Here is a 72089-nt window from a genome sequence, read left to right as displayed (position 1 = left end):
GTCAGTAAGTGGCGCGAACCCACAGGTTCTTTTCACCTGAAGAGTCAAGGGCAGCGGGCTCGTCCTCATCCTCTCTTACGAACTGACTCACGTTAGCGCCGCTTCCTCCCTCTGCTCTGAGAAGTGCTACCAGTTGCCTAGAAGTCTGTTACTTATCTAATTGTATTGATTCGCGGTTTAAATCTCTCTGAAAATTAATGAAAGACTGCCAAGAAACAATGAGATGATAAACATGAGTCTGTTTTCTACAAGTTGATCGTGAATAATGGCCAGCATATGCCAAAGTACAGATCACACTATAATGAACCCTGACGTACCCATTACTACACTCAGCGGTGTTCAACACATGTCAGTCTTTTCTGCTGCAATTCTGAAGCAAAACTCACATGTCATTTTATATCTCTTGCGGTATTTCAAAGATACCTTTCTAGAAGCTAGGACTCTTTTAAAAAAACATAATCACAACATAATACCACATGTAAAAACAACAGTATTTCTTCAATGTCAAATGTCCAATTGTCTTATACATGTCCTAAATGACTTTTATAAATATTTCACAGCTTATGCCAGAAAGGAAAGTAAAAGGTGCCAACCTATTATATAATTGACAGTATAAACGAGAAGCCAAATGACTTGTACGAGGCCCAAGGACTACTCCTGGGAAACCTGCCTACAGTCCCTACCGGGTGAGAGCCCTGCTTTAGGAGCTCTCTCTAGATCAACTCATTTAACCCTATGACAAAGATGACTTACCAACAGCACCATTTTACAGATGAAGAAACTGAGGCCCAAAGAGATTACCTAACACGTTCAAGGGTGCCCAGCTAACCCAAATGTCCATCAACTGATGAATAAACAAAATGTAGTATATGCATCCACTGGACCATTACTCAGCTGTAAGATGGAATAAAGTACTGACCCACATGCGATGTGGACGAGCCTTGAAAACATTCTGCTCAGTGAAAGAAGCCAGACACAAAAGGCCGCATGTTGTGTGATGCCACTTACGAAAGTGTCCAAAATAGCAAGTCTATAGAGAGAAAGTAGACCCGTAGCTGCCTAGGGCTGGGCGGACGGAGACGATTGCCAATGGTCATGGAGTTTATTTCCGTGATGAAAATGTGAGGCTGACTGTGGTGATGAATTCACAACTCTGCACCTGTGCTAAAAACCACTGAATCGTGTGTATACTTTAAATAGGTCAATTGTACAGTATGAGAATTCTATCTCAATAAAGTGGGTTTTATTTTATTTTTTTATTTTTTTTTAACTTTTATTTATTTTTGAGACAGAGAGAGACAGAGCATGAACTGGGGAAGAGCAGAAAGAGAGGGAGACACAGAATCTGAAACAGGCTCCAGGCTCTGAGCTGTCAGCACAGAGCCCGACGCGGGGCTCGAACTCACGGACCATGGGATCATGACCTGAGCCGAAGTCGGACGCCCAACCGACCAAGCCACCCAGGCGCCCCATAAAGTGGGTTTTAAAATAGTAAATTATCAAAAGGATTAAAATTTGTCAAAACAAGGAATGTCTATTGACCATCTTATGGGCATACGCTAAATTCAATATGAGTCACAAAACCAATGTAAAACACAAATGCTTATAGTTCAAAAGAAAAGGCATATATTCAGTACATAATCAAGTTCCTGTGCTTTCTGGATTTGTGCCTTTTTCTCTACGAGCGGGCAACTATCTGAACCAGGCTTTCTGATTCGTAAAAGCCAGTGGGCTAGGTCTGATGAACACAAGCTAGGACAAGACCGATCCTGCTCCCCTTCTACCCTGGGGCCTGCAGAGGTCATGATCAACCACAGGGTTATCTTGTGAGCGAGCAACCTATAGGACTCCTAGGGAGCTGAGGCTGGGCCTATATTCACCTTATAACTGACATCATTTGAATGAATGTGTCCTAAGTAAACAGAGGCCAGAACAGCTCAATGATCCTTGGGTATACTAAGGCCACCATGCCGGGGTCCTCCTCCCTGGGTTTAGCAACACCCAGGCTATGCAAATGGCACAGATCTTCCTTACCTATCACTGCTAAAGGTCTGGTCTGCTCCCCCACTGCAGAGGCTGCACCTGTTAGGCCATCTACCTCGTCCCTCTAAGCTCAAACAGCAAAGGTCACTCTGCTTGAGGTGGGCTTGAGAGCTTGGCCAAGAAGACAAGGCCTTCTTCTGCCTCCCACTTAGCTACACAGTTTAGAAAAAGAGCAACTAAACTCCTTGATGAAAAACGGGAAGGACTGTGGCCATGAAAACTTGTGCGTGTTTAGGGGAAAAAGAGGAGGACCACAGTAGGAGATATAATCTTTGGGAAGGAGCAGTTTGGGGATCTGAGGCTGCACAGAGTAACCATAACATTGAAAAAAAATTGAAAAGGTCCAGGCAGGTGGGTCACTTAAAACAAGTAAGGCTTTGTGGAGGTAACATTTATCTTAAATGAACAACGAGGAAACTGCTGTTCAAATTACAAGTGCCTGGGTCCTAGGATGTATGGCTGCAGGGCTCCATTCTACTCTGAGGCTACTAGAAGGGTGTCTGGGTGGATGGCCAGTGAACCCATGAGGCTCACATGCCACACAGATGCCCGAACCTGGGGTGCACATCAAAAGGATGTTGAAATGTTACAAACCTGTGAATTCAGCTGAATTTTATAACACGGATTTATATTTCCTGGAAGTTTCAGGTACTGGTAGCAATCCAAACTTAGAATGCTACTTAAGCTACGCAACAGTTCAGTGTTTAAGATAAAACTATACGTAAAACTCCAGTCAATGAGGTAGAAACTCCTATTTCGAACAGTGCTAATTATACATCTTTTCCTGAACTGTCACATATTTGGCACAAGTGGCTTGGGCCCAGCCCGATGAATGAGCCAAGAACTTAGCACCATAACGCTAGGGTTGCCTCAATGAGACCACAATCCTATTTGAACTCCAATCACTAACACGATAGTGGTCTCCTTACCTTTCACTACGTCAGCCACATTACAGGTGGGATCGATACTTCCTATGTGTTTAGGATGAGCCGGATTAGTATCACCACCAAACAGAAGAGCTAAACAAACACAAAAGGGAAGGGAGAGATTAAAAGCAATGCAGGCAACTGTAGGCTTACAAGCTGTAAAAGGATTGTCTTGTTTTTAAGAATCATTTTAGCATCCACACTGACTTAAAGTGACAGAACACATATAATGGTGGCTGATTGGCTCCACTGGACCGCCGGGTGCTATGAGTGGGTCCAAAAGCAGTGACACGTGCCAGCTGTCCAACCCTTTTCTCCCTGACCCAATGTGACATGGAGGAAAAAGTTATTTTCATCCTTAGCCAAGTTTACCCACCTTCTCCATACCACTCCAGACAGTGATTCCAACATTCACAACATATTTAGAAACCGCAGACTGCCCTGTCGGTGCAGGCTTGCAAAGTATCTTTGCTGTGAGCACCTCAAGTGCCTCCGTAACAGAGATTGTTCTCCAGAGCAGTCTACACGAATAGTATCCGTTCGAGTATTTTTTTTTTTTGCTCATTTTTAAAAGTACATTCAAACAGTTTCACAACACACAACATCTGTGAAATTTTACTCCTGAATAAAAGCCAAAAGGAGCCCTCAAGAAAAAAGTCACCTAAATCCAAATGTTTATAGGTGTAGTTATTTTCAAATCGGACAGAAATTGGAGATAACTTGGATTCCACAAAAGCGAATGCTTAAATAAAGCAGGGGAGGTTTTAAATTATGAAAAATGACAAATAAGGGCATTAGGCCAAAACCTATAGTTCCAACTGATCAAGTGGAAGAAAGAGGGGTACAACCTTGCTTAATCAATGGCCCAAAAACATGTACATATACACGTACACAGACACAGTAGGTCACAAATTATGTAAGTAGTTTAAATCAATAGTAATTAGGTTGTTTTTTCATTTAAATTTCCTATAAATTGTTATACATTCCTATTTTTAAAAGATATTCATTTGGGACCAACCCACATGTATTAATTATTTAACATTCACTTATCCAAACAAATTAGTAAAGATGTTCTGCCTATGTTCTGCTTCAGCAAAGAGGGTGATTTAGACCCTAGACATGGAGGTGCTTTTCCGTAACAATTATGAAATCAGGCAAAGAAACAAGGCTGAAAACGAGCCCAAAAGTTTTTTGTGGCAAGAATTAGTTTGTTTGTTTTTTTTTTTCTTATCTGCTTATCATCCTGGTGAGGGGACTAAAACTCTGCAAGAGATTATGGTTTCACAATTCACTTAATCTGATTTCAGTGATCACTGTGAAATTAAAGATCAATTGCCTCAGGCTGTCATAATGCCAATTTAATATTCCCAGGATCAATGTTTTTAAAACCAACAAGGAGACCACGTAACATCCCGAGTAAAACATCCTCTCGGAGCGTCCTCCCAGGGACACATCCAAGCAGTGCGATGCCTTCACTAGGAAGGTAATGGCAGAGGCTTAAAGGGCGAGCAGAGTTCCAGTCTCTAATATGAGCATCAAATTTCAAGGGTCTCTTTTAACAAAGAATGCTAAAGAATAGCTTTTTAACAGACAGGATTTACTTGGGAGAAACTAAACTAGAAATGAAATTTCTACATACAAAAATGCAGATCAGTACATTCTAAATCAAGCAACAGGAAAACACTGGGGAGAAATCACTCTGGGTACCCATTCAAAAGTGGACCAAAACCACAACTTACTGTGCTGGTTAATAAGCATGCGGAAAGAGATGCGGTTGGTATAGAACCGATCCAGAAAATACTGGATGTTACTGCTAATGAACGGATCAAACCCAAATTTCTCCTTGTATTCAATCACTCCTTGTGCCATTGTAGGAACCACATCATTGTGTCTATTTCTGACTTTAATCAGAACTTGCAGAAAGCTGTGTAGGAGGGAAACAAAAAGAGGTCAGTCTTTATATTTCATGGGCTGATGCATGAACTTCCCAGCTCTGTCTCTGGATTTTCTATGTGCTGGTATTTTTTTAAGTAGAGACATAATCATTATAGGCTACAAGGAAATATTCATGAGAAACTAAACTATTACCCAAGTTTTTGCGTGAAACTTTCTAACAAAATTCTTTCAAAGACATAAAAAGTAAGAGGTTCTAGTTAAAAAAAAATGCTCAAAGATCTTTGTAGTAACCCAGTGACTTTCTGGAAAAGCAATCACATATAATACAGGTTCTATAAATTTTTGGTGAATAATTGCAGAACATATTAATATTTCTTCTGACAACATGAGGACAGTCTCCCCATATCTCCAAGGATTTATTATAAAGTCTCAAAGCAACAGCTTCCATGAATAAACAATGCGAAACTTCTTAAGAGTAAAATTTTGAAATGAATTTCTCATAGCAGTAAAACAGAGCGACAAAATATAGATAGAACAAAGGCAATTAAAACAAACCTACAAGTATTGTGGTATATTACTATAAAGATACAGAGGGGAAAATATGTACTAAGAGTGGTAACTAAGAATAGAAAGACAAGTCAATGGAACCAAATAAAAAGCTTGGAAAAAGGCGCAAGGGCAAGTAAGTCTGTACATAAAGTACATAAAAACTTAGCATATTTATAAAGTGGTGTTCCAAGTCGGTAGGGAAACAATCAAATTAGTTGGGACAGCTGGCTAACAATTTAAGTCACATCCCAATTTCAAGTCTTAAGCCAAAAATTTAGTTAAAAGATTTAAATGTGAAAGAATGAAACCACAGAAAAAATAAAAGAAAATCGGGTGAATAAGTATATAGCATAGCTTGGGGTAAGGAAGGCTGGTCCAAGATGAACACCATAGGTAGAAACCATGAAGAAATAAATGATAGTACTATGTAGAGTTTCAGCAATTCTATAGGGATACACATTACAAAGGCCAAAAAAAAAAAAAAAAACAGGGAAAACTACATTTACAAGAGCTACTGCTATCCTTAATAAAGGAAAAGATGAGCACCCCAACAGAAAACGAGGCAAGGGATCTGGTGTCAATGGGAAATTTACCACAGAGAAAATGCAAATGCCAGTAACTTCTCCTTCAAAATAGTAACAGAAAGGCAAAACAACGCAATAAATACTATCCTCCGCTTATCAAACTGGTGAATAATAACCAGTGTCATCTAATGTTTGTTTATTTTTGACAGAGAGAGACAGAGCATAAGTGGGGGAGGGGCAGAGAGAGAGACACACACACAGAATCCGAAGCAGGCTCCAGGCTAGGAGCTGTCAGCACAGAGCCCGAAGTGGGGCTCAAACTCACAGACCGCGAGATCATGACCTGAGACGAAGTCGGATGCTCAACCGACCGAGCCACCCAGGCGCCCCAATTACCAGTGTCATCTAGAGCAAGGAAGCATAACTGATGCATTTCTAGGGGCAATTTAGCAGCATATATCAAAAGACCAAAGAGAGTCATTCCACTCTCAGGAACTGATCCCAGGAAAGTAACAGGACAAGGCCAACAGCTGTATTTAAGAGCTATTTTTTAGAGCCCTGTTTAGAGTAGCAAGAAAAATACAAACCATTCTAAAACTCAATGACAGGAGGTCAAATCACATGACTTACCTGTAGATGGATCATTTTGAAACCATTAATAATGGTATAGAGATCTATAATGCCCACAGTTATTTTTGTAAAACATTGTGCACATATAAAAATATGGATGCCTAGGAAAAAGTATGGAAGGAAAATGTTAACAGTAGTGGTCTCATGATAATGGAAATTTGGAGTGACTTTCTTTTTACTTATCTGAATAGTCTCATGTTTCTCAGTGATGAAATACTTCTGTAACCAATACATACATACAAAGACATCAAAGATGAATAAATCAACCATGAAACTGAAAGGTCATAATTATCCAGAAGACATTTCAAAACGGACAGTTTGTCCTCTACGTAACGTTCTTTCCAACCTATTTAGAAATTAAATATCACTAAAGCTTAAGATTTCATTATAGTAGAGAAACACCTCACCTGACTGGAAGGAAGGAGACTTGCCTCAAGGGCTCAATTCTCAGAAGCTTCCCCAGTCTTCCTGGGCTCTTCTTAACTTTATCATCATGGGAAGTAACCTTGTGCTCTAAGCCGCTTTCACTTTACTTAAATGATCTCCCTGCCCGGGACTCCTGTATAACCTCTCCCAGACTGGAAAAGGCTACCACCATGAGTAAAGCCACTCGCTCACCTTCCTTTCCTTCCTTCGCCAGGAGCAGCGGGCTTCTGAAAACCCAACTATCTTAACTAGCTGTGTGAACCAGGGCAGGCCATCAAAACTCACTAAGGGAGACTGATTACCATTATGATCTCACACACAATGGATCCAGCACTTGGCAGTTTCCAAAGTGGGCTCATGTCCGTAAGTTGCATCTGACCGATAACCTGTTCCAGAAATTGAGACAGGATTCTGGGAAACATACAGCCGCAATATTATATACTTCCACCAATCTATACCCTACAATTTGAAGCTAGAGAAGTCATCCTAATGGCATCAAGACAAACTGTTACTAGCTAATGACTTCTGAGAAAATGAAGCTTCTAGATTCAATTCATTTAATTTCAATACCTTAAATGGCAGCAATGGCTTCTAGCAATGAAAACACTGCATCTGGAGCTCTAATCCAATGCCTCCCCTCCACAAGTCACAAATCCATCAACAAAACACCTAGCAAAGTATAAAACAGGTCAGGATTCTTCTTCCTTAAATTTTAATTTACAACTAAACTGGAGCTAGCTACTCAAGGCTCAAACTGGCGGCTCGGGCACTACGGAACGTTGTAAAGAACAATGTACTAAGGAAATGGAACAATGACTTACGGATCCAAGTTCTGCTACTAGCGAATATTACCACGTGGGGCAAGTCAGTTCACTTCTCTGACTTCAGTTCCCTGAGCTGTACATTGAAAGGGCTGGGTTCAATGCCTCGAGCTAAGGTTGCGTGAATAACACAAAGTTTCTTGGTTCTTTTTCCGGAATGCCTATATAAGGCGTTTGGTGCCACAACTATGCGGACCAGGCTTCTACGTAGAAATTCTTCAGGACAACAGGCCTGCCCTGCGTATTCGCTCGTGTGTATGCGAAACAGGAGGAAAGTGATGTGAAGGGGATACTTAATTTCTCTTGGGGTAAAAAAGAAAACCACACTCAGAGCTGGGGTTAGTGTTTTTCAGTTAAATGAAAATGAAAAAACAGAAACATTTTCCATCTGCAAGAGAATTTGAGAATTCAGCAGCCTTCATGCGTCATAGCAACAAGAGAATTCAGGTCATTATATTAAAAGCACACTCATTTATGCTGCTCCAAAATAAAAGCATTACAGTTTTTCCGAGCTCAAATGTTATATCGCCTTGAAAATTAAAAAAAAAAACAATATCTGTAAAGGACTGAATAGATAAATTTGTGTCTATATAGAGGCCACTGCATTCTTAAAACCACCACTAGGTGGAACATTTACTGCGATATTTACAGTGAGGGGCCTGCGCCAGTTCACCATGAGTTTAAAAGCAGTAAGAACTAGACCGTGAAACAATGTTGAAGTCATTATTCCTTTTGTGCTACGTTAAATTCTTAACTCAAATTAAACATGTGACGTCAAGTTGTTACCCATTAACAAACCTAGTGCTTTTGTCCAAATTAAACTTCTTGGTTCTTAATGCCACGAGTTCCATTTACCAACACATTTTTTAACGTAGAAGTTTGTACTTTCAGGTAAGTTTGGTACCATACTTACTTATCCAAGACCTGTGGATCCTCAGGGCTCTTATTCTCGTATTCTAGGAGTTCAAGAAAGCTCTGCATATACCTAAAAAAGATGAGTTACTGTGTTAATTGCCAACTGTGTTCATTGCCATCCATTCCTCCTTTCCCACGTCCTAACAGCAGCCCAAATTTTCACTCTGGTATCTCCCCTATCTCCCCCTCCCCACCATGTAGCCCAGGTGCTGCAGGGGAAGCTGATGCCATGCAAAGCTCCTGGGTGGCCTGATTTTTCTCTGGGTAATGGTATTTTTCTCATCACTGATGACTAACTAGTCCAATAGGCATTCCCCTGAACACAGGGACCGGCTCAGGAATGGTCATACCGCCCCAATTCAGGCCAGTGAAAGAGAAGACATGGTCCAGGACTTTGGGAAAGAAATTACCTCACTCTGCTTTTTGTACAGTGTGCCATGTGGGTGTGGAGCCTGGAGATGTTGTAGCTATTCTGTCACCAGGAGGAAACCCAGCCTGAAAATAAAGCTAATGCCGTGGAAAGCAGGGCCTGGATAACCTCATGAATCTCTGAATTGAACCAACACCAAAAGCTCATCCTTCTGGCTACAGGAGCCAATTTATTGTTTCGTTGGGTTTTCTGCTATTCACAAACACATTCTAACTGGTACACCAAATCTACAGTTTGATTAGCCAAAAAGTACATATCTACTGTAAGAAACACTATGTGACACCAAAGCACACGCTACGAACTTGGAAACTACAAATAAATGTTCCTTCTCAGAGTTAAACCAATCTCATCAATACTGCATTGGAGGAGAAGGAATGCCTCTCTGGTCCTCAGAAACAGCTTCTGGATTAAAAATAGCTACATATCTCAATCAGGGGTCAGTACAGGAAATAATGTGTCCAAAATAAATATCTGGAGAACAGAGAAAAATGGGATTGAGAGAGGCACATTACTGGAGCAGCTGTATCCAGACAGAACCTGCTGGATCTGGAGGGGATTCAGAGATGCCAATTACTCAGACGTGCACCATCTCTGCTTTGGATCTGAACATGCCCGGAAAGAATTATCCCTGAATATAATTATTTCGAACAATTAATTACCACTAATCCTACTAACCAGCTTTGGAGAGAGGATGAGGTACTCCAACAACAAAAACTGACTGTGGAGCACATAAATACATCAACAGGAATAATATTTTATTAATCAGCCTCACTTGAACTTTGTAACAATGCATGACACTAAAAGTATGCTCATCTCCAGATATATTTTTTAAAAGCCTCTGGGCACATCAGGCTATGAGTTAGGTACTGTTGAAATCTTCAGGTCAAACCTCTCGGAAAGGCCAAAGTCAGCCATACGCAATAAGGCCCTCTATCTAACACGCCCGCAGAATTCTAGGGAGGTAACCCATCCTTTCCAGAGGGGTAGTTCATCTAAAGAGCCAAGTCATGAACAGAGAGGAGCCAAAGATCACGTGGAGCTGCCCAGCCCGCAATTCAAGAGAACAAGGAGAACACGCTCTAGCGAGGTGGGCTTCACAGCCTGTTTTAAGTAAGAGTCACTATTAAGAGGAAAAGGAAACAACAGCTAAGCACAATGTGTGATCCTAAACTAGATTTCTAAATTGGGGGGGGGGGAGGGTTACTTAAAACAAAAAGAGCACTGTTAGGCCAATTCATGAAATGGGAACAAGTTGTCCCATATTAGAAAATATCACTGGACTGGGGCACCTGGGTGGCTCAGTCGGTTAAGCATCTGACTTCGGCTCAGGTCATGATCTCACGGTTCATGAGTCCAAGCCTTGCTTCGGGCTCTCTGCTGTCAGCACAGAGCCCGCTTCAGATCCTCTGTCTCCCTCTCCCTCTCTCTCTCTCTCTCTCTCTCAAAAATAAACATTAAAAAAAAGAAAATATTACTGCATCAATGTTAAGTTCCCAAATTTGATAACCATACTATGGATTTCTAAGAGTTGTTCTGAAAGAGATATATACTAAAGCATTTAGGGGTAGAGGGACATGATGTCTACCGTTAACCCAAATGGTTTAGGGAAAAAAATAATGTGTGCCATATATGTACCACATGTGTGATATACCATAAACATACACACATATATACATACGTGCATAGAGAGAGAGTGAATATGAGAAGAGCAGAAGAAATGCTGCCAGATGTTAACAATTAGTGAATCCGGGCGAAGGTATATGGGAATTCTTGCTACTAGTCTTGCAAACCTTTCTGTTACATTGGGAATTATTTCAAAGTTGAATTTAAAAAAAAGTTAAAAATGACATGCATAAGTTTGGAATGGCTATGGAAGACAAACAGGAGACAAAAAAAAGAGCTGACCCGGTCATCTGAGTCTATACTTTGCCAGCAAATCACTTTGAAGCCCGTGAAGTAGCTTTTACATAAGCAATAGGTTTGACTGTCAGCCTCCGCCACCAGGCCCAGGGGACTTGACGGTCATCTAGCCAACCTACAATCCCCACGACAATGACCCTGATAGTGAATTCACATTTTCTGGAGAAAATTTTCTGATGATGGTCTCGAAGCAATCAAGAAGTCTCACGCAAACAAACACTCGTCGATCCGGAAATGAGCTACGCATCTGGGGTGGAAAGCAACCTACTTTGAGAGCCAAGTCACCGTGGCCAGCTCTCTGACCCGCCCCGGACCCCAGGGCCCCCGAGCCTGCCACAGCGAGGAGCCGCTGCTTGTCTGGAACGGAGACTGGTGCCCACCCAATATACTGCTTCTCAGACGATTCAAGCTTAGCCCTAAGAACAGATTATAATTAATATTACTGAGGAATCACGGCTGAATGTCCATTCTCCTTCGGTAGCCTGGCTGCCATTAACCCTTTAAATGCCAACTAATTAATAGCTCCGTTCGCCTTCTATCTGTCCCCATCATTCCCTTCCCCTAAAATGCTGTCCCTGCCCCTGCCCCCTCCACCCATCTACCCAGGGGCAGTGCAAAGCCACAGCAGCCTCTTCACCCCCCCCACCCCCCCCAACACCCTCTGTGCGCTTCCTCTGTACTGGCTTGAGAACACTTTTTTATCTGGCCTCCTTAACTCGTCCAGCTTTCTTGGTGACTTCTACCTTGCTTTTTATAATACACAGGAGACATGCAAGTGTTTCTTGACCATACACAGATGCCTTTCTGAAAATATACCACCTGCTCTTACACCCTACCACTCGCCAACCTCACCCTGCTCACCTAGTGACTGGTTTGGTGACACATTTGACTGTCCCAATTCAGTAACCATGCCTGAAGTGTCAGAGCTGTACCCGATCAAACTTGATGTCACACTTTGCTCAGATTTTTTCTATTTTTCACAAGGCAAAGGAAGCACATTAGGTACTGATATTTTTACAATCCAAGGTTCTCCTTTAAACAACTTCATTTTCTCGAAAAGAAATACTGCCTCCAAGAAACTCCTTCAACAGGAAAACAAAAGGAGCAAGGCTGAGACTTGATCAAAGTGGCAACATTCCCTTACCCAAAGGATGGCAGACCAGTGCCCAGAGGTCACAGCATTGTTATTCCTGTATATTTTTCTGTACCAATTTTTGTTCCGATGGGCAATTACACTTATAACCAGAAAAATAAGATTTGAGAAGAAAGCGGTTAGTACACGTGAGAAGTATTTTCATTAAGACAATTTTAAGTTGTCACAAAAACAAACGAAGAAACACATATAACTGCTTGGAAAACTCAGCTATCCCAAATGACTCATTCCTACACTGGCATACGTGTACTTTTAGGGAGAATGGTCTCAATGCCAAGTGTCCAGAGCATCATGGGAAGACCCATCTAAAGCCACATTATTTACTCACCAACTCTGTACCAACCCCACCGAAGGGCGGTTAAGCAAGTTATCCGGCAGAAGATTAACTTCTCTCATCGTGTTAGCCAGTCGTACAGGAAGCTCCTTTCGCAGAAACATATATGAAGTCTTCTCACACGCATTATCTCTCCCTATTAAGAGATAATAAATGTTCCATGATTTTATAATCTAACAGATGCAATAACAGAGTGCTCTCGTGACGGCACAGTTACTGCTTAAAAAGAGAAAATTAAACAATCCTAGGGTCTCCAGCTAAATGTTTATCCTCTGAAATTGCAAGCTGAAGAAAATTTAATTAGAATAGAAAAAGAACATTTATTCCAAGAGGCAACCTTGAAAGCAGTTTTTTTTTCTAACACAAATACATTGCTAGGGTTACCAGCAGTGATATAAAAGTGACCTGGGATATAATCTGAACTTGTTTTCAAATAAACACTGTGGGAAAGCTGCCAAGTACAAAAGCAGGAGAACATGCAAATCCACTCCTGTTTACAGGGGTTTCCAGAATGCAACAGATCCACTCATTCCACAAATATTCACCTACTGCATGTTGACTCATTCCTAAGGTTTTCTTCAAACGTGTTTCTCCAGGAACCAGAGCTTTGTCACTCTGGGAAGTGGCCACAGACGTACTCTGATCGGGACACAGGGCTCAGGACGTGCCAGAGATACCAGCTCACAGGTGTACTCAGAAGCAGAGTGACCTACTATGGCAAGTCCGAGAGGGTACGACACAGTGTCGACCACAAAGACAGAGGTCAGAGAGTCTTCTGTCGGTCGCCCTGAGCTGGTGGTGCATAAAATTTATGTAACTAGGGCAGAGAGAGAGAAAAGGTACCCAGCCAGCAGAATGAGGAAACATGAACCACTTCCCCAGCTGCTCTGTGACCAGAGTGGTTCCACGTAGGTTTTGCCCCCCACTCCCCAGGTCCTGCTGTAAACCTGGATGATGGTTGGGGGATGGGGTTCATGACAGAAAGGACATGAGCTTTGGGGACAGAAATGTGCTTCGGCCCCAACTCCTCCATTTTGGGGGTAGGAAACCTTGGGTAAGCTTCTTAATCACTCTAAATCTCAGCTGCCTTAACCTGTAAAATGGGGATGAAAATTCAGTTTCTGTAAAGACTAAATGTGATAACGTGTATGGAGCCTGACACAGAGCAGGTGAGCCATAAACATTAGTCCTTCTCCTACTCTCCATGATACTTATGGGTCCATCCCAACTCCTTCACATTCCACAGGCCTTCCTGATGCTCCATACTGCTGGGAGGATGTTCAGAGATGGGCAACCTTGAGACCAGGCTCAGAGAGAAACAAGCAAGGCTCAAGTAACAATCTTCTTTTTCCTTCCTTTATTCTTTTTTTTTTAATGTAATTTATTGTCAAGTTAGCTAACGTACAGTATATACAGCGTGCTCTTGGTTTTGGAGGTAGATTCTGGTGATTCATCACTTACAACACCCAGTGCTCATTCCAACAAGTGCCCTCCTCAATGCCCATCGCCCCTTTTCCCTTCTCCTCCACCCTCCTCCAACTCTTCCCATTCCTCCAAACATGATACAGGCCACAAATCAGAGATCCAGAAGTAAATCTGATTTGCTAACACTTGCAGCCAAGTTCTGGTTTATTCCTTTCCTCTTCCCGCTGAATAAGACTAGAAATAAAGAATCCACTTTTGAAAGTCATCTGCAGAACCTTTCTTTCTCCTACTGACCCCTGAGTCCCATTCTCCATTTTAAAAAAAGTTAGAGTAAAAGATTAGTCTTAAACAATTCATCCCTTACTTCGGTTATTCTAAGTGAATATACTGAATGAAGGCCCTGGGTACATCTTTAATCAATGATTCTGTCTTCCACTTTTCCCCCAACTAAGGAAGAAGGGCGTGGTATCCCAGCAACGACCTTCCATCACCTCCTCTATGCACACTTATTTGGCTTTAGATGATTAACATTTAAAAGGACTCCGGCTGCTTTGCTTCAGGTAATATATATCATTCCTAAAATGTTTCATGTAATTCTTAGACACGAATCATTTTAAATGCACTAAAAATGCTGATTTTTAAATCATAGTGAATTGCACACAAAATGAAGCACGTGTTATTATCTAAGGTAAAAGGTACATCTAACTTTTCACACACTAGGAGAAATACTTAGCATCCTGGTTAAATAGAAAAGACACCTTTTTTTTTTTTTAAGCACAAAAGAAATGATGAAGTACTCCCTGGAGGAGAAGGAAGTGAGGGAACAGGAGAGAAGAAGCCCACGGGGGTTGAATCAGAATGGTGAGTGGCAGTATGAACTTGGGATTTAAAAAAATTACCTGAGTTTCTTGACACAAAAACTTTCCATTTTCAAACTGCCATGTCCGCGTCAGTAGCAGCAAATTGGAAGCCTAGGGTCAGGGGAAGGGGAAGGACCAGGAGAAGTGGGGGCAGGCTGGCAGGTGGCAAGGGGCGGTCAGGTCCCTGTCTGTGCTGGAAACCCACAGGGCTAGATGGTTTCAGAATTTCAAGGTTATCAGATTTTAGGAAGGTAAAAAGGAGTATGTACACGTATTGTGCAACATGGTCTATTATACAGACACAATACAGCTGCAGTGAAATCTGCAAACATTTACAGAGAGCAGGACAGAGACCATGGCCTCAAATAAGTTCAGGTCATGTTTTGCCACCAAAGGCATGAGAAAACAACTTCAAGTTTTAGAGGTTTTTGGACTTGAAAATTCAGATAAAAAACTGCAGACTTGGGGCACCTGGGTGGCTCAGTCGGGTTAAGTCTCTAACTTCAGCTCAGGTCACGATCCTGCGTTTCATGAGTCCGAGCCCCGCATCAGGTTCTGCGCTGGTGGTACGGAGCCTGCTTGGGATTCTCTCTCTCTCTTCCTCTCTTTCTCTACCCCTTCCCCACTTTCTCTCTCTCTGTGTCCCTCTGAAAATAAATAAATAAACTTAAGAAAAAAAAAAGGCTGTAGACCCACAGAACAGTAACACCAAGATCATGTGCCAGACTTAGACTTGGGTTTGAATCCTGACTTGAGGCTCAGGAGCTCTATGAAGGTGACATGACTCTTCTAAGCCTCAGTGTAGCCAGCTGTAAAATAAGAACAGTACCTGTTTCACAGAACTGCGTTAAGGGTTAAAAAGTGCTTAACCTTTAACATTAACAACGTCTTAAAATTTAGAAGAGGGGGCTCATTAAATAGCCATCACTAATGATGCCAGCAATGATAAAGCAGAGAAGCCTGAGGCCACAGGGTGCCAGACCAAATCATCTGATACTTGCTAAACCCCCGAGAGCCCGACTGCATTCTGGTTCAGTGTGGTTGCCTCCGCTCATTTGGTGATTCTACATAATTAAAAAGGGATTAAGAGGGATTAAAGTATGTTGTGTCCCTACCTACCACTTTTATTTATTTTGAAATAAAAGGCCTTGACGCATACATCGGTCAACTCTGCACAAACTAGAAAATTCAACAACTAGGAATGGTCTAAGATAACCAAATACCAGGAAGCCTTTATTCTAGCCATCTTGGATGATCAGCCTGTTGTCAACCACCATAGAAACAACCATGTTTTGTCTCTAGACACCCCCCCCCCCCCAACCATGGCACCAATGGGAGTACCTCATCTACGGCAGCTCCTCAATGATTTACTGGAAGAACAGAGAATACTTTCGGAAGTTTGTAGTTTTAAGAAACAATACCTGAAAAATCTGTTTTGACTCCTACATTCTTCTTTAGCTTTAGAGATTAATTCTTTGTACTCAGGTACCTTAATTATACAGGGGGGTAAGCCTTTTTTAGTTAATTAGTGAACCTAAAAATAAATATGAAAGGCCCAATTTTTTTTAACCTTTCTGTGGTTTTCCTTATGTAAGTTGAAAGTATTTTATCCCATGTATTAATATTGGATATTCAGTTTAAATTAAATCAAAGGGTTCTGACAATTTTTTTTTTTAAGTAAACCTAAAAAAATCCTTTTGGTTGTAATTGAATGTCCTCTCGGAAGGCCTCAAGTTTTCTAAGTCTTCTGGCATATCCGGTATTTTCCAGTTATTCTTTCCAGTTATTCAGCTTCATTTTTTCCCCACTTACTTGGCTTCCCTACATTCCTTAATTTTGATTTTCCATTTTTATTCCATATTTCTCTATATGCTTTGCCTTATTCAATTTTACCAGTTAAATTTTTTCCTAGTATCTGTTGGAAGGATGATGAGGGAGTGGGTGAAGGGCAGGGAAGATTCTGAGCTTAACTACATTCGTGTGTATTTCTTTTTTTAAATTTTTTTTTAACATTTATTTATTTTTGAGACAGAGAGAGACAGAGCATGAACGGGGGAGGGTCAGAGAGAGAGGGAGACACAGATCTGAAACAGGCTCCAGGCTCTGAGCTGTCAGCACAGAGCCCGACGCGGGGCTTGAACTCACGGACCGCGAGATCATGACCTGAGCCGAAGTCGGCCGCCTAACCGACTGAGCCACCCAGGTGCCCCGGTGCGTATTTCTTTAGTTTCTCATGCTCATATGATGACCTTTCAATTCTCTTCTGTTCTCGGTTTTTCAAACTTTGCCCTTTCATTGAGAAGTTGGAGACAATTACTACATATGATTTGCTTTGTCTAAAGAGGTTCCAAATAACTTTCCATTCACCAAGACACAGGATGAACAGACACAGAAACACAAATGACTTTTGAGCAAGTGCAGGGAGCCCTCTCGGTGACGGTTACCGATAAGAAAGGAGCGTTTGACTAGCCTTCTGAGAGCAAGAGTTCAGACTTATTCTTTATACCTGGTTTCCATCGTGGCCTCTGTCTGGTAAATCTTTAATCCTCTTCCTGATTAATTTACAGGAAGCAGAAAAAAATATTTCTTCAGTTAATAAAGTGACCTGATAATGTCTCTTATAATTGAAGCAGAGGGTTGAGCACATGCCCCCCAAAATGGAGAGTCCCCTGTCTGCATTACTAGTGGGCTTTGTCCACATATTTCAGCTTTAACACTTGCGGGGGGTGGGGGGTGGTTTGGGAGAGGTAGTAATGGAATCACGGAGTGAAAAAGGAGAGCAGTAACAGGGAAAACTATAGCAAGGCATCAAAAACCAACAGATTGATCAGCTCATTCTAGTTATGCTGTTTTTTTCTAAATACCGTCAATTACGTGTATGAGTCTGCAATGTATTTTTACCATTAACCATACTCAAATGGGGAAAACGTAACTGAGAAAATAATATCTTAGGGACAGCTCCGGTTTTTCTCCAGTTACATTTATAAGATTTCGATCTTTTGAAAACACTGAATTTTAGAACCATGATCAATTAATTTTTGGACTTGCCAGGGCTAAACAATGATTAATTGGCCTTCAAAAGAAAAGTGTCCTTCACTTATACTTTTAAAATATTTACTCTGTGTCCAGAAGTAGTACTTCACTGCCTGAGAAGTTTCACAGATTTCCTTTATCTGGGAAAACTTATTCCTGAGTGTAGACATCAAGATATGTAGACTGGGGCGTCTACCAAAATTAAGGCTGCCTCTATTCTAGGTCAGACCGTGTTTTGGTTATTATTACTAATAGCCAGAAACATCAGAGCCAAAGACGGGATTTCACACACACCGCATTCCCTGGCAAATTCAATGCCCCGACAACATCCAGACGTGACACTACTTCTTTCAGCTCAATGTCTATTTCATTATGCTCACCAATGCCATGGGTTAGGAATTCAGACAGGATGCAGGAGGGATAGCTCGTCTGGGACCTCAGCTGGAAAACTCAAAGGCTGGGGCTGAGGAGGCAGTGACTAGACGGGGGACCTGGAAGTTCCGAAGGCTCCTCATTTAGAAGTCTGAACCTTGGGCCGATGACTTGCCAACTAGGATTGCCTACCAGAGCACTATCTGGTGGCCTCTCCATCGGCCTGCTCACAGCATGGCGGCCTTGGGTTAGCTGGATTCTTGCACGGGTTTGGTGAACAAGGTGAAGCTGCATGGCCTTTTATGATCCAGGCTCGGAAGTCAAACAGCTAGTCACAAAGCTTGTCCAGATCCCAGGAGAAGGGGACAGATCCTTCCTCCTCTTGAGAGAGGGATGGTGAGGGCACACGGTAGGAAAGCATCAGTGTGGCCATCTTTAGAAAATAGGATTTGCCCTATGATCATGAGGAGGTGCAGAGGATGATTTCTCAAATTACATTTTATTAAAATTTTTTTAACATTTATTTATTTTTGAGACAGAGAGAGAGCATGAACAGGGGAGGGTCAGAGAAAGAGGGAGACACGGAATCCGAAACAGGCTCCAGGCCCTGAGCTGTCAGCACAGAGCCCGACGCGGGGCTCGAACCCACGGGCCGCGAGATCATGACCTGAGCCGAAGTCGGACGCTCAACCGACTGAGCCACCCGGGCGCCCCTCAAATTACATTTTAAAGCACTCTTTAAAAAACAAAAGCACTCTTTGATTGCCTCAACTTATTTCTTCTGGTGTCATTTTTGAGCAGCCATTTATTTAGTTTAGTTTGTTTTTCACCGTGGACTTCCCTCAGACATCTGGTGACCTGTGCTTGTTCAGTAATGCTTGAGGGTGAAGCAGCCTTCAAAGACGAACGAAGTGAGGACCGCAAATATCTGGTTATTAAGGGCTTCTGGGTGGGGCCCTAACAGCACACCAGGATCCCTAATTCTCCTTAAGTAGTTCACTCGATGCCATTAGAGAAGAGTCCCCTGGTACCCTCTACTTTCCCTACAGATAATTACCTACCTACTAATGTTCCGATGGTTGGGGTAAAGGATGACCCTACTGTTCGCAGACTTCCAGTTCATCCTCCGGTTTTCAGCCAGCCAGCCCTATCTGTCACTCCCGTCCTCTATCTGTGGTACGCTACTGAGGCCGAAGCCCCCTCCTGGGCCCTGCTGCGTCCAGCTCAGCACTCTCCTTGGCCACAGTGCCTTCTGAGTATGTTCTGGACCTGAGCTGTCCAGTGCTGGAGCCGCCAGCCATGAGGAGAAATTTGAATATTCAGTTTTCTTATGAGATCAATGATGATAAGAATACTCTTATGCTTCGGATACACATACTTAAGTAACTAGGGGTAATCACGTTCTCTACAACTTACTCTCAGATGGTTCAGCCAAAAAGGCATGTGTTGAGAGAGGGGCAGGGCAAGAGACAGGAAGAGGGATAGACAGAGGGGGGAAAGATAAGAAGCAAATATGGCAAAGTAACTGGTGGATCTAGGTGCCAGACATGGATGTTAACTGTAGTATTCTTACAACTTTTCCTAAGGTCCGAAATTTTTCCAAATGAAGAGTGTGGGAGGGACCCTGTGAACAACCTAACTATCCAACAATAAGGGAAGAGTAAAATAAATCACGACATTGTATATTTACATCGGGAAATATGGAGTCATTCAAAAGATTGTTTTTAAAAGCAGTCTCCTAACAGAAAGGTCTTCCTATGTAACTAGAGCCATTCTATTTTCTAAAAAGAATACAAAAATCTCACACAGAATGTGCTACCATATGCAACGGACGTGCGAAGCTCGTGTTACCTTCATGTAATGATTGTGGTTGTTCTTATAGGGAAGGAGGGTACAGGCTGACTATGACAGGGTCATTAAGGTAGGCGAGGGTCACTGGACCCTTCCCTGAGGGGCATCCAGGTCTGTGCTGAGAGAAAGTGACTAACATCCACTAATGCCCTCATCCTCTCTCTTTAGAGTCCTGTTCACTCTCTGAAGGTAGACATGTGTCCATAAACACACTCGGGAGAAACCCGCCCTTCTGTACGCCAAGTGAGGCCAAAGCAAGTTGTAAACGGGTTTCACCATAGGCCCACACTGTGTCCTCTGCCTGGACAACCCCTCTGCCATTTCCCCCATTCAATGAGTTCTATCTATGTCCTGTGGGTCCCAGGATTCCTCAGAATTCCTCAGAAGACTGAAGAGCCCACTGGCACAAAATCCAACACACTGTAGGTGTTTAATAAATATTTTCTGCTTAGAACTGAAAATAAAAACACCTAGCAAGTTTTAGAATAAACTTACTACAGCAAATACAACTCAGGGATGCAACATAATATTTGCTGGTAATGGCCAATTCCTCTTACAGAATGACAGATCACTTCATTCTATATATTTGGTCAGAGGTATTACATCTTTTAAGTTAGGGGAAGAGGAACCCAAGGGAGGTAGGAAGGTGAAAATAGAGCGGCAGTAACCGTCAGCATGGTGTGTCAGGCCACAGAGCGGAGAGAAAAGGCATAGGTGTGTTAGGAACTGATCCCACAAACAGAGCCCGGTCCAGCCAGAGCATGTGAGTAACATGGCAACCGCAAAGATTCCTATCAACCTAATTCCGGGAGGGGGTTTAAGATCTAGTCCTAATGGTGGACTGGTAAATTACATGACGCCTTGTTGTCCTGGAAGCAAGAACATTTAAGTCAAGGTCACACTGCACTCATCCTCGAGGTTAACTGAGGCAAAACGTTAAGTTAACCGCTACAGTGAATGAAGAGGATCCAAAGCCAGTCACGCTCCAAGCACAAACAAACTGAAAGTGCTGTTTCTTGGAAAATGGTCAGTTTTTAGAGCTGGGACCTTCAGCCAACAAACCTTAAAGTAATTAACATCCAAGGTTAAGAGCTCCCTATGCAGCCTTTGTTCTTAGCAGTAAGCTGATTTCATCCAGGAAGTGCTGTGTCACTAACTTCCTGTAATGAAAGCAGTCACCATCTACTGGGCACCTACCACGTGCCACACCTTGCGCTCCATGTTCTCAACCGTACAGGTACGACGAGCCTGTGGTCGGATGCTAGCATTTTGATTCTGTAGCTTAATACACTGAAGTGTAGCGAGATCAAGTGATTTGCCTTTGCCTCCTGGAAAGAATAATTTCTGGTTCACCTTGGAAGAGTTGGTCAAGATGTCATGTCAACAGCTACCTGATGATTTGGGAAGTCTCCGCTCCTTATTCAGGACTTGTACTTTGCCATGTATAAAATTAGGGACGTTGGAGAGATGATCTCTAAGCTCAAGGTCCCACTGAATGCACCAGAGAGGGTTAGATGTTGGTTCGTATCTCTATTCAGTTATTTATCGTACACCAACTGTGCGTAGTAATGTCAAATCTCAGACGAGTATGCAGAGAGCACTGCGGTGAGGGGGCAGCCAAGGAAAGGAGCCAGAGATCAAGAAAAAGAGTACATCCTTTCACATGCGTTCTTCTAATTGTGTTCTCCACCCAGAAAGCCCCTAAGGATGCTGTGGATGAAGGACAAGAGGGTTAACATGGTGCACATTCCCAGAAACCACTTCTATGAAACAAGCCTTCGAGGGAGAGGTAGGGACAGCAGGAACGCATGCCACAAAGTCATAGGGTTCATAAACGATGACTAACACATCTACATTTATGTATTTCCCCCTGCCTCACATTTATCTAGAAGTTTCCCAAAGGCAGCGACTATGCCTTGACAATTTCCCAAAGCTTCTGTTTCCACTTCATTCCAAATCCAGGTGTTCAAGTGCTAACCTTCAGCATCTCGGACCCCATCCCCTGAAGTGGTTCACGGCTCTTAGGCTTAGGCCAACAGTCTACTGGATCTAACACAGTTCTCAGCACATCACAATCACGTGGGTAACTCCAGGATCCTGGCGCCTAGACACAACCTCTGGGGATTGATTCATTGGCCTCAGAGAGGGGCAGGTGCCACTAGTTTTAGGAGCAGCCCAGATTATTCTCGTGAGCGGCAGGACTGAAGACCACTGACTAACATTAATCACAAAAAATCCAACCAGGGAAGGTGAATCAAAAACTCCTCAGGCTCAGACAGTGGCTGTTTACCCATCTATTTTTAGTCTCTATTTTCATGTTTGAGATTTGTTTCAGCCTCTTAGGAAGCTGACCGAGGATGTCCTCATAGTCTTAAGAGACTTCTCAGCGTTACCACTATCTTCTTTCTCCTTGTCCTTTAGATGATCCTACACAGGAAAGATAAAAACTGCTGAACACATTCATGAAGGAGATGGCCGTACTTCAGGACGTGGTGACTCCTGCCAAGCGGCGACAGTGTTCTCGTCGATCCTTCCCCTCTGGTGGGTTTTGTTTCCACACTGCGCACAATCCTTACCTACTTCCTCAGCTACGGAGGGGTGGTACGACGAGCAGGTCATGGGTCCCCGGCTCTACTGTATGTGTGGGTACTTTTCTTAACGGCCCTGAGCCTCAGTTTCCCAATTTGTAACATGGACATGACTGTTGTCAGAACTCCACAATAGTGTATTTTATACCAAGTGTTGGTAAGTACTCAGAAAATGCTGCTGGAATCTACTCGATCTTTTTCAGTTTACACAGAGTCCATTTTAATTTCCTTCTCCAACAGTTTCTAAAACCAAGCTAAGAAGCAGAACTAGGAGTATGCAGGTTGGAGATAGCGTGGCAGAGAATCTGTACAGAATGCTAACCAGAGACGTGGGCTCCCTTTGTACACAGGGCAGTTTCTAGAGAAGGGGGACTCGCTGCAAGCAAGTAGCTTAGGAGTTGATTAGAAATAAAGGGGTCACGACCACACTACATGACCAGTATAGATAGGTATAGTAATATAGCAATTACCCTTTTGCTTTCTATTTAATATCACAAATGGGAAGAGAAATTAACCAAATTTATACAAAGTTGGCAATCAGATACTAAGGAATACCTGCTACCAAGTTTAAGGAAACACTATATTCTACTAGGACAGGTCCCAGGAGACGTTCAGATAAAACCCAGAATATGCTCTGAGCTGTAAAAATCTAGCCATTTGCTGGGGAAAGAAAGGTATGTTACACATCTCAAAGGCCCCTACTGTTTTTTTGGCCAAGAAGACATTGGGAAATATTTAACTTCCCACTCCAGGAAAATGTTAGAGGTATTTAGTAATTTATTCCCAACAGTGAAACTATTATATACTGACACCCATGCCCTAGTAAGAAAGCAAGCAACATTGGTGCAACTCAAATGGTCCGACTGGAATCACGTATCATGTCCAAGAATGAAAGTAAAATAATGACTGCCTGTGTGATGCTTAGGGAAATAATCTACCAGTGAGTTAGAACCCCAACTGTTCAATCAGAGGCAATACAAATATGGACCTGTATATGTATATACAATATAAATATAAATATAAATCTGTAAATGTAATAGTTTGCTGTAATTTTTGTGCCATTCACTATGGCAGAAAGTATAATCTGGGAAAAGACGAGACACTGACCAGGAATAGGGTTCTCCTTGAAGGATATGAAAGATACCACCAGGGGCCTCAATCAAACCTGGCTCTGCCCGTAGGGGAAGCATGGAGGTAAACTGATCCCCCCACATACCATGAAAGTGAAATGGGCTAGCTGAATGCTGCCAGGTCAGTTTCAATTAATGTCAGGTAAGCCACCCACACTCCCCTTAACACGTTTTTCTGTAAGTTAACTAATTTATCAAAAAGAATAAGTGGGCAGGTACAGCAAGAATTTCTAAAAAAATATGGAAATAAAGAATCGTCCTTACCAAATTTCAACACAAATTATGAGGCAAAGGTTAACATATACTACTTTGTTAAAATCAGAAAAGCTGTCCTACTGAATAGAATCCACAAATATAAACTACTCTGTGAACTTAGCATGTGATAAAAACAGAAACACAGCGAAAGATTTCAGGCCTTAAGAACTGTTGCTATGCAACTAGAAAACAGAACAGAGCCAAACTGAGTTAGCTACAGAAGTCCCATCAGAAATGGCAATAAATTCCAGAGGGGTTTAGTAACAATTTGAAAAATGCTATAGGTGATAAATCTGACCATGATAAAAGCACTGTAATTGACTGAGTATAAAAAAACTCAGACTGTGCACTAAACAAAAAGGAAACTAGCATTCAGTCATAATACATGCAAACGTATGGGCAAAAGCTGGAAGACTATCACAAAAAACTGGATGGAAGAATTATAGGTGATATTCTTTCCAAATGCCTTCAATTGCATACTCTGATAATTACTTTACCAAAAAAGGGAACATGATGGGCAATGATACTTACACAGTACAATAGGTTACTATGCCAAACAGATACAAGAATTCATGGAAATGATTAAAACTCCAGACTCTAGTTAGTAAGCGGTCAAGGGCACTTTACACACAACAAAATGCAGAAAATAAACCACACAGGGAAAAAAAGTAAAACACTTAGCTTCTATGTTACCTATTACACAATTAAAATCATAACACCTCACTGTGGCAGGGCTGTGGAGAAACTAGAACCCTTAAACTTTCCCTTTCACATGGTCACTCCCCCCAGGGGCACGTACCACATAGGTAAATCATGGATTACCTGGAAAGGTCTTAGCTAACTTCATGTTACGCTTCAGATAGCCAATACAGTATTCGCTTTCACTGGCATTTGGGAGAAACAGATCATCATTTAAATCCAAATTTTAGAGCAATCACAGCAAAAGCTCCTTTAACAGGCTGCCATTAGCTTAGACTAGAGAGAGGTACAAAACGTTCTGTAAAGGGCCACACAGCAATCATTTGTGGCTCTGTGGGCCAAATGGCCAACTTTGCTTTTGTGGAGGGACAGAAGTCACAGACAATATGTAATACATGGGCATGTTCCAATAAAACTTTATTTATAAAAAACAGGTGAGGTCAAAACCCAGAGAGTGTACAAGACAAAGACCAGAACCCTAACATAAACTATGGACTGTGATGGGCCAATGTTGGTTCATCAGTTGTAACAAATGTCCCCACACTGGTGCAGGATGTTGATGGTGGGGTGGAAGGGCTGTAATTGGGGAGGGGCTGGGCATGGGCGCTCCCTGTACTTTCTGCTCAATTTTGCAGTGAGCCTAAAATTACTTTTTTTAATATAATTTATTGTCAAATTGGCTAACATCCAGTGTGTAAAGTGTGCTCTTGGTTTTTGGGGTAGATTCCCATAGTTCATTGCTTACACAGAACACCCAGTGCTCATCCCAACAAGTGCCCTCCTCAATGCCCATCACCCATTTTCCCCTCTCCCCCACCCCCCCCATCCACCCTTAGTTTGTTCTCTGTATTTAAGAGTCTCTTATTGTATGCTTTCCTCCCTCTCTCTTTGTAACTAGTTTTCCCCTTCCCTTTCACCATGGTCTTAAAATTACTCTTAAAACTAAAGTCTATTAATTAAAAAACAAAACAGGGGACTGGCCCTCAGGCTATATAGTTCGACATATCTTCGAATATGGCATTCCAAAAACAAAAAGCATTTGCCCAACTCTGACCTCAGCTTATCAGCGAAGTCAAATAACGTAACGCCCATACAATATAAAGAAAAAGGAAAAGCGATAATATTTTCTCATTCCATCCAGTAACAAATCCAAAGTTTCTCAAATCTTGCCAATAGCCTGAATTTCCTAAAGCTTAGTGGGAGAAAACCACCCAACAGGTCAGCAAGTGTGGCCATGCCGCCCCTTCAAAGCTACAAAGAGTCCCACACAAAACTGCAAAGACAACGAAGCCAAAGCCACAACTTTAGTGCCCAAAGCCTGATAAACCAGATTATGTTGAAATCCAATGCTATCTGATCACTAAGGACCCAAAGGGCCAATTCTGTCTTTAAACTTAAATACTGATCAAGATGCATGAAGCCAAGTTAGGTATCTTTACCCTGACTGAAATCGTTCTCTTCCCCTTTAATTCTGAACAGTCGGCTTCTGTCTCCAAACAGGTTAGTCTAATTCTTGGCAACTCTTCACAGCAGAAAAACCTTCCTGCTTAGAGAAAAGGTATATCATGTACATGTACATACAGGTACAAAATAAAGACATTCGGAAACAATGCAATTGTTTTTCCTTTTTCCTAACATGATAATTAAAAAAAAAACCTTTTCATTTCCTCTGTAAATAAAACCACTCTTCTCTCCAGTGGTAATCAGGCTTCGAAGAGCAAAAGGACTTAAAAAACCAAGACTTTTCAAAGACAAGTCATTTGAAACCAAAGTCAACTTTTCAGCAGGTAGTGGAATCTTAAAATACTTTCTAAAGGAAAACAGAAAGTGGCTGGGCCCTTAAACCTCAAGAACAATAAAAATAAGGAAATTGGCTGGTGCCTTCTAACAACTAAAGGCTCCTAGGTTCAGAGAACCAGTGTGACTGTGGCAGACATCTTTTCTGTGAAAAGAAGCCAGGACTGTCAGACAACCTGCTTTCTGGTGGTTTTATTTGGGAGATGCTATATTTAAATGTGGGGACATTATGAAAGGTTTTTATGTTTTTATTTAATATTTACTTATTTATTTTGAGACCGAGTGGGGGAAGGGCTGGGGCGGGGGGTGGTGGGCAGAGAGAATCCCAAGCAGGCTCCAAGCGGTCAGCAGAGCCCAACACGGGGCTCGAACTCACCAACTGTAAGGCATGACCTGAGCCAAAATCAAGACCAGGATGCTTAACCGACTGAGCCACCCAGGTGCCCCTATGGAAGTTTAATCTTATATACTAACTGACTAAAGTAGCAGGGTGTTTCACACCCTTTATATGGAGCCAGGAATCACCAATGACAGAGCGCCCACTCTGCAGACAGCAGACAGCTGAAGAAAGCGTGAGAAGTTCCAAAGAGGTGAGCGCCGCCCTCTAGAAAGAGACGGTTGTGAATAGAATAGAATAGAATAGAATAGAATAGAATAAAATAAAATAAAATAAAATAAATAAAATAAAATAAAATAAAATAAAATAAAATAAAATAAAATAAAATAAAATAAAAGGAGGCTGGAGCAAACACCTTTAATACCGGTGCAGCTGTGCAAAAGACAAGCGCAAAGGAACTGGAAAATAAAACAAAAGGGGAAGTAAGTCTGCAGGAAGGGGATCAAAGTGATGAATGAAGGAAACAGAAGTGGCCAGAGTGAGACGGGAAGATGAAAAGCAGGTCCAGATGAAAATGTGAATCATTTCCTATGAACTCATTCAAGATTCAGAAGGTTCTGTCTTTAATGTATGTCTTAGTCTGAGTTCTCCTTTCCTTAGATCACTAAGAGAAGTTTGAATTCCTAACTACTCCTTAACGGAAAAAAAGAACTCAAACCTTTGCAAATATAACAAAGAACCACCATGAGCACGAGCTGCCCTTCAAAGACAAATTAATCCCCAAATCCCAAGAGTAACAGGTTCATAAGGAAAAAAACTGTGAAAGTTATATTGCAAAAGAAAATCAATACGTGTTCATTCTGAACACTAAAATGTGATACTTCTATTACTCCTAAGGAATTAATATATACTATCTGAAGCCTCACTGTCCAATAGAAACATAATGTGAGCCACATGTGTATTTTAAAATTTCCTACCAGCCACATTAACTCACAAAAAAACAGGTGAAAGTTGTGACAGTTTATTTAAACTATCCAAACAATCCGAACATATCCAAAATATTATGTCTACATGAAATCGATATAAAAATATATTGAGATATTTTGCCAATTTTTACATTAAGTCTTTGAAATCCACTGTGTATCTTATACTTTTAGCACAACTCAATTCAAAACCTAAATTTCTATCAGAAATAAGTGACCTATAATTAGATTTCATCATTATAGTTAAGGTAGATTCACATATCCAAACTGTTCTAAACAGAGCTAAAAGTTTTCCATTTAACTGCATCGAGCATCAAGTTTAAATTGAAATTGAAATCAATTCAGTTTCTCTGCCACACTCGCCACATTTCAAGTGCCAACGAGGCTCAAGTGGCTAGCGGTGACCTTACTGGACAAAGAGGGCCTAACATAATCACAGGAACCAAAAATTCAAACCTCGCTGTTAAAATAACTATAATAAAACAGCAGATAAAGATATATAATACAGCAGAAAAATTAAGGTATTAAAAATAGAAAGCAACAGAAAATTACAGATGGTTATCATTACAGATGATGGATCTTTCATATCAACAAACATACATATCGGTTAAACTTCACCACATAAAAGGAAAAGTTTGATTCACAAAGCAAAACCTAACTTTATACCACATTTCAGAAAGACTGAAAATAAAAGACTAAAAATTAAAAAACAAAATTAAATAGCAATGCTCTACCAGAAAATGTAAACACGAGGAAAATAGGGATCTAGATCTCAATGTCAAATAAGGTTGAGTCCAGACTTAAAAGCATTAAACTAGTAAAAGGGCAGCACTCTGTATTGCTAAAGAGTATGTCTCACAATGAGGGCATGGCAGTTAAGAATGTCTAAGCAACAAACAAGATAAAGGAAATACTACTAGAAGAGAGATACGGAGAAACAAAATTCTATTACGAGAATTGAACTTCTCTCAGGTCATGACGGATCAAGTAGATAAAATAAAAAGTAAAGGTATAGGAAATTTAAATAACCTAATATGGTAGATACGGAATATCAAACTCTGTAACCTGAGAAGAGAACATCATCTTTTTTGCTGCCCAAGGAACATTCACAGGAAATGATCATACACGGGCTACAAAGTAAACATCAATAAATTAAAGAAATAATTCAGACGTTTGCTGATCACAATGCAACAAAACTATCAAGAAAATGAAAATACAGGATGCACCTGTACCGAAAATTTAAAAGTCCACCAACTCTTAGTTCACAGAAGAACAAAAATCTGAAGCTGCAGAAGAGCAGGGAGGAGAGAGGATCAAATACTGTACATGTCAGCAGCTAAGCAGTGCTCGGAGGACTAATTGGAGCCTTAAATACTAAAATAAACAGCCAAAGAGAAAAGAAACCAAATGTCCAACTTGAAAAGAAAAAAGAAGAGCAAAATAAACCCAAGGATATTGAGGAGCTCAGAGGGCATTAACAAAGTCAAAGCGGACATTAATGAGCTAGAAAACAAAAGCCATAAAACTAATAGAGGAATCCAATCATAAACTCCCATGTAATCCCATCAAAAAGGGGAGGGGGGAATACAAAATAGAGGAACAGCCACAGAGAAAATTAAGACTGCTAAGAGACTACTATCTCAGCTATGCAAATGGACTTAAAACCTCAATGACTAGGACAATTTTCTAAGGAAATATAAAATGGACTCTAGAAGAAAATCTATACAGATCAATAGCACAAAATACAGAAAGAGCAACAGTCCCTAAACACACTAGGTTTAAAAGGTTGCACAGGGGGGTTCTACCAAATCTTTAAAGGACAGATCATTCGAGAGACAAACTGGTCTTAATATAGAAGCAAAAGGTTTTTTTCTAAAACAAGCATGTCACCGATAAGAAAATCTAACAGACTGCACATACACGCAGGATCTACAAACCGCACGTGGATACTAATATAATGAACCCAGGAGTTCAAGAGCCAATTCTTGCTACTTCTGTCTATGCTCAAAACCTTCCATAATAAAAAACGAAAATAAAAAATTGTTTACTCGAGGAGAAAAAATTCTCACTAGATACCACTTTTCATTCATCAAAAGTTTGAAGATGATTTGGTAAAAGCAGAGGAAAATAGGTGGTACTTCCAGAAACTTCTAGCGAGAGGATAAACAATCTCTCTGGAAAGCAATTTGGCAATGTGTGTGAAGATTTCAAATGCGCACACACTCTGACGTAGTAATCCCACATTTAGGAGTATGTCCTCTATACATACTCGTACATGCACAGAATGATCCACACAACTCGCCGCAGCACTGGTTGTCACAACAAAGACTGGAAAGACCTATTAGCCATAAAGAGGGAGTTGGCTAGTGAATTCTAGAACACTTATATAAACAAACTCTCAGAAGCCCTAAAAAAGAAAAAGGAAGTACTGTAGATAAAGATTGGAAATCTCTAAGGTATAAAGTTTAAAAAGCAAGGTACGGACAGAACTATAACGAGTTGCCGTTTATGCAATAAATGGGGAGGCTAGTGGACAAAAGTAGGAAGGTGACATTTCTGTCTACGTCCTGTTGCGCTTTTTTTGAAAAAAAAAATGTTTATTTTTGAGAGAAAGAGACAGAGTGTGAGTGGGGGAGGAGCAGAGAGAGGGAAACACGGAATCGGAAACAGGCTCCAGGCTCTGAGCTGTCAGCACAGAGTCCGACATGGAGCCCGAACTCGGGACCTGCGAGATCATGACTTAGGCTGAAGTCGGACACCTAACGGACTGAGCCACCCAGGCGCCCTGAGCACTTCTTAAATTTGAAACCATGTAACTCCAATCTCAGATCGAGAGAAAAATCGCGTTTTTTAAAAAAAATCCCACCCTTTAGAAAGCACTATTGCCACCATAAACTCATAATCCATTTAAAACGCTATGCTTGCTACACTTGCTCCCTGTGCGGAAGGCCATATTTCAGGTAAAGACTGAGTTCAAGAAACTCATTATTTTACAGGGCATAGAAAAAATGGCACACATATGAAAGGGCAACGGTATTCTAGATCGGAAGGTCATCTAATTAGTGGTTCTCAATGCTGGTTATGCTTAAGGACAGCCTGGGAATCTTCAAAAAATACCAGTGCCATGCACCCCACCTGCAGGCCATTGACATGAGAAGTTTGAGGTATGGGACCCAGGCACGACACCCAGTACTTTCAGCAGCAGTCCTCCACAAAGGGTGATTTTGCTCCCCTCAAGGGCATGGCGCTGTCTGGAGACATTCGGTTGTCACAACTGGTGACATCTAGTGGCTAATGGCATCTAGTGGGTAGAGGCGAGTGACACTGCTTTAGTCAACTTCCAACAACCCACAGGACACACTCCCAACAATGACCTGTCCCAAAATGTCAGGAGTGTCGAGAATGAGAACCCTTCCTTTAAAATAAAATCACTGGGGTGCCTGGGTGGCTCAGTAAGCTGGGTGTCCAACTTTGGCTCATGTCATGATCTCATGACTCTTGAAAGTTCGAGCCCCATGTAAGGCTCTATGCCGACAGCTTGGAGCCTGGAGCCTGCTTCGGATTCTGTGTCTCCCTCCTTCCCTCTCTCCCTCCAAAATAAACAAACATTAAAAAACTTATAATTGGGGCGCCTGGGTGGCGCAGTCGGTTGAGCGTCCGACTTCAGCCAGGTCACGATCTCGCGGTCCGTGAGTTCGAGCCCCGCGTCGGGCTCTGGGCTGATGGCTCGGAGCCTGGAGCCTGTTTCCGATTCTGTGTCTCCCTCTCTCACTGCCCCTCCCCCATTCATGCTCTGTCTCTCTCTGTCCCAAAAATAAAAAAAAAAAAAAAAAAAAAAACTTATAATAAAAATAAAATCACTCCTTCTGAAGTAACAACCGGTTTTAATCCTCACTCTTAAACAAGGAAGATAATCTCCGTATTTTACTAGCGTGGATACACTAATATAATAACGCTATTTCGGGGCACCTGGGTGGCTTAGTCTGTTGAGTGTCTGACTCTTGGTATCAGCTCAGATCATGGACCCAGGGTCGTGGGATCAAGCACCATGTTGGGCTCCACACTGAGCATGGAGCCTGCTTAAAATTCTGTCTCCCTCTGCCCCTCTCCCCCGCTCGTGCTTAAATAAATAAATAAATACATACATAAACAAATAAAGCTCTTTCAGTGGCCATAGAAACTACAAGTTATTTGTTAACATGGTTATCACAAATACTGTAACACAGAATCATGTGTATATACTTTCTTTGGTTCCTGTCTGATTACTCAGTCAAAAATGTATGTCCCGTTTGTAAAGGAGCCAGGGAAAAAAATCATAAAAGTCACCAAGTGGTGGCCTGGAGGTCAACACGGTCCACGTATCTACTTTGTTTGAGCCTCAGTTCTTTTTATTTTGAGAGAGAGAGAAGGCGCATGCAGGGGAGGGGAAGAAATGAGGGAGAGATGGAACCCCAAGCAGGCTCGGTGCTGTCAGTGAGAGCCCATCGAGGGGCTAGAACTCATGCACCTTGAGATCACGACTGGAGCAAAATCAAGAGTCAGACGGTTAACCTACTGAGCCACCCAGGTGCCCCTATTTTTTTAAAGATTTTATTTTTAAGTAATCTCTACACCTAAAGCATGGCTCGAAGTCATGACCCCAAGATCAAGAGTTGCACACTCCCAGACTGAGCCAGCCGGGCACCCCGAGCCTCAGGTCTTTTAAAATATACTGAATCAGTGCCAATCAACCGCCCCTCTGGGAGCCAGCACATACCTGGGAGTCTGCCACAGTCTCCACCTGGCTGGCTTCATGTAGTCATTTGCTGCTTCCCAGCTGGTCCTTTAAGCATTTGAGGTGGCCTTTATCCACAGTTTCCACCAATCATAAGAAGGCATTCAGCCTTTTTACTCTTCTTCCTTCTCACCTTAAAAATATCCCCACATCCGTTCTAAATTCTCGAACTCCTACATTATTTGCCAAAATAGAACTATCAAGAGCTAGAAGAACTAAAAGAAAGGTAGAAGTTGAGACGGTCTCTCTTCTTCTGCTTGTTGTCATTAAACATAGGCTGCCTGCCACCTGTCTCTGGATATGACAAACTAGGCTTGTAGTTTCTAGCAAATTCCACTACAATTATATATAGCTCTTCTGTGGGCTTCCTTATAAGGAAAAGACTTCAATTATTAGGCTTCTTCCATTATCCTAGATTAGTGTATCCCTCCACCTCTCCCAAAATAGGTCAGAAGCCTTTTATGGGAAATATCTATCAAGAGATTTGGTCATTTTCTTTTGAAAGGCTCATCCCTTTTCCTTTGAAACTACAATCACATATTTTGGGAGTTGTGTTTTACAGATTACCTGAAACAATCCACACGTTTCATTCATGAGGAAAACGAACCCCAGTGAGGCTCACTTAGCCAAGGCCATCCTCTTGAGATAGTGGCAGAAAAAAATTAGAACATTTATTCCCAGATACTGGTCCCATGGGGTTTTCCACGCTAACACTATCCTCCACTGTGGTCTTCCTACTCAAGTAACATTCTTGTGAGACATCTCTTAACACGGGGAGATACTAGCTGCTATAGGAATAAATCAACCGAAATTTCGCTAGCCTATCACAACAGCTATCATTTTAACTTTGAGGGTGGAAGAAGGAAATTCGGGATTTCTGGACTCCTTCTGCTCCTTTTACTGTGAATTAACCTAGCCCGGTTCACCCCCGATGAAGCTGACATCTTTGGAATCATCTCTAAACCATAAAGTAGGGATGGGAAACATGCTATTTATAGCAATGGTGGCATCTTCTTTCTAAATCCTGAAGTCAGGGGCTGCTTCAAACCTCTAAAACTCTCACAAGTGGCCAGAGATAGCGAACGACTGAAAAGCTTTTAGGGGGGAAGCTGAAGATGCAAAGGTCAACATCTCATTGAACTTTGACTTTCCTCCTCATTCTCTGGCAAAGTGGGTTCTTAAAATTTAATCTGGCCTCAACTTTAACCTATTCCTCTCTTCCTATCCCAACTTTTTAAGTATACACACAACATCGCATTTTGCCTGCCAGATCCTCCCTGTATGTTCTACCTCCTCTGCACATGTAGTTTTTATTCCCACCTGATACGATCCCTTTACATTCACATAAAATTCATTAAATGAACAGACGCCCCATTATTTTCCCTTGAGAGCGCAGGGCATGTTTGCTGCTCCATTTTATTCCCCTCCAAGGATGCTGACCTCCATTCGGACACCCGGGTGCGCACATTTGTTTTACTGTCAGGTGTCTCACAACCAGCTCCCTCGCCTCCAGCGATTCCAAGTATTCGCTCCGTGGCTGAAAAGGCACCACTCTGGGGAAACACGATCCGGTTAACATAAGGTGGTGGCATCTATTCCCATTTCAGCTAGGCCTCTCGGACAGGGTGAGGGCCGGGGCTTCTGCGCTCCCACCTTCATCCGTGTGAACTGCCCACCAGCCCACCCGACGGGGGGACAAGGTGGTGGGACACAAAAGGAGAGGCGCGATGAAAGGTGCTGGCACTGAGACCCGGGGTGTATCAGACCCTGCTCTGACGCTAGGAGCCCACGCGTCCCCTCCTCCCCAGCATGTAAGGCGTTCGCAGTCCAGGCCTCTAACTGCTTTAACCTAACACGAAAAAGACAACAGTTCGAGTCCTGCCGCTCCAGGCACACAGGAGCACCTTAGGGCAAAAAAGGAACAAAATGCCATTGCATAATGTATTCGACCTCAAGATGTTTCTAAACAGCGCTTACCCAACAACAACAAAAAGGATCTAACAAATCTAACAAAAATATTAAAAAGCCACCCACATTCCGCTACTAAGTTTTAAGGGCGGTGAGGTCTGTGTCAAGTAGATTTGAAGCTACCGAAGCAGGTCTGGGGCGTCCCGCCCGATAAGGGTCCTCGGACGCGGTTTCTGGGTTTTCAGGTAAAGCCCTGGCCGGTGTGTGAGCGCCAGGCCCTGCCCCTCGGCGCCCTGAAATCCGAGTCCCTGGGAGAGACCCCGGGCATCCCGGAGCCCCGCCCGCGGTTCCCACGGACTTTGCCCCGAGGCCGGGGAGACCCGCGGCGGGCCTGGAAGGCAGCGGCCCCGCGTCCCGGGGGCTGTGGGGAACGTGGCGACCGTGGGGGCCCGCGGCCCCGCACTCACCGAAGTCCAGGAACTGCTTGATGGAGAGCGGCGATGGCGAGAAACGCGAGTAGCGCTCGATCTGCTTAGGCACCGGCTGCTTCAGCAGCCACCAGAACAGCCGCATCCTCGCCGAGGCCGTGCACCGACCAGCCGAGACGCCTAGGCAGCCGCAGGAGCCAGTGCAGCCGAGCCGCGCGGATCGAACACGTCTGCCGAGCGCTCACACCGGTCCCCACCTCGGCTCCGGCGCCGCGGGTGCAGCCGCCGCCGCAGCAGCAGCAGCAGCAGCAGCAGCTCCCGGGCCGCTGCCGGCCGCCCGCGGCTTCTCCAGGGCCCGCCCACGGGGGCGGAGCCGGCCGCCGCACGTACGCGGCGCACGAAGGGCGCGGGGGGCAAGAGGGGCGCGCGGCCGCACGCGCCGGCCGCTGATTCGCCGCTGCCGCCCTCGCTTTCTTTTGCTTGAGTTCTCCCAGAAGCCGGCACCTCCCACCCTGGCTCCTGGCGCTGAGCCCCGCCTCCGGCTAAGTCCTCCGCTGCCGAAAGGTAGCGAAGGTGCCAGAGGACTGTGAGGAGGCCTGGAGCCCACGCCCAGAATCCAATCCTATGCCTCGTTCCAGGCCCGTCTCAACCGCAGGGACCTCTTCCGGGGGGGGGGGGGGGGGGGGCCTTCCCTGGATGGGCTGGCGACTGCACTTCAGAATTCTCGTTGCAGCTTGACACTTTACTTTTCATGTTCTGTTTACCACTTAACTATACTGGCTGTTACATGCTTTCCACCCCACCACCACCTTTGAGCAGATGAAACTCACTGGTTGTTTCATGCCCCCTTCACCCCCACCCATCATTGGACAGGCTTAATTGTAACGTCACGGGCTCTGTTTCGTAGCCCACCGCACCCCTCCACCTCCACCTCCCCACCCTTCCGGGTCTCACTCAAACACTTTTGGACAAGAATGTTAGGTTACCGACTCTGTTTCATGGGCTGCCGCTCCTCGTTCCCACCAATCCCCCCCCCCCCAACACACACACCTTCCCACCTGTGGCCAACACCTTTGGACAAGATTAATTAAGTCACTGACTCTGTTTCATGCCATCACCACCACCGTTGGACAGTATCAATTTTAAGATCACTGACACTTGGTTTCGTGCCTCCCCCCTCCCCAATACTCCACCTCACACCAATGGGCAGGATTAATTATAAGGTCACTGGCTGTTTCATACCTTCACCAGCACTACCACTGGAAAGGATCAAATGTAAGGTCATTGGCATTATCTTTCACACCCCCTCACCTACCACCACCACCACAGGACAGCTCCTTGACTCTTTCATGCTTCACCACCACTAGCACCACCACATTTGGACAGGAATCTATGCTTACACTAGTGTTGGGTATTTTTTTCTCTGCATACCAGTCAACTTGAACTCGGGGCTCAGTATATGAAATCACCGTTTCCTGATGCGGACGTATGAAGTACTGCCTAGTTTAACCATTTTCACCAAAACTTGCTTTATTTTTGGAAACGTGTCGATGTGGAGCTAAAGGAAAGGTAGAATATGCCCTAAGGAAAGGAAAAATGTACCTGGAGACCACTCTTTTAATCTAATTAGACTGGTTTTCTCATAGAATAAAATTATTGGTGTGTAGCTATTTAACTTTTGTGATTTCATTGGTTATTTATGCACCCAATTCTTTGCCAACTAGTTGCATCTTTTTTCTGAATTTAAGGAAGAGTAATACACGCACTCAAGGCCATCCAGTGGTCTTACCATACTTGTAGATTTTCACATACATCTTGGTCACCTTGGTGGTGGTATGATATCTAGGCTACCATGTCTTTTCCATTCCAACCAAAGACGCACAGAGACGTACTAACAACCTCTTTAGCTAGGAACTTTGCCAGCAGAGCTAAGCAATCCTTTCGGTGTGCATGGGCAGACACAAGGAAGGCCCGTGGCCTGTGATTCTTCCAGGGACTTTTGCAGGCGCTACCCAGAGGCAGAGTATACTTGGTACCGGTAGTGGTAGTCAGTAAACAGGAAGGGTTTCCCAGCCTAAGCAGCAGATCGCTGCTGACCTTTCTGAGCTTGCAAATCACTTCTTTCGCTCTTTCCTTTCCCAGTGAACAAAATCTATGTATTCTGCTGATTTGATTACTTCACTTGTCCTGTGACTAGTTTTATTAATGCTTCTCCAAAAGGTGACAAAATCCTAGAAGCTGGGAACAATATGAAAGAGTCTGGTGTAATATAAATTGTGCCGGTTCAGGGCTCAAAGGACCCAGTCCTGAGCTTGGCTCTATCATTAACTGGCTGTGTGGCATTAGACAAGTCACTTAGCCTTTCTCTGCCCTAGATGGAGACACCTGATTTCTCTCCCTGGCATTTGTGACAATCAAATGAAATAAATCATATCTAATACAAACATAAGATACTGTTTTACTGCTTTTATACAACAATACATTTTTCAAGCTAATAGCTTCATGTTAACTGGCAAAATCCAGAAGGTAAACCAGTGAGTTGATTTCAGGGCTGGTTATAGTAATAAGAAAAGAATCTTGAAAGAAATAAATAGATCTTAGTGAACTTTTTTCAATTCCTTGTACATGCCAAGGTTTGCCCAGGCCTGCTCCCAGTGGCTGTCAAAGTAAAATCCCTGGACCAGCAGCAGGAACATCACCTGGGAACTTGTTAGAAATACAAACTCTTGGACCCCACCCCAGACCTACTGAATGTTAAGCTCTGGGGGTGGGGCCTAGCAATCTGTGATTTAACAAGCTTCAAGGGTTTTAAAGATATGGCCACAAATCCTTTGATATTCCTTTCCCCGAGAGATAGAGTTTAATTCTCCTCCCTTTGAGTGTGGGCTAGATTTGGTATTCATTTCTAACAAACAGAGGATGGCCAGAAGTGATAAGATATCACTTCAAAGATGAGGTTCGAAAACAACTTCACTCTTACAAATACCTGACGAATACTCCTCAAAATTATCAAGGTCATTAAAAACAAGGAAAATCTGAGAAACTGTGACAATCAACAGGAGCCTAAGGAGACGTGACAATTAAATATAATGTGCTATCTGGTACAGGATTCTGGAGCAGATAAAAGGAAATTAAATAAAAACTACAGAATTCTGATAAAGGATAAATTTGGACCAAACGTGTTCAATAATAATACATCAATGTTTGTTCATGAATTGTAATGAATGTACCATATAATGCAAGATATCAATAGTAGGGAAATGGAGCATACAGCATATGGGAACTTTGTGTACTATCTTCTCAATTTTGCTGTAAATCTGAAACAGAAAAAAATAAAGCCAATTATATAATACAGTATTAACTACAGTCATCGTATTATACATTATATCCACAGAACTTATTTTATCTTAAAACTAGGATTTTTGAAAGTTGTTAAGAGACATCTTAAAAGATCCTAATAAAAAGGGAAATCATTGTAACTATGTAAGTTGATGGGTGTTAACTAAATTTATTGTGGTAATCATTTGGCAATGTATACATATCCCAAATCATGATGTTGTACACCTTAAACTTTTATAATGTTATATGTCAATTATATCTCAATAAAATGGGTGACAAGCAGTATCTTTTGGTTACAAAATGTAAAATATATTCAAAGAAAATATATAATATATTAATAAAAACATTTTATAACCATAGACTAACTACTGAAGATTTAAAGGACATGTATTACAGAGGCGCCTGGGTGGCTCAGTCGGTTAAGCATCTGACTCTTGATTTTGGCTCATGTCATGATCTCACAGTTCGTGAGATCAAGCCCTGCATCAGGCTCCTCATTGAGTGAAGAGCCTACTTGGGATTCTCTCTCTTCTTCTCTCCTTCCTCCCCTGGCTCGTGCACTTGCTGTCTCTCAAAATAAATAAATAAATAAATAAATAAATAAATAAATAAATAAATGTTTTTAAAAAAATAAAGGACATGTATTGCAAAAGTAATAATAAAGTGAACATTAAAAAAAAAAAGGCTGTGACTTCCCTCTTGGGGTTTCCTCTCTCTGCCTTCCTGTCTGTCTCTCTCTCAGAAGCCACCTGCCATGCGGCATGCGAGACAGCCACGTGGAGAAGCCCACGAGAGTGAGCTTGAAAGCAGATTCTTCCCCTGGTGCCTTGACTCTAACCTTGTTGAGAGGCCCTGAGCCACAACCACTAGGATAAGTGGCTCCTGGACTCCTGGCCCACCGAAACTCTCACAGATTGTTGTGATAAATGTTTGTTGTTTCCAGCTGGTAAGTTTTTGGATCGTTTGTCATGCAGTAAAAGTTAACTCATCTACAAGCCTCGCAGGTGATTCTGATGCATGCTCAAGGGCGAGAACCACTGTTCCGCCATATGCACTCTAGCCCAGCTCCGTGTTCCTTCTGGATAATGCCTCACACCTCAGCAGCAGCATCGCTGAGAAAACAGGGAGGCCTTCCCTGACCACGTAGGCACTTTGTTCCCCTTGCTATATGGTTCCCTGATTCTCTGCGCTTCTCACTGTAACGCTCAAAACACTGTTAGAATTTCCTAAGTGCCTGTCTTCCACCCTAGACACAAGCCCTGTGATGGCTGAGCCCAAGTCTCACTTATTCGCTCCTTCATTGCCATGTCCAGCGTCAGTACCACTCACTACGTCCACAACAAATACGTTTCAAATAAATGAAAACCAACAGCAGGAACAACAAAACGACCCCAGATTGCATTCCTTCCCATCAGCTCTCCATGGGGGACAAAGGCAAGGGTAGTATTCTGAGTAATTCATGCAATAATGGACATTTTATTAAATCATAATTTGATAAAGCCAAAAGCCAAAAGCCGAAGTGGAGTGGAATAGATGAGGGGAAAAAAATAACCCCTGATTATCTCATCATCAATCGCTATCTGGTGGATCTTGTTAATAAAACGCCTCCACCAGCACTTGATTTGGCCATGACCTCCTGGCCTCCCTGTGTTTTCCTCCTCCTTTTCTCTTTACTCTCAACTAATATATTTTAAGCACCTGCCGTGTGCTCTATGAAAGGACCTGTGTTTGTCTCTTCACAATAAGTCTGATGGAGGAATCGTATCCTCATTTTACGGGTGAGTGAACTAAGACACTGAAAGGTTAAAATAATTTAAGATTACACAGCTTGTACATGACAGTCCAAATTTGAATCCCGGTCTCCTGACTCTCAATGGCATGTTCTTTCTTAATACCAGGCTGCATTTTTTAAAAAAAAGATTTTATTTAAAAAAAAATTTTTTTAATGTTTATTTATTTTTGAGACAGAGAGAGACAGAGCATGAACGGGGGAGGGTCAGAGAGAGGGAGACACAGAATCTGAAACAGGCTCCAGGCTCTGAGCTGTCAGCACAGAGCCCGATGCGGGGCTCAAACTCATGGACCGCGAGATCATGACCTGAGCCGAAGTCGGCCGCTTAACCGACTGAGCCACCCAGGCGCCCCAAAGATTTTATTTTTTTAAAAGCATTTTTAGGTTCACAACAAAATTGAGTGGAAACTACAAGGAGTTCCCGTACACACACAGCCTCCCCCACCATCAACATCCTGCATCATACTGGCACATTTGCTACGATCAGTGAACCTACATCGAAATGTCATTATGAACCAAAGTCCACAGCTTACTGTTCACTCCTGTGTTGTACATTCTATGGGTTTGGACAGATGTACTGCCCTAAAAATCCTCTGTGCTCCGCCTACAAATCCCTCCCTGCTAACCCCTGGGAAGCATCGATCTTTTTTTTTTTTTAATGTTTATTTACTTTTTGAGAGAGAGAAAAAGAGAGACACAGAGTGTGAATATGCAAGGTGCCTAGAGAGGGGGACGCAGAATCCGAAGCAGGCTCCAGGCTCTGAGCTGTCAACACAGATCCCGATGTGGGGCTCGAACCGCCAGATCATGACCTGAGCCAAAGGTGGATGCCTAACCGACTGAGCCATCCAGGTGCCCCAAGCATTGAACGTTTTACTGTCTCCATAGTTTTACCTTTCCCAGAACATCATACATTTGGAATCATACAGTATGTAGCTTTTTCAGATTGGCTTCTTTCACTTAGTAATACACATTTAAGGTTCAACCATGGTTTTTTTGGCTTGACAGCTCATTTCTTTTTAGGTCTGAATAATATTCCATTGTCTGGATGTAGCACAGTTTATTTGCTCATTCACCTATTGAAGGACATTCTGATTGTGTCCAACATTCACCAGCCCCCCCCCTTTTGATGTGAAGGGTGGCAAGTCAGGAGTGTGAAGATGAAGGGCGCCTGGGTGGCTCAGTCAGTGAAGCGTCTGACTCTTGACCTCAGCTCGGGTTACGATTCGTGAGATCCGCGCCCCGCATCCAGCTCCACACTGAGAGCACAGGGCCTGCTTGGGATTCTCTGTCTCCCTCTCTCTCTGCCCCTCCCCTGCTCACAATCTTTCTCTCTCTCCCAACATAAATAAACTTTTTCAAAAAAGGAAAAAAGAAGTGTGAAGATGAGTGAACTATTAGTAAGGGTTACTTAATAAAGTTTTACTAAACTTCTATATTTACTCAAGTATGTGTGTGATTTGAAACAATAGCTCTATTTTCCCAAGTGCTCAGATTCATGATTTTTGTGACAAACTACTTTGGATGGTGCAAGTCCCCGTCAAGTCCATTTATCCTGGTCCTTTCATTTCTAACAAGGGAGGGTTTTCATTCTACTAGTAATAGTCTTTCTCTTCCTCCAAAAAGAGGTCAGAAAAGATTTTAAGCACAGGAATGATGTGGCAGGATAATTTATGGAGAAATTAAGTCTGTGTTTTGTTTTTGCACCTCTTGGTGGGGCAAATGAAAGAGGTAGCTGACCTTCTCCGACCTAAAAAAAAAAAAAAAAAAAAATGGAGACTTCACGTCTGGACTTCTTTGGGCTACCGTGTCTGAGGGTGTTCATTAGCCGTTTTTGTACAGCAGGACCGAAAACAGAAGTTGGAAGATGTAAGAGACATTTTGATAATGTCTGTAAATTCATTCCTTCTTCTCTTGGTAACTCCCCCCACTTTTGTCTACTGCCCCGTGCAGTGTATTTGTGCTGTGGGTGGGGGGAATAGCCTCTTCTGGTTGTAGTAATGAAATATATGGTTCAAACTAACAATTAATGAGCAGGGTGCCTGGTTTGGGGGGGGGGTCCTCAGTCAGTTAAGCATCCAACTCTTGATCTTGACTCATGTCATGATATCAGTTTGTGGGTTCAAGCCCTGCATTGGGCTCTCTGCTGACAGCACAGAGCCTGCTTGGGATTCTCTGTCTCCCTCTCTCTCTCTGCTCCTCCCCTGTTTGCACACGTGCACACTTTCTCTCTCAAAATAAATAAATAAACTTAAAAAATAATTTAAAAAAACTAATGAGCTTGATTCTGACCCTTGGCCATAGCCAGGAGGGTTCAATGGACACATGACCCAATTTAGGCCAATGAGAAAGGAGAAGATATTTCCTGGAGGCTTCTGTGAAAGAAACTTGCTTGCTATTTGGAGGAAGCTTCTGAAAGAATCTCTCTTTCTCTCTTTCTACCTTCTCCTTACCTCTGAGCACATGCAAAAGAGCATGTAGCATCAGCTGACAACCGTCTTATGACCAGGATTAAGCTGACTTTGTAGAAAGCAGAGCAAAAATGAGAAGAAACAGGGTCCTTGATGATGCTATCAGGTGACTAAATCAAACCAACCCTGAATCTTCCTCTGAACTGCCAGGTATACAGGCCAGTACTTCTCCTTTACGGTTTAAGCCAGGTTGAGTAAATCTGGGTTGTGTTGAGTCAAAAGTATCCTAGCTGTCATAGTAGGCATTCTCCACATACCCCTACATATACACATGGGACTAGCTCCTCATTGATGGGTGTCTTGCCAGCCCTGCACATGGGAATTCAAACCCAGATTTAATTTTATTTTTTAAAAATAAAGAAAGGTAATGTTTCACGTGCCCAATTTATGAAACAAAGTTACATCCTATAATATCCAGAAGGAAAAGACAATAATGGAAAAATAGCTCAATAAATCATGGCACACCCACTCAATGGCCCGATACACTGTCATTAAAAATTTGTTGTGTGAGGGGTGCCTGGGTGGCTCAGTCAGTTGGGCATCTGACTCTTGATATCGGCACAGGTCATGATCTCTCAGTTCGTGGCTCAAGCCCCACGTTGGGCTCCGCACTGACAGCGTGGAGCCTGCTTGGGATTCTCTCCCTCTCTTTCTGCCCCTTTCCCACTCATGTGTGTCATGTGCACTCTCTCTCTCTCTCAAAAATGAATAAACTTAAGAAAAATTTGTGGTGTGAAGTCTATATGAGAACACAGAAAATGCAAACATTATAAGTGGGTAAAAGCAGGATACAAAGTTTAGTACTAAGTGTGAGCTCAGCTATGAAAAGATCACAAAACTTCACAGAAAAAGTCTGGAAGGAAACAGAAAAATGCCAACAATATGATAACCACTAAGGAGTGTTTTGAGTGATACCATGGTTGGATTGACATTTAGGAATTCCTCGGAGTCTCTGGGTGGGAACGTGATCCAAAAATGTGAGCCCAGAATAGGTAACGTGAGTGGCTTTATTCAGTTCTCCTTTACCCCAAAAGATGAAAGGTAATTACACAGCAACTTGTCACAATCTACTTACTGCTCTTCTGTTTTTCTCCAAATCATGATCTTATCAGTTTCTATTAATATTTGTAGTGGACTCTGACATCTAAGGTGCCACCTATTATCTGGAAAACTTGGCATTTCTCACATCGGTGAGTTCAGTACAGCCCTCATTCACCCAAGCTGTTCACTAAGGTGCAGCCTCCCCCTGGCCCTGACCGTCATGACCACCACATGTGAACATGACAGCAAACTTGAGTCGTTTCCAAAGTCGCTAAGATTTCCTTCCATCAGGGAGACTTATGTATCTTCCAGGAAGGCCCCCTCTCCAGGGTGCTGGAGTTTTATCGTCAGTTCCAACTCTTTTCACCTTCTTCTCCCTCCACTTATTCCGAAAGCCTGGAGGAAAAGAAAAACAGCCACTTGTCACAAAAAGATTGGGGACGCCAGCTCTAGGATAATCTGACCCGTGTCCCATCTACGAGGCAACTACAAATTAGTGATATTAAAGGAACAGGAATACGGTCAATCGCCTCCCATTGTTTGGAATGTGCACTAGAATAGAATTGAAAGTCCAGATTTTGAAATCTAAAGAGATCCAATCTCATTAGAAGCGCTAAGGCTGCACTGTCCGGTACAACAGCAACAGTAGCCAAGTGGGGCTCTTGAGCCGTTGAAATGTGCTGATCCGAGCTGAGAGGTATTGTAAATGTCAAATCCACACTGGATTTCAGAAACTCAGTATGCAAAAAAAAAAAAAAAAGAGAGAGAGAGAGAAAAGAAAAAAGAATACAAACTCTCATTTAGAATTTTCTATATTGATTACATGTTGAAATGATAACATGTTAGATATATCAGTTACATTGATTAAATCATATATAATATTAAAATTAATTTCATTTGGGTTTTTTGGTTCATTTTTAAGTGTAGCTTTCAGAAAATGTTAAATTACATCTGTGCCTCACATTTGGGGACCACATTATATTTTTTCTAATGTTTATTTATTTTGAGAGAGAGAGAGAGAGAACGCATGCGTCTGCATGAGTAGGGAAGGGGCAGAGAGGCAGCCAGAGAATCCCAAGCAGGTTCTGAGCACTCTCAGCACAGAGCCCACCGCCGAGGAGGGGGATCCATGAACTGTGAGATCATGACCTGAGCCAAGATCAAGAGTCAGACAATTAACCAACTGAGCCCCCCGGGCGCCCCAATCACATTAGATTTCTATTAGATACGTGCTGTGCGAGATATATTGCCAGGTACCCCTTATACTCCTGTTTCTATAGAAAACATAATTAACACTTGCTGCTGGGCTTCTTTGTGGCCTAGCTGGTTAGGGGCAGTTCCCTCTTTTAATCGACATAGCAGCCCCACAAGGCACACATGAGTTTGCCTACTTACAGATGAGAAACCTGAGGCTCAGAGAAGTTCAGCAACTTGCCCGTGGCCATCCATTGATATATGGTAGAGTCAGGAGATCCAACACTGGATTATCTATCGTTCAGGGAGTTACCCAGTTGCCAAGGCTTTTGTCTCTGCCATGACTTGAAGACCTATACAAGCAGAGGGAGTGATGCCAAACAAATGCAAGCAGATGAGTTCTCTAAAACTGCAATCGCTTTGCACAGACAAGCCTCAGTAAAAAATAAGACTACACCTTCCTAGTCCTAGATCCCATTTGACAAACATATGACTAGTGACAAGCAATACAGTATTGCCTTCCTGTTCAAGCTAACCGTAACTTGGAAAAAGTTGCGGAATGGGTGCTTTTGAAGAGCTAGGCTTTCCCATTCAAAAAAGGAAGATTGGTGTATTCGTCTAAACTTTCAGATGTGGCAGGAAGAAAAACTTGCTACTTAGCCCTATAATTTACAAATAAACAGTGCTGCTGTTATTTTTGGCCAGGTTTATAGATTCCAAGGGAATGTTTAACACTATAAAATAATGGAAACTGATTACAGTAATTTATATTCCTAGGGATGAATAAGAGGTTTGGCTAATCCATATCTTCCTCTTCAAAACTCGGTATCGTCAGACAGCTTCATTGACTGCTCCAGTTTGTGGTTTGGATGTTGGGTTCACGGATGTTCATTTTACCTATGTATTTATTTAAAGAGAGAGCCATGCATGGACCTGATATCTTGAGCCCAGGATTATAATTCAGTTCTATGTAATGATGGACCCCCTTCAAAGATAGTACAGTCACAGCATACTGATCAGGTTCTATAAATGCATGCTATCGATTTCCATAAACGCATCAGCCCAATCAGGGGCTCAAAGATCCAGCCTCATTCTAGATACCATTCAGAATTGGGAAGTATCTGTTCCTTCTCCAGAGAACCCTTCCCTTTACGCTGTCTCCACTTAAGAAGTATCATCCTACCCAGCCTGAAAAGCTCTCCTTTGCTCCACACAGTTCCCCTTCCCAAGAAAATACAACTCTTCAGCATTCCATTCCCTCAAGACTCTGCTCTTTCCTAGCCATGACTCCAAGTTCAACCTTTAGGCACCATAGCCGAGGAGTTGGGTCAATATTTTGTGGTGTGGACCTTTGGGCATTCCTTGTGACAGCAGGCATCCCAACACCTGTCCCCCCTGAGGAGTCGGATCGGCCCTAGACGCTGATAATCCCCACTCGGCCATCCCACAAGATTAGGCAGTTCTACTAGCACTGACAGCGTGGTCTTAGGCGGGTTAGCTAACCTCTCTGAGCTTTGGTTTTCTCACCTGGGAAATGGGAGTGATAAGGCCTCCTTTAAAGATTTGTCGTGAGAGGTGGAGAAGGTACCCTCCCGGCCGGAAGAAGCTCTCAATTATGGGCGCTGTGGCTGATTCGATGCATTCGAACGGGACAGCACAGCCTCGGAGACACCTGACCCCAAAGTTGCAGGCCTAGATCTGCCACGAAGTAGCTCTGTGGATTTGGGAAAATTGCTTCATCTTTCCATGCCCAATTCCTCCTATGTAAAATGAGAGGGCTGCACTTCAGCTGATCTCTAGAAAGAAGATCATGAGTCTCCGAGAAGAGCTCTAACTAAAATACTCAATTATTCATCAGTGCCCATGTAGTCACCTGCTACTATCTTTCATCGGGTACTAACTTATTCAACAGATCCTGAGGGAAGAGTGAGCACAAGCACTTTCCCAGAAAACAAGAGAAAATAATTTTGTGTTCCTTGAGGGAATAATTAACCTGAAGGGTAAAGGAAATAGTGAAGGGGGGAACAACTACCCCCACTGTACAAATAAAAGCTATATTCATGTTCAAAACCAAGTTCAGAACTCTGATATTATTCAGAGTGAGTTAATTATTGTGTGAGTCAGAGCTGTATTCTGTCTCCCCTTGTATAACTCCTTGTATAACCCTTTTCTTCTTTTATTCCTTTCCCTCAAATGACTTCATTCTTTCTGTGTGTGTGTGTGTGTGTGTGTGTGTGTGTGTGTGTGTGTGTGTTTCTTCTCAGGATTCCTATTGTTGCTCTGGTTTCAGCGACAAAGCCACTTTGGTCTTGAGTGAGTTTTATCTGGCAGTATAACCTGAGGAACGCCTGTTCCCATTTTTGTGCTCTGTGGCCGCACGAACGTGGAGGAGGCTGGGCTCCTACATACACCTCATAGTCGTGGTCAAGGAATTCCATGTGAATTATACGTAAGCTGAATTTCAGTAGACAATAAAAACCAGAGGAACGCTTTCTCTCACAGTTATTTGTACAGGTGCTGCCGAAGAGAGCATTCTCTCTTTGAACGGCAAGATTATTTGAACTTCCAACCTGGAGCCAGTCTTTGGCTCTATCAATAGCCTTTCTGGCTTTCCCCACGGAAGAAGACTTAGCCGTATCCTCCCCTCAAGCTTCTCCGTCAAGTCACTCACCTAATATGCTCTTGTTCTCTGTCTGCTCATAGGACTCACCGCGCTCCATGAAGAACCACTGCATACACACTGCAGAACTGCTCTGAGATATCAAGTCACTCCGACTCCCTGGAGACACAGAATCTCTTCAACACTAGAATGAAAGGAAGAGAGAATGAGAGGGTGAGCTCACGGGTCCAGTCTCAGAATAACCAAGAATGGAGACAGGGATGGCCGCAAGCAAGGAGCAGAGAGCTGAGAGAAAGAGGGAATGATTCCGGCCAAAGGTGACAAGCGTACAAGGAGATGCGGCTAAGGCCCTGCGGGTCTGGAGTCCTGTCTACCACCTACGTGTCTTTCTGGGAAGGCAAAGTACTGGTGCACGTGTGCGGTGGTGGCCGTGCAGCCTTCAGCCACTCCCGGCAGCAGTTTCCTGTCCGACTTCTCACCAGCACGTAGCTTTTCCTGAAGACCCTGTTCTCACTAACGTCTGCCAGAAACAGAGAAGATGACCCCTTCCCTCCCCCACACCGAATTCATGCTAAGGTCACTGACCAATGATCTTCATGTCCAGGGGATACTTTTTAGTCCCTATTTTTCATGATCTCACAGTCACTCCGTCCTTTCTGAAAAAAACTCACTTTTCCTTTCAGTTCATTGGCTCCACACCCTCCTTGTTTTTTCCTTTGCTTTCTAGTCATTTCCACGTCTCTTTCTCTGACCTCTGCTCCTCTGCTTCCTTTGAGGTCCCTTAGAGCCCTTCCAGAGGCCCTCCTCTTACCGGCTTCTCCCTTCTTGGGCAATCTCCGCTGTCCCCAGAACGTCACTTGCCGTTGAAATTCTAACTCCCAAGTTTAAATCTCCTGCCCCTGGGTATGCAAATGCCTACTTGACATTTCCCCATGAATGTCTCAGTGACCCCCTCAGGTTATACATGTCCAAAGTCATACTCGTGTTCTTCCCACCAAAGTTCTTCTCTTCCAGCATGGTTCCCTTCCTTAGAAAATGGCAGTTCTGCTGACCAGGTTGCTTAAGTATGAACCTAGGCACCATCCCTAACACCTCCCTCTCTGTCACCTCTCGCGCTCCATCGATCGCCAACTCTTTTGATCCTCTGACCTATATGTCCATCTCTTAAACCCTTCTGCTTCCCTCCGTCCTCATTGCCACCATCTTAGCCAGGACCGCCATTACTTCTCACCCGGGCTGTTGCAGTATCCTTCTAACTGGTCTCTTGCCATCTTCTGTTGCACCTCAATCCATTCTTCCATCCACTATAGCCTACGTGATCTTTAAGAGTATAAATACGGAGGGGCGGGGCGTTGGCGCCTGTGTGGCTCAGTTGGTCGAGCCTCTGACTTCAACTCAGGTCACGATGTCACTTTTGATGAGTTCGAGCCCCACATCCGGCTCTGTGCTGACAGCTGACGACCTGGAATTCAGAACATGTCCCCATTTTCGTAAACTCTGCTTAGAATCCTTCAACACCTCAGGGCAGCTGGGTGGCTCAGTCGGTCAAGCATCTGACTTCGGCTCAGGTCAGGATGCCGCGTTCGTGGGTTCGAGCCCCGCCGACAGCTCGGAGCCTGGATCCTGCTTCAGGTTCTGTGTCTCCCTCTCTCTCTCTGCCCCTCCCCTGCTCATGCTCTGTCTTGCCCTGTCTCAAAAATAAACATCAGGAAAAAACTTTTTAATAAAAATAAAACCGTAAATATGGGCATGCCACGATCCTTCCACGGCCTACAAGGCCCTGTCTCGCCTAGCCCTAGTCACCCCTCCATCTCCTCTTGTACAGCACTAGCCCTTATTCTGTTGGCTCCAATGGCACTGGATTTCTCTTAATTCGTTAAAACACAATGCTTTGCCTGCCTACAGCTTTTGGATATGCTCTACCGATTGTCTGAAAGGCTCTTTCAGCGTCAGAGTCTGCCTTAAACGTCACATCCTCAGGAAAACCTTCCCTGACCATCCAGAAGAAAGAGCTCTCCTTTTAGTCATTTGCATCGTACCATGCAGTACTTCAAAGCACACTGCACACTTGAAGTTGATTAATAGCCATTTTGGTTTAATGCCGGTCTTCCTCCTGTGGCCGTAAGTTCCGTATCAGCAGAGCCCATGTCAGTTTGTCCACAAGGGAGGTCTCAGTTCCTAGCTGATGGTGGGCTCCCAATAAACTCTGTACAGTAACTGACTCTGAACACTCCTGCCTGCCATTACCCCTAACGCTTTCAAGCAAAGCACTCTCACTGAATTGAAAATAGCCTGTTGAATCCTCCTACATTAGCTTCCTGTGGCTGCTGTAACACATCACCACAAACTGAGTGACTTCAAACAGCACACGTTTATTCTCTGACACGTCTGGAGGTCAGGAGTCCTAAAATCAAGGAGTTAGCAGGGCTGCGTTCTTTCTGGAAGCTCTAAAGAGGAATCTATGGCTGGGCCTTTTCTGCCTTCTAGAGGCTTCCTGCATTCCTTGGCTCATGGCCTCACATCACTCCAACCTCTGCTTCCCTCATCATGTCTCCTTCTCGTCTCTCCTGCCTCTCTCCTATCAGAACCTTTGTAATGACACTGCGCCCATGCAGATAATCCAGAATCATCTCCCCATCTCAAGACCCTTAGCTTAATCATATCTGCAAAGTCCGTTTAGCCACGTGAAATAACCTATTCACAAGCTCTGGGGACAAGCAGATGGGCATCTATGCCTCAGAGGGTAAAATTTTTGCCAAGTTTTCTGGAAAAAATACTGAACTTTGCTACAAACTATCACCTACCATACACACTCTGTACACACCATGATATGGACCATATTACGACTCTTTCTCCTAGATCCCCTTGTAAATTAGCTTTGATTAGTATGTCCTTGAGGATGTACATATATTCCATAGTGTCTGCGTATACACAGTACTCAGGGATCCTTAGAATATCCTTCCAGATTTCTGTCCCTTTGGTGAGGAAGACAGAGCCAGAGCATGGGGAAGAATAAAGCCGGCGAAGCAGCTGACGTGACCTTGCCTTGTTTGACCCCGGAGTCTCCCCTCCCGACTGCGAGTCTCCCTTCCAAGCTGTTGCTTCCTTGAGAAAATGGCTGAGGGGATGGTCACAAGCTGCCTCACGTGGAAGAGTCGCAGCAAGAAGCTGTGGCCGAACATTTTTAGACACATTTATAATCTGTCAGAAAGTACACAAATACTTGACAGTGAGTGTGGAAGCAAAAAGGGTGTCGTGATCCAAATAATTTGCATCTTAAACACTTGACTTAACGGGTATGAAGATTCTGGAGGTGAGAAGGCCTGATCCCCAAGGTGCTACCTACAGACTGTTCACCTCAGACTTGTGGTGAGTGGAAACACTCAGCCTCAGGCGTGGTCCCGTCTTATGTCACAGCTGCCCTTACGTGCTCTCCTTGGCCATTATGGGAATCAAACAGAAGATGTTGCTTCTGGCAGCAGAGTGTCCTAAGAGTGAATCTCTTGTTCCCAACCAGCACGATCTGGGGAAGTAAAGACAGGTGTCTCTCTCTCTCTCTCTCTCTCTCTCTCTCTCTCTCTCATGGAACCTATTCCCCCTGTAGTAACCACATCTCAGCTCATTCATCCTTGGTCCCATCTAGACATTATTGCTTTATGGGCATTCTGGTTTCCCCCCAAGTTCTGATTATTTACCCACAAAAGATTTCCAAGGGGACAGGAAGCAATTGATAACACTTGTTGTGTACTCTACTTACCTTTACCTATTAAAATAATAAACATCACTACTGAGAAAAGTTCTAGGTAAGTTGTTCTAAGTCACCTAACCCTGAGATGGACACACCTTTAGTGGAATCTAGTCACAATGTCTTACAGCTTGGAGGGTAGAGGTCATCTGGTCCACCCCCTCATTTTTGTAGATGAGGAAGCTGAGGTTATAGACACCTAAGGAAACTGTGCGAGGACACGCAGGTCAGGGTGTCGACAGTTTCATAAAGCCATAAAAACTATCAACCAAGATTCTACCTCTCCAGTTGATAACAGTCATAGATATAGCTCCCATGTAATAAATTCAGTCTTTCACAGTTTTAAAGTTTGGTGATAATTCCACCCGAGCGAGGCCAAAGTTTACTTCAAACCTATGAAAGAAAATCTTACTAAGCAATTAATGGTCTAAAAAGGTCACAGAACATATAGTTTACCTATGTCTAGTAACAAACAAGTTAAAGGACGTTTGCCTTTAACTACACGCAACTATACTTCTGATTTTACAATAAATCATTAAAATGGGCTTTGCGAAACTTCAGCTTAGAATCATCTTGTCAATTATTTAATCCTCATTATTATATACTTGCAATTTTAAAAATTGTTTCTTTTAAACAATGAACCTGAGAACTTACATTGATCAAGCCTTATTATCCCTTTATGGACTCAGAGTTAGAAGGGTTTAACCGCAGGGCTTCAGAGCAAATCAGAAACTGTGTGACAAAGCCAACTCTTCCAGAACAACTGCTCTCATTCACCTTGAGTGAATCTTGGACACTTTGGCTTTGATGAATAGAGAGGGCGGAGTGTTCGGGAATTTGTTTTTCCCCACCAGTAATGATGCAGTACTTTTAATGGCAACCCCTATTTATACACATCAAAAACCGCTTCAGATGAAAACTGACAAGTCACTACCAGGCACTAGGTCTTTCTGACGAAGTCCTTTGCCCTTCCTGCCTGCAACCCCACACCATTATCCCAGGCAGTTTGTGTCACTCAGCTCTCGGCAAAACAGCAAATGTGAAAGGATTTGGATTAAACTCTGGACCCCTAGCAAGAGATTTAAGAAAAGTCCAATTTTTTCTTCATTGCAAAATTAAACTGATTCCTAGTGCAAAGTTCTTTCCCTCATTTAGGACAGGGAATGTTATCCAATGCTAGGTAGTTGTAAGAGAATCTGGCTTTGGGCTGGATCCCTGCATTGAAGAGACATTTTTCATGTTCCCTGTGATTTTATCTCCCTCTTCCTTCCCTTGTATCTAGGGTTGCCAGGTAAAACATACAGGATGCCCAGTGGAAGGTGAGTTTCAGATAAACAACAAATTTTTACGTATATATTAAAGTTTTTTATTTATTTTGAGAGAGAGAGAAAGAGAGAGAGAGAACACAAGCAGGGGAGGGGCAGAGAGAGAGAATCTCAAACAGGTTCCACGCTGTCAGTGAAGAGCCCAATGCCAGGCTCAATTTCACAAACCCTTGAGATCATGAATGGAGCCACAATCAAGCGTCAGACACTGCACTGATTGAGCCACCCAGGTGCCTCACCAACAAATATATTTTGAGTACAAGTATGTCCCGTGCACTATTTGGAGCATATTTCTACTTTAAAAACCTATTTGTTGATTATATGAAATTCAAGTTTCAATGGGTGTCCTGTATTGATCATTTGTCTTTTTGGCTTTTTGTTTTTCTAAATGTGACAACCCTACCTGATTGTCCTCTTCCAACACTGTTTTGTTCTTTCTCCTAAAATTTTCTTCAATGGGCTTTCTTCCCAATTTCATTTACCTCTTTAAGGACAGTGGGTTTTTTTCTTTACCTTCTGCTCTTGTTTGGTGGTGGGGGGGGGTATTAGTGTTTAGTGATTTTGGATTGAGATGGGTAGTACCAGCCTTCTGTATGAAGGGGCTCAGAGCCACACATCAAGGAAGATTTGAATAGGGCCTGTGTGAAGCCATCTCTTCTGAAGTTCTGCCTTCACCACATACCCCTTGGAGTTAAGCGTTGCCTTCTCTAACTGGTGCTTCCAAAACATCCCTGGGAAACATTAACACAAGTTACTAATAGCTTAGTAGAAGCGGTAGTAATGATTTTTAAATTTTGTCTCCGTCTAATTTATAAAGTCTTTCTTGGAAGTATAACATGCATACAGAAGTGGGTCCAGTCAGTAAGTGCACAGCTGGGGGCGCCGGTGTGGCTCAGTTGGTTAAGTGTCAGGTCACGATCTCACAGTTCGCGAGTTCGAGCCCCACTGTCAGTGCAGAGTCTGCTTGAGCTTCTCCCTCTCTCTCTGTGCCTCCCCCATTCACAAGCTCTCTGTCTCTCTCAAAATAAATAAATAAACTTTAAAAAAAAATGAGTGCACAACTGGATGAATTTTCCCAAAGGGAGTGTACTCAGGTAACCAGCACACAGATCAAGAAATACAACATTAGCAATAGCACTGCTAGGAATTTACCCAAGGGATACAGGAGTGCTGATGCATAGGGGCACTTGTACCCCAATGTTTACAGCAGCACTTTCAACAATAGCCAAATTATGGAAAGAGCCTAAATGTCCGTCAACTGATGAATGGATAAAGAAGTTGTGGTTTATATACACAATGGAATACTACGTGGCAATGAGAAAGAATGAAATATGGTCTTTTGTACCAACGTGGATGGAACTTGAGACTGTTATGCTAAGTGAAATAAGTCAGGCAGAGAAAGACAGATACCATATGTTTTCACTCTTATGTGGATCCTGAGAAACTTACCAGAAGACCATGTGGGAGGGGAAGAAAAAAAAAAGTTAGAGAGGGAGAGAACCAAACCATAAGAGACTCTTAAAAACTGAGAATAAACTGAGGGTTGATGGGGGTGGGAGGGAGGGGAGGCTGGGTGATGGGTATTAAGGAGGGCACCTGTTGGGATGAGCCCTGGGTGTTGTATGGAAACCAATTTGACAATACATTTCATATAAAAAAAGAAGTAAACATTGAAAAATGCCATTAAAAAAATAAATACAACATTAGAAGGGAAATCCTGTCACGTGCTACAATATGGAGGAAATTTGAGGACATGATACTATGTGAAATAAACCAGTCACCAAAGGATAAATACTGCATGATTCCACCCATATAAGGTATCTAGAGTAGTCAAATATATAGAAATAGGAAGTAGAATGGCAATTACCAAGGGCACTGGAGAAATGAGGAGTTATTGTTTAATGGGTACAGAGTTTCAGTTTTACAAGATGAAAAAGTTCTAAAGATCTACTTCAAAACGATGTGAATATACTTAACACTACTGAACTGTACGCTTAGAGACAGCCAAGTTGGTAAATTTTATGGTATGTATCTTTTACCACAATAAAACAAGAAACACAACATTACCAGCTCCCCCAGAAGCTCTCGAGCTCCTTTCCAGTCATTTCTGCCTGTCCAAGGTAACCACTATCCTCCTCTCCGAAGACAGCCCATCTGCTCTAAAAAGATTCTAGAGTTAGTAAGAAAAAAGGTGTACCAGACCCCTTTCCTTCTGACGGGGAGACTCCTTCAAATCAGAAAAGGACCGGCTGAGAGCCTTAGGCTCGCTGTGGTGGGAGGTGCTGAGGGAAGAAAAGGGCACCCAAGAGAGAAGACACAAGCGCTGGAAACAAACACCAGCTACTTTGCGTTCTTGCCAAAGGTGAGCCCTGCATGTTCATTACGAGTTTATTCACTGACGACGCATTGTTTTTCATTTTCACTGTGTTGACAACATGATCTGTAGGTTCATATTAGGGTCCCGCTCAAAGTATGCATTTATTTTTTGTTACTGTGTGCATAGCACTAAGTGCTTATTTTCTTACCGGAGTGTTTATTGCCTCTACGTAAGGCATGAGACGAAACAGATGTGCTCGTTCCTGCCTGCCTCCGAATTCCTCACGGGCAAATTCTAAACTCAAGGAAATTTAGGCTCACTTCATTTTACAACAGTAAAAACTGATCCACTGGCCTTTTTGACTACGTCCTTTTCCAAGAGGTCACCAAATGTTCTGAAGAACGAATGGCAAAACTGTCAACTCTGATCTAGAAAATGGGTAGGGGCGCCTGGGTGGCTCAGTCGGTTAAGCGGCCAACTTCGGCTCGGGTCATGATCTCGCGGTCTGCGAGTTCGAGCCCCGCGTCGGGCTCTGTGCTGACAGCTCAGAGCCTGGAGCCTGTTTCGGATTCTGTGTCTCCCTCTCTCTGACCCTCCCCCATTCGTGCTCTGTCTCTCTCTGTCTCAAAAATAAACGTTAAAAAAAATTTTTTAAAAAATGGGTAAAATTCCGCAGACGATGGCTTTTTCTCATGATGGTCGGCGGATGCCGCTGTGGGCAGTGGCAATAATGCCGATGGCTCAGCTGATGCCAGGAAGGAAAAATAAGGAAAATGGGTAAAATTGTTACGTTAGACCACAAATGGTAGTGACTGGGGCAGAGGTGAACAATTTGCTTATAGTCTTGAAGCCAAGGGAATGCGATGTCAGATGGTAGGAAGATATGCTGGGACCGTGGAAAAAGAAATGGCATTGCCATATCATGCTAAGGATTAGCCACTTAGATTAGTTATTGGGTCTCAGACCCAATGACTCCTTTAATAACACATACTCAGTAGCCCTCCTGTACTAACCTGAAATGAAACTCACAGGTGATACCACATACCCCTACGCATAATTGTAAAAAACAATCAACGTAACGCCGATAGAAAGGAAAAATAAAAATAAGTAATTTATAATAAAATAACATGCACCTCAAAATGTAAACTCAGGCACAGCGATGCTAGAAGACAAAATAGAGGAGCCGAACGCTTACACTGTCATACCATCACTGTGAGTGACGGTGCAAGACAAAGACTGACACAGGTGTGCCCTAGTGGCAAAATCAGTTACCACCAATGTTGCTAAGACTTCCCAACATGGTGAACAACTTTTGGAGGGTTCGAAGCAAAACTAAATGCAAGCATCCTTGTAAAAGATGCTTGCATCTTGGAAACGTGGGTGCTTATTTTCATCAACATGACAGCTCAGCAGAATATCTCTGAAGGTCACGGTGCCTGGGTGGCTCAGTCGGTTAAGTGTCTGACTCGATTCCGACTCAGGTCATGATCTCAGCATCAGATCAACCCCTGCATCAGGTTCCACACTGAATGTGGAGCCTGCTTAAGATTCTCCCTCTCTCTCTGCCTCTCCCCTGCTGTCATGTGCACTCTCTCTCTCTCTCTCTCTCTCTTAAAAAAAAAGATTTGAAGGTCATTCAGAACATGGGACAATTTCCAATTCTAGCATCTCTGGCCGGACCCTTTAGATTTCAACAGTGCTCCCCAATCACTGCAACAACAACAAAAACTACCACCATCTATTTCTAAAATCTATCCCCGCCCCAGGACGATACCACCTCCCATTTAGTATCCCTGATTTAGAGTAAAACATTTTATTTGCAGAAGGATTTTTCAATTAATTTGTTTTTATTTTAGAGAGAACACGCGCGAGCAGGGGAGAGGGGCAGAGGGAGAGTGAGAATCCCAAGCGGGTTCCACACTCAGCGCAGAGCCCGACAGTGGGGGCCGATCCCATGACGCTGGGATCATGACCTGAGCAGAAATCGAAAGGTGGACGCTCAACCGATTGAGCCACCCGGGAGTCCCACTGCAGAACCATTTTTAAAATCTTTAAATATATCACTGATAAAATGATCCGTTTCCTTAGCAATTCCCCCAATTGTGATTCACATTTAAAAAAAAAAAAGATGTTGAAATTTACAGTCCCACAAAAAAAGGAGTTTCCCAAGATCTGAGCCAGTTAGCTCATCAAGGGAGTCAATATATAAAATTACATAGCACTTTTTGGGGGGAACACCTACTTGGTCTTTTAGTCATTAAAATAACAGGTTGACAAAAGGAAAAAAGAGAAAAACCCTGCAGGTTGTCTCATCAAGAAAAGCAATTTAATGAGAAGGTGTCATACAGATGTAGGATAATAATAAATATTATAATTATTGTTTTGTCCCCCTTTTCCAGCCATTCTGTTCAGTTGTGTTTTTCAAAAATACTCAGTAATTATGAAACTTCTTTATTAGCAGCATAAATATAAATCAAAAATCCTGCACGCACTGTCAGTCCCAGTCTAGAGAGCACTGCCCTCAGGGTGGGTTTCACGAGTCTTGGGGCCAGCAGTGTGGCTGGAGCACCTGATTCTAGCTCAGAAAGCTCATTATACTCATCTCTTCCCAACTGTGCATCCAGCGATGTCAAGTTCATGGCCTGAAAGCAGCAGTGACGGAAGTATCAGCACAGAAATTGGTCGGCGCTGCAGATCAGGTCCACCACCACCACCCACACACCCTGAACTCCAGAGAGTTCTGTTAAACATTCACCAGACACCACTGCATGGGGCTGGCTCCCTGGAAAGAAATACCTGTCACAGAAGTACAAAACAAGATTTTCTTACATCCTCTTGGGAGACAACAGTCCATATTGGGCTCTCTAACGTTTCATCCAATTCTAGCAAAGTACCAAATGATGGCTCATAAATGACCAAGGAAACAAAGCTAAACAGAAACATCAATTCACTAGTATCCAAATATTTATTCAGTACTAACTATGTGCAAAACAGTCTTCTTAAATTCTTTCTGCAAAAAGGCAAGACAGACATTAAATAAGTACATAATGTGCAATGGACCAATGTATATGCTGCCAATTTAAAGAGATAATTCAACAATGACGCTAACATTTTTTGTCTTTATCAAAGGGAATATTAATATTAAATGTGCATGGTGACAGGTATTAAACAAATATTGTCTTGCTTGATCTTCACAACCACACCGTAAGATAATCACTAGGTTGAGCCACATGAAATTGCCAACAGTGGACCAATTTTGACCTCTACAAATGGTAATTTCCACCTAAATCACTTTCTCTGTTTTATAGACAAGGAAGCCAAGATCCTACCACACCAACCTGTCCAATGTCAAACAGCTAGTAAGTGGCAAACCCAGGGTTCCTTGCAGACCAGAATGGCTCCAAAGCCCCTGTGCGCCCACCACACATGCTTCCCAAACGAAAGAAATGTTAAGCACACGTGACGTGCTGCACACATTGAAAGAAATCTTGGCATTAAACTGTTTTGAAATAACTCATGGTAATAGAAATTAAATCAAGGACATGCGTTTTGCCACATAACTCAACACTGGCTTCCTCGGTTTGTTAATCAGAAACGATTAGAAATAATCATACTTGTTGATACGTTTGAGAGACTGAAAAAATATTCTAATAAAGATTGCAACCATTGTTTGACTTGTTCTTAAAAGCTCAAATTAATGTTTATACTTAAGAAATTCCACCAGTGTTAAATTTACACTTGAGAAATTAATGTTTAATTTGTACTTAACAAATGACTTTTTAAAAATGCTGTGCAAATCATCAAAAGCCTTATATTCAGTGATTCTCAAGCTGCTAAAATGATCAGAGCTTCAGAAAAGAATTACAGTCATAAATGTTTGAACCAGAGGGTATGGGCAGGAGTGTCTCAATTTTTAAAAATTGGAACATAGTAAAATCATGACACAACACACACATGTGTATGGGTATGTATGTATATGTGTGTATATACATATACAATATATATTATAGCAATAATCACGCCTCAGATAAACCTCATTGGCTATGATACTGCCATATATATATATATATATATATATATATATATATAATCTATATAATTCAAACAAAAGTTTCTTGAAAATGTTTACTCTTGGTATGTGGTATTTTCTCTGATATGTTTTTTCTTTTCTTTTCTTTTCTTTTCTTTTCTTTTTTTTTTTTTTTAGGTAGGCTCCATGTCAAATGTGGGGCTTGAATTCATGACCCTGAGATCAAGAGTCACCAGCTCCACCGACTCGGCCAGCCAGGTGCCTCTCCAATATTTTCTATCCTATCCCATTCCATTTCATTAAAAAATTCTGGCCACAACTTAGTATATCATTCTCACAATTCACTAACGTGTTGTGACCCCCCAGTTTGAAACACATTCTCTTAGAGATCTTTATTTTAGAGACCTCATCTACCTACATCCCCCATTTTATTCCTTTCCTGCTAGGTTACTGTGTTTTTTGCAACTACAGCTTTGAGCCCCCGCTGACCAGCTTCTTTCCTTCCCTCCTTGAACAGATGCTTACAAATAACCTGCTATACGTGCTATCGACTGGGCTAAGTGCGGCAGATGCAATGTATTTATATTCACATCCTGGGATCCCAATGTCCATCCAATCATCCTGCAAATTAACAGCAGCTTCCAACCTTAGTGCTTAGTGCTATCAAGGACAGGTTCCAAGAGAGGGGGATTTGGCCTCGTTAGGGAAGACTTCCTGAGAAAATGGTACTTGAGCTAAGATGTAAAGACCTGATCCAGTCTAATCTAATCTAGCCTATTCTGTTCTATTTCATTAAGAAAATGCTTATTTCCATCCCCCAATCTACTCTGAGCAACTACTAACTCTAAGTAGTAACTGTCTCCATTCACTTAGCGTGACATTTTCAAGGATCATCCAAGTCGCTGCACTGCGTGGATATACCGTATTTCACTTATTCATTTGTCAGTTGATGGACGTCCGCATTGTTGCCACTTTTGGCTACTGAGTAATGCTACCATGAGTTTTTGGGCACAAGTGTTTGTATGGGCATATGCTTTCATTTCTCTTGGGTATATACCTAAGCGTGAAATTGCTGGGTCATACAGTAACTCTAATTTTAACATCTTAAGAAACTGCCAAACTATTTTCTAAAGCAGTTGCACCATTTTACATTCCCACTAGCAATGTGTGCGGGTTCCAATTTCTCCATATCCTTGCCAACACTTGTTTATTATCTGAATATTCGATTGTAGCCATTCTAGTAGGTATGAAGTGGTATCTCATCGTACTTTTGGTTTGCATTTCCTTGATGGCTAATGATGTTGAGCATCTTTTCATGTGCTTATGGACCATGTGCATGTGTCATCTTTGGAGAAATATCTATTCAGATTCCTTGCCTATTTTTAAGTGGGTTACCTATCTTTTTATCATTGAGTAGTAAGAGTTATTTATACATTTTTCTTAAATATTTATTTTGAGACAGACCATGCGCGAGCAGAGGAGGGGCAGAGAGAGAAGTAGAGAGAGAATCCCAAGCAGGCTCGGCGCTGTCAGCACAAAGCCCGACATGGGGCTCAATCTCACAAACCATGTGATAATGACCTAAGCCGAAATCAAGAGTCAGATGTTTAATTGACTAGGCCACCCTAGGGCCCCAGTTATTTATACATTTTTTATACAAGTCTCATCACATAAGTTATTAGCAAATATTTTCTCCCATTCTGTTGCTTGTCTTTTCACTTTAAAAAGATTTTATTTTATTTTATTTTATTTTATTTTATTTTATTTTATTCATGTATTTAGAGAGCATAAGAATGCAAGCAAGGGAGAGGGGCAGAGGAAGAGGAAGGGAGAGAATCTTAAGCAGCCTCCATGACCAGTGTGGAGCCTGACATGGGGCTCGATTCCATGACCCTGGAATCATGACCTGAGCTGAAATTAAGAGTGGGACACCTAACCGACTGAGTCATCCACGTGCCCCTTTAAAGATTTTATTTATTTTTTTTTTAATTTTTATTTATTTATTTTTGAGACAGAAAGAGACAGAGCATGAACGGGGGAGGGGCAGAGAGAGAGGGAGGCACAGAATTGGAAGCAGGCTCCAGGCTCTGAGCCATCAGCCCAGAGCTGGACGTGGGGCTCAAACTCGCGGACCGTGAGATCGTGACCTGAGGTGAAGTCGGACGCTTAACCGACTGAGCCACCCAGGCGCCCCTAAAGATTTTATTTTTAAGTAGTCTCTCCATCCAACACGGGGCTCGGATTCACAATCCCGAGATCAAGAGTCACATGCTCTACCAACTGAGCCAGCCAGACGCCCCATGTCTTTTCACTTTCTTGATGGTGTCCTTTGACACACCAAAGCTTTGATTTGATGAAATAAGATAAGACCCTATCTTACACCACATTTCTCTGATCACCTCTGCAACCATCACCTCCATTTTACCTCAGCAATGGACCTTGACATCACCCAAAGCTGTGTGAACTCTGCTTTCTTAAACCCCAGTATTCTTCTCTCAGAGTAAAACCCTTTATCCTTCCAGCTTTCTCTCTACCTTGTGTCTGTCACATAAGCTCTGTAAACCCTCTGAGGCCTCCAATCCCCCAGCCTTCTGTTTTATCCCTGTATGTCACACTCTTACCTTCCAACCTTCTCACCTTCCGTTCTTTTCTTATCCAGCCTGGACTTGAGAACACAACACTACAAACTCTCCATTCCCCCCCTCCTCTACCCCACTGTCTATTTGCTACGCTTGTTCTGCAACCTCCAACCATATATCAATCCCTCCATGTGCCCTCTCTACTTCCGGTGCTCCTAGGCAGTGTTGAAAAAGTCACGCAATCTTATGTGTTAGAACCGCTCCTGATTCATGTTCTCCAATAGCTGCTGGGCTCTCAGAGCTGCCCTGCTGTCCTTTCATTTGACCCGCTTTTACTTTCCTCTCCAATTCCCTGAGGTCAACTCTACTCCACTCCCTTTCACTCGTGTCGTTCCCACCGTGCTCTTCCTTGAACAAGCCAAGATCACTCCCATCTCCTTGGTGCTTGCTGCTCCTTTGCCTTAAACACTCTTCTACTGGGTCCTTGAGTGGCTGAAAACTTCTTGTCACTTAGGTCTCAGTTTAAATGTCACCTCAGGGCACCCGGGTGGCTCAGTCAGTTGAGTGTCCGACTTCAGCTCAGGTCATGATCTTGCAGTTCATGAGTTCGAGCCCCGCATCGGGCTCTGTGCTGACAGCTCAGAGCCTGGAGCCTGCTTTGGATTCTGTGTCTCCCTCTCTCTCTGCCCCTCCCCTGCTCACGCTCTGTTCTGTCTCTTAGAAATGAATAAACGTAAAAAAAAATGACAAAAATAAATAAATGTCACCTCTTCAGAGAGGCGTCTCCTATCTGCTCTTTCTACTGCTGCTGCCCTCCTGCCCTCCTCTCATTGCTATCACATACCCCTGATTTATTTTATTTTCTTCATCTGCACTGTCTGGAAAAATCTTACTCATGCTCCTAAAACCCTTCACTAGCTAGAGTCAGAGACTTGTTCCTCTGTGCCCTCATAATACCCTAGGTAGAACTTTCTTATGAACTGCTGTTATTTATGGACGACAGTTCTGCATTCCTCTTCTAGATGCCAAGCTCCTGGCAGACAGATGCTGTGTCTTACTCATCTTTGGCTCCTTCAAGGTGCCCCACACAGAGCAGGGTCTCAGTATATGCAGAGGAGAGGTATAGAAACTCATCTTGGCATGCTGGGGTGGCTCGGTCAGTTAGATGTCTGACTGTTGGTTTTGGCTCAGGTCATGATCTCACGGTTTGTGAGTTCGAGCCCCGCGTCAGGATCTGTGCTGACAGCTCAGAGCCTGGGACCTGCTTCAGGTTCTGTGTCTCCCTCTCTCTCTGCCCCTCCCCACACTTGTGCTTCCCCCCCCCCAAATAAATAAACATTTAAAAAAAGATGATATCTGATGTCCAACAAGAGATAATAACATAGAACATGCTTATGCCACGATGAAAATTAAAACACAAAAGCTGCACATAGAAAGATAGAAAATAAACTAACATGTGATGCTGAGTTTCATTATACAGAAGAAATATTGATGCCTTTCTTCTACTTTTCTGAATTCTAGTTTTCTGTGTATTTGCATTACTTTTATGCTGAAATGAGCTCTAATATTTTATTTCTCAGAAAGGACTACAGTCCCATTTTTTCTTTACTTCATACAACCTCAAATATTAATTGATTAATATGCTGGAAAATGGAAGAATGCAGAGTCAGTGATTTATACAGCATCTCTCCACAAATTAATGAGAGAAAAAGACACATTACAGTAGTCCTAAAGTGAAGCTGGAGAACAAAACTAATTTCCTGTAGGCTCTGTACCATCGATATTGTATTTCAGATGGTTCTGTATTAGATCCTTGGAAATAGGGTAAATGACACTAGCAGAAGTAGCATTTAAATGGGGGGAGGGGCCCCTGGGTGACTCAGTGGGTTAAGCGTCCGACTTTGGCTCAGGTCATGATCTCGCAGTTCGTGGGTTCGAGCCCCACATCGTGCTCTGTGCTGACAGCTCAGAGCCTGGAGCCTGCTTCGGATTCTGTGTCTCCCTCTCTCTGCCCCTCCCTTGCTTGCTCCGTGTCTCTCGAAAAATGAATAAACATGAAAAAAATATTTTAAATAAAAGAAATAAAATAAAACAGGGGAGACTAGTGGTGCCTGGCTGGCTCAGTCAATAGAGCATATGACTCTTGATCTCAGGGTTGTAAATGTGAGCCCTATGTTGGGTGCAGAGATTACTTAAAAATTTTTAAAAAATGGAGGAGACTGTAGGTGAAGTCTCATTTTTTTTTTTTTTAGATTTTTTTTAACGTTTATTTATTTTTGAGACAGAGAGACAGAGCATGAACGGGGGAGGGGCAGAGACAGAGGGAGACACAGAATCGGAAGCAGGCTCCAGGCTCTGAGCCATCAGCCCTGAGCCCGACGCGGGGCTCGAACTCGCGGACTGCGAGATCGTGACCTGAGCTGAAGTCGGACGCTCAACCGACTGAGCCACCCAGGCGCCCTGGTGAAGTCTCATTTAGATCAAGGTAGGTATGGTTCACTTTAAGGAAAGAAAAATACATGAAAATTCATAAATTTGGGTTTGTTTTATAAAAGGACTCACAAGAGAATTAGTTTGAGATCTAAATTCCCCTAATATATTTAAAACATGACGCCACTCACATAATCTATCAGAAAATAAATTTTCCAAGAGAAAGCTCACCTATGATTCAGGTACCAGAACAAGTACGTAATACAACACATCCCAGTCTAGCAAAGAAGTGGCAAAGTTCCTTAAGAATCATGCGAGGGCTTTTGAAACTTGGGTACGCCTTGTATCAAACAAGTTGGTTGGATGGAGGAGCCACTCCAGCCTGGTGTTAAGTTTGAGAATGAAAAATTTATAGCAGAGTTAAACCTATTTAAACAAAGGAGGAGAGCAGATTTTAACGAAACGGATAAAGCTAGGAGGATGTTTCAGTTTGGGGTCCCCCAGACCTGGGCGCTGACAGGAGGATTTCGGTGCCAACGGCTGTGGTGGGAGGTTTCAGGAGACATCGGTAGGGCAGTGGGGAAGGGAGACAAGCAGCACAGTCCTGCTGGGGAACCCTGGGTGACCAGAGACACACTTCCGAGTCCCCCTGCCTGAGAAGCGAGGGCGCTGTGTCCAGAGAGAGTCTCAGGCCCGAGCAGCACTGTTGACTGCTGGGAGCTGGGCAGGTGCGCGCGAAAACAGTAAACGCAGGCCATGGCGAGCCGGGGAGCCGAGGGCTTCTGTGCGTTGGTGCTTTTTACAAAGCGGTTTTAGCGATTCACACTTCCGGTTCAAACTGCGCAAAGCAGACTTTCTACAAACCGTGTTCTTTCATTTTTTTTTTTTTTTTTTTTTTGTGCCCAGAGTGCACGGGGGCTGCCCACATGCTGTTGCCGCCACATCCCCGTGTGCCGGCTCGGCCGCGCTCCCTAGAGGGTTTTCCCAGGTGCCAGCAAGCTGAGGGCCTTGGTGCCCAAGCAGCTCATTCCAGTCCGACCTGTTGTCTGCGGTGGATGTGGTTCCAGACGGAACACACAGCCCGCACTGCTGTTACAGCAGAAAGCCTGGAGTCTTCAAAGCACTGCTCTAAACAACCTGATTCACTGTTATACTTGTTGAACGTGTTCCCCAGGCAAGGCACAAAAGACCGAATGCAGTTAGTCACTCTAGAAGGGAAAGTGACAGTTTGCGATCCAAGAGGACTTTGTCTCCCCGTCTTCCTCCTCCCCCTCCTCCCCACACCCTCTTCCCTCCTAAGCAATTTTTAAGGTCCAAAGAATGACTGTAGAGTTCGTAATGTGCAGTTTACAGCATGAAAACACTTGGCAGAGGAAACAACAACAAAGTCAACGCCACCTTGCCCGTTGCGGGCGGTTACGTAATAAAAGGGCAACCTGCTGTCTCCGGCAGAGCTGGAGGAGGGCTGGGAAGAGAGCTCTGCACACGGGATGTCTGTGCCTTGGGGTAGGGAGGGGACACCCTTCCAGGTGTCGGAAGCCTTTGACATGGACAGCATCCGGGCCTCTCCTCCCTGTCCCATCACCTGGAACTAGGGCTGTTCCTATGACACCTCAGTGTGGTTTTTCAAAGGCATCCTCCCCTTCCTCCTGGAGCACACAGCCCCGTGCTGGGCCCTCTGCTTGGCAAGTGGGGCGTGGGCTGCATTTCAGTTCCTGCTCAGTGCCCTTGGTCAGGCGTCCGACTGAGTGCAGGGCACGGCCCACACAACGCACATGGGGACCGTCTCCAGGACTGGGAGAAACCTTGCCGGGCCTGGTGTAGGTCACCCCACCCCAGGTCAGTCCTACAGTTTACTCATCTCCCTTCTCTTTAAGTGTTTGCTTCAAGATCCTGAAAGATCATTCTTTCCACTTCAGAGGACAGCTCCTTATTCCTGCCTCAACTTGCTTCCTTTCTAAATTACCTGGAAACCCCTGACCCTCCATTTGTTAACCTACATCATTTGGCCTGCTGTATCAGCATTACCCGCCAAGGCTGTATCACTCTTTCCCCCACAAAGTGGCATTACTTTGTGGCAGGGTGTCTGGGGAGGTAAAGGAGGCAAACGGTCACATTTGCATAAAGGGGGGGTGTGGGGAAATTTGCCTAAGAAGCCCGGGTGCCTTCTGGGGGGAAGGTAACCCAGACCCAGCGCCGAGATTCCTTTCCCCAACCTGTGTTAGAGACCACATGACTTTACGACCTTAATAAAGGGCTACAGGCAGGGGAAAGGAGACACAGAGAGGGGGGCTGACTCTGTACCATCTAAAGGGAGAAAGAAAGCAGGATCTGGGTTCAGGATACAGCCACCACCAGACATGCGCTCACTGGGTTCTCCTGCCAGCAAACCACCACCCTCAGGAGGCGGCTGTGTAAACAAACCAGTAAGCTGCCCTTTCAACAGCTGGCCCCAGGGTTGCCAACCTCAGATAGAATCTGGGGACTCAGGAAGCCCCTGTTGGAACCACTGGCTTCAGAGGTACGCCAGACCTGTTGAGAGATACACCTGCAACAGAAGCTTCCTACCATGCCTCTTTCCCCACTTGAAGGAGGCCAGAATTCGGCTCACACCTGATTGGTGGAACCAAAATTACATAGCTGCCAAGCAGTCTGGGAAATGTAGTTTTTTTTTATTTATTAGCATCAGCTACACAAACAGGCATGCTGAAAGGGGGCTCACTGAAATAGATGTTGAATAACCATTCCCATCATGGCTCCCCTGTTTGAAAACGTTCCGTGGCTCTCCGTCTGGATCACCCTCTTGAGGGAAAGCAAGGCCTGGGTCTACGATACAACAGATTCCAGCAATAAATCCAGCTGAAGACTACAGACCCTGGGGAGACAGGGAGACGGGGAGACTACAGACCCTGGGGAGTCGGGGAGACGTCACAAGATGTTCTTGGACCTTCTTGCACTCTAGTCATTTTCTGTGGACTGGAAAAAACCACTGTGACTTCTATACATGTGTTCACCTATGTTTCAAATACGGCAGCAGTGGTGATTCAAAAAATATAAATCACATAAAAACCTTCCTCACAGATGCCCTGTTCCACACCCACAGACCGCACTCTGCCGGAATGGGAATGTTATCTCCCTCCTCTCTTGCCAATTCCTACCGATCATCTGAGACTCAGCCCAGCCCACCATGTCCACGACCCCTGGTAGGTGATTCTCTCTGACCTCCTCAGGCTGGGGTAAATAATTCTCCTCTGTTCTCTCTTTATATCCTGGTAAGTTATACTAATGATAATGATAAAATAAAAGCAAACCGTTATTGGCTCACTTGGTGCCAGGCTCCCTGAGGTATGTAGTCTTATCACCCCATTTTACAGAGGAGGACACTGGGCCACAGAGAGGGTACATAACCTGCCCAAGATCACATATTAGTCATGGCTGTGACTCAATCCCAGGCAGCAGTCTGGCTTCAGAGCCCACGTCCTTGGCCAGTACTCTCATTTCCTCTTATCCTACCTATTATTACACTGCCCACCCTGCTATTTGTCTATCCATCTATATCTCAATCTGTGCCTCTGACTCCACAAACAGCCAATGTGTTTCTACGATGTTAAAATGGAAAGAGAGGGGCACCTGGGTGGCTCAGCCTGTTGAGCGTCCGACTTTGGCTCAGGTCACGATCTCGCGTTTTGTGAGTTCGAGCCCCACATCTGGCTTGCTGCTGCTGTCAGCACAGAGCCTGCTTTGGATCCTCTGTCCCTCTCTCTCCGCCCTGCCCCAGCTTGCACTCTTTCCAAAATAAATAAAACATTTAAAAATAAATAAAATGGAAAAAAGAAAAAGTCAAAAGTTTTTCCTCCCTTCCCAACACAATGAAAATTCCAGGACCAGTGTCCAAATTGTTTGATCCTTCCTTCTCTCATCCTCCACTGTCTGTTAACATAGGGACGATTTTCTCCTTCAGCAGAGAATACTACACTAAATTACAGAGCAGACGATGAAATTGCTACCCTCAGCTCTCTTTTTTGCCTGTTTTCTCTAAAATAGATTATTTCTGTTGGTTGTATAAATACAAGACAGAACCCACCACTGCTTTGCAATCATGTGGCCAAGTGTATCAGCAGCTCTGATCTCTGCTGGCACGGACCTCCTGGCCAGGATCCACTGAGCACTCCTCAGGACAGCATGAGGCTCCTGGGAACAGCATTCCCATGCAAACATTTATGAGAGTGATGTTGAACAGAGCTTGACATTTCCCCGGGAATCAGGAGGTGTTTCCATATCTGTTTTTGCTTCTACTGTTTATTACCCTAACACTGAAGACACTTGCCCACAATTCCTATGCCTCGGTACCTGGGAGGCTATGCTCGTGCTAACCAATTGGTCCTACTGTAAGTCCGACAGTAAGCTAGCCAGTCACTCCCTATACGGAGGGGTCAGCCACTCTGACACCCTGGAAGTGCCAACTTAACCCAGACCCATCTCTCTTCTTGCTCAAACTCCTTTCTCTTCCTTTTCTACCTTAAGTGTTTGATCTCTACTAGCCCCCATTTGTTTTGGCTCATAAACCAGGCATTTCCTTTTCCCTCTTAAAGGTAACTTATAAAGAAACTCTCTTTAATCATCTTTCGAGTATGCTGTCCAGGCCCCTATACAGGGAAGTCCTCCCTAACTGAGAAGTGCTCTTCCAAAGGCTTGTGTCCTCTGCAGAAAACAGCCAGGGAACAAGCCGGATGGATCAGACATCGCGGCTTTGCATATCTCCCCTGTGTGATTTACACACCTGAGACCATCATTTCTTCCAGTAAGCACACTATTTTACCAAGGCACATCATCTGTAGGAGACATAAGAAAACATATCAAAGATGCTTCAGGGGTGACTTCCGTAACTCATTATTGTTTTAAGACATCTTAATTCCGGTTCAGGCTGAATGACCCAGTATACCCACGACCATCTTAGAGAGAGTCGGTTCAATCTATAGAGAGAGTGACGTGTTGTCAAAATAGTGTTGCACGAATCCTCTAAGGAGAGCCAAAAGAAAAACTAATGTGAACTACAATAATATTACGGAGTCAATGAGACGCGGCATTTAATCCACAGCTGATGTTGACACTGAGTGGCACACCCACAAACGCCAAAAAGAATTCGAGTTTAGAATACAGGTCCTCAGGGGCGCCTGGGTGGCTCAGTCGGTTGAGCGTCCGACTTCGGCTCGGGTCATGATCTCACAGCTCGTGAGTTCGAGCCCCGCGTCGGGCTGTGCTGACAGCTCGGAGCCTGCAGCCTGCTTCAGATTCTATGCCTCCTTCTCTCTCTGCCCCAACCCACTCACATTCTGTCTCTGTCTCTCTCAAAAGTAAATAAACATCAAAAAAAAAAAAAAAAGAATACAGGTCCTCAGCTCTGGCTGCACACTGGAATCACTTGGCTATTTAAAAAAAAAAAAAAAAAAAGTCCATGTCCAGGCCACATCTCATGCCAATTCAATCAGAATCTTTGGGGGCGGGCCCCAAGCATTATCACATTTTAACCGCCCCCCCCCCCAGGGATTCCAATATGCAGTCAAGTTGGAAAGCCACTGGTTCAGAACATCTGGCCTTTGCTCAGAACTACCTAGGCCCTCCTTTCCAGCTTCATCAAGTGTGTAGGGTGGGGAGAGGGCACCACATGCTTGCCCATGCCATTCACCCATATGCCAGCCCAACCTGCCAGCTGCCCACTCAACTACTGAAGGTGGAAACTCTAGGTATAGGTGACACTCGGCTGAGGGTTAAGGTTGGTATATATCAGAGCAATGAAAGCAGGAGAGACAAGGCACAAGCAGAAGAGACGTGAGTGTACTTTCGGCGGCAATCTGTGACATCTTTACTGGCCCTCCAAAGCGGGGGTGTTGGATTTGCCAATTTGACGTATTGCCACCTGACAGTCAACTGATAAAGAAAAAAAAATGTGGGGGGCAGAGGGCATGAAGGGAGCTTCTGAAGTGCTGGTCATGTTCTATTTCTCTTTTTTAAGTTTTATTTATTTATTTTGAGAGACACAAAGACAGTGTGAGCAGGGAGGGGCAGAGAGAGAGGGAGAGAGAGAATCTCGAGCAGGCTCCGCATCGTCAGCACAGAGCCCGACGCGGGGCTCAAACTCATGAAACCACGAGATCATGACCTGAGCTGAAACTGAGAGTCGGACACTTAACCGACTGAGCCACCCAGGCACCCCACGGTCATGTTCTGTTTCTTGAGCAGGGTGCTGGTTACACGGCTATGTTCAGCTTGTGAAACAAGTCCACCTGTACATTTATGATATGTATGTGTGATGTATGTACATTGAGCTTTAGTAAAAACTTTAAAAGAGAGACCCTACTCTGATCATTGACAAAGGCCATAGATGCCGTCAAAAATAAAGAGCCCACCAGCCTGTTTACAGCAGTGAGTTTGATAAGAGCTCTATATTAGAAACCATCCAAATAGTAAGGACTTGGTTGAATAAATTAAGCGTCATCCATACAATGGGATACTACGTAGCTATTAAATTTTATGTTGTAGAAGACTATGTCATGACATGGAAAAATGGTCACAATCCATTTTACATTTTTAAAAAAGGTGGATGGGCCCAGACATATCTCCAAAGAAGACACAAAGATGACTGACAAATACATGAAAAGATGCTCACTCGTGATTAGGGAAATGCAAATCAAAACCACAATGAGATATCACCTCAAACCTGTCAGAATGGCTAAAATCAACAACACAAGAAATAACAAGCGTTGAAGATGTGGAGAAAAAGGAACACCCGTGCACTGTTGGTGGGGATGCAAACTGGTGCGGCCACTGTGAAAAACAGTATGGAGGTTCCTCAAAAAATTAAAAACAGAATTACCATAGGACCCAGTAATTGCACTACTGAGTGTTTACCCAAAGAATACGAAAACTCTAATTCAAAAAGACATATGCACCCCTATGTTTACTGCAGCATTATTTACAATAGCCAAAATATGAAAGCAACCCAAGTGTCCATCGATACATGGATGGATAAAGAAGAGGTAGTATGCATACACAATGGAATATTATTCCACCATAAAAACAGAATGAGATCTTGCCATTTGCAATGACATGGATGGAGGCAGAGAGTGTAACGCTAAGACAAATAAGTCAGAGAAAGACAAATACCGTATGATTTCATTCACATGTGGAATTTAAGAAACAAAACAAATGAGCAAAGGGAGAAAGAGAGAGGGAGAAAGAGAGAGAGAAGAAACAGACTCTTAACTACAGAGAACAAACTGATGGTTACTAGAAGGCAGGTGAGGGGAACCGGTGAAATGGGGGATGGGGATTAAGAGTACACCTGTTGTGATGAGCACTGAGTCATCTATAGAACTGTGGAATCACTATATTGTACACGCGAAACTAATACAACACCGTGTGTTAACCGTACTGGATTTAAATGAAAAAATTACTTTTTAAAAAGGTCGATGATAAAATGTTTTATAGATGTAATACATATTACTATTTTTCTACGCACACTATTTTTTGAGATGAATAAATACACCAGGCATATCTGAGATAGAAAGTCACACAGAAAGAGATGTGTGCGGACCAGACCTGGACTTGAGTCCCAACTCGGTTACTTACCAGTAATTCTTTGCCCTTGGCCAAGTTGCTGGACTTTGTAAAAACAGTTTTATTGAGATAGAATCATATTCCACACAGTTCACCTATTTAAAGTGCACAAGCCACTGTTTTTTTTTTAGTATTCACGGAGTTGTGCACCTATCACAATGTGATTTTAGAACGTTTTATCACTCCAGAGAGACACCCTGTACCCATTAGCGGTCACTCTCTATCCCCCCCTCCCCAATCACCCTAGCCCCTAGCAATCACGCATCTACTTCCTGCCCCTATAAAGTTGCCTATGGAATCATAGGATATGTGTTTTGTGTGCGTCTGACTTCTTTTTCTTAGCATCATCTTTTCAAGGGTCATCCACATTATAGCATTTATCAGAATGTCATTCTTTTTTGTCGACAAATAATATCTATTTTGTCGACAAATGTATGGATATATCATGTTTTGCTTATCCATTCATCAGTTGGTGGACATTGGGTTGTTTCTACTTTTTGGCTATTATAAATAATGCTTCTCTAAACATTCACATACAAGTTTTTGCGTGGAGGCACGTTTTCACTTCTTCCGGGTATATAT

At 43.3% G+C, this 72089-nt stretch overlaps 1 protein-coding gene and 1 non-coding gene across 3 annotated transcripts in view; one reads left to right on the top strand and one right to left on the bottom strand.

Moving 5' to 3' along the window:
• The window catches only part of PDK3 (pyruvate dehydrogenase kinase 3), a 67351-nt gene extending 31519 nt beyond the window's left edge, over positions 1 to 35832 (bottom strand). Inside the window, exons 1-5 of one of the 2 annotated variants that reach the window (XM_049643615.1) lie at positions 35047 to 35832; positions 12562 to 12703; positions 8729 to 8800; positions 4709 to 4893; positions 2973 to 3062 (exon numbers count right to left, since the gene is read on the bottom strand). In XM_049643615.1, the coding sequence (XP_049499572.1) occupies positions 2973 to 3062; positions 4709 to 4893; positions 8729 to 8800; positions 12562 to 12703; positions 35047 to 35152 (595 nt within the window). In that variant the 5' untranslated portion in view covers positions 35153 to 35832. The remainder of the gene's footprint in view (positions 1 to 2972; positions 3063 to 4708; positions 4894 to 8728; positions 8801 to 12561; positions 12704 to 35046) is intronic. The other variant, XM_049643614.1, reaches the window with a different exon arrangement.
• A 19690-nt stretch (positions 35833 to 55522) lies between these two features.
• On the top strand, positions 55523 to 55609 carry LOC125932465 (small nucleolar RNA SNORD35). Its single transcript, XR_007460626.1, has one exon. It is a non-coding gene; the product is annotated as a small nucleolar RNA SNORD35 (small nucleolar RNA).
• The last annotated feature ends 16480 nt before the right edge of the window (positions 55610 to 72089 follow it).

The sequence above is a fragment of the Panthera uncia genome, chromosome X, assembly GCF_023721935.1.
Source record: "Panthera uncia isolate 11264 chromosome X, Puncia_PCG_1.0, whole genome shotgun sequence".
Classification (NCBI taxonomy): Eukaryota; Metazoa; Chordata; class Mammalia; order Carnivora; family Felidae; genus Panthera; species Panthera uncia.
This window is presented reverse-complemented; position numbering and strand designations above follow the sequence as displayed.